This window comes from Schistocerca americana, chromosome 9 (assembly GCF_021461395.2).
Source record: "Schistocerca americana isolate TAMUIC-IGC-003095 chromosome 9, iqSchAmer2.1, whole genome shotgun sequence".
In the NCBI taxonomy this organism is placed as follows: domain Eukaryota; kingdom Metazoa; phylum Arthropoda; class Insecta; order Orthoptera; family Acrididae; genus Schistocerca; species Schistocerca americana.
In genome coordinates this window covers 156015305-156087393 of record NC_060127.1, presented here as the reverse complement: position 1 = coordinate 156087393, position 72089 = coordinate 156015305, and the positions used below count along the sequence as shown (strand labels likewise).

The following is a 72089-nucleotide window of genomic DNA, read 5'->3' as shown; positions in this document are numbered from 1 at the left end:
CCGGGAATCGAACCCGGGAACCCGGGCGCGGGAAGTGAGAACGCTACCACACGACCACGAGCTGCGGACCAGAGTGAAGTGGTTTCTCATGAATACACAATGGATTTGCAGTACTCCACATACGAGAATTTTGCGAGTTCATGTACCCGGATAAATGAAACCACGCCTCATCAATGAAAAACGTTTCATTAACAATATCCCTTCCATTTTGTTGAACGAAATTTTTGAACCATTGACAATAATGCAGTCTCTTACCATGATCAGTATTTCTCAGTTCTTGCACGACTGTCACTTTGGACGGGAAAACAAATTTTTTCCTTACAGCTGTGTGAGCCGTTCCGACACTAACATAGATTTTTTTTTTTTTTACGCTATGGGACTTAACATCTGTGGTCATCAGTCCCCTAGAACTTAGAACTACTTAAACTTAACTAACTGAAGGACATCACACATATCCATGCCCGAGGCAGGATTCGAACCTGCGACCGTAGCGGCCATGCGGTTCCAGACTGAAGCGCCTAGAACCGCGCGGCCACACTGGCCGGCTAACCTCGATCTCCTGGGCGAGTTTTCTTACTGATTTGTTCGGACTCGTGGACATTTTATCGGAAATATCGAGTAGTTTATCCTCAGACAAAACGCTAGGACGACCACTTCTCGGTGCATCTGTCACTGAACCCGTACTTCGAAATTTGTTAATCAAATCTCACACAGTATCCCGATGTGGGAGTGTTGACGAACTGAAACTGTGTAGTTACCACCAGCTTTGAACACTTGTTCGACTAAAATGTCAATGATTAGCATTTTAACAGTGACAAAAACGAAACAAACGAACAAAGGAACTAAACTTAAACGTTCACGTCAACACGTAACGACACACACCAACGATACTACTGACGCTGGCTGAGATAAACGAAACAGTGGAATGTTGGGAGGGTCCACTTGATGGGAAGTAACCCAGCCAGGCGAACAATCATATGGCACTGCGCAGAGACTTTTTGAACACAATATCAGATTTATAATAAACATGGTAACAGCCACTGGAGAAAAAAGTAATTTACGGAACATTGTTGTTGTTGTGGTCTACAGTCCTGAGACTGGATTGATGCAGCTCTCAATGCTACTCTATCCTGTGCAAGCTTCATCATCTCCCAGTACTTACTGCAACCCACATCCTTCAGAATCTGCTTAGTGTATTCATCTCTTGGTCTCCCTCTACGATTTTTACCCTCCACGCTGCCCTCCATTGCTAAATTTGTGATCCCCTGATGCCTCAGAACATGTCCTACCAACCGGTCCCTTCTTCTTGTCACGTTGCGCCACAAACGCCTTCCCAATTCTATTGAATACCTCCTCATTAGTTATGTGATCTACCAATCTAATCTTCAGCATTCTTCTGTAGCACCACATTTCGAAAGCTTCTATTCTCTTCTTGTCTAAACTATTTATCGTCCATGTTTCAGTTCCATACATGGCTACATTCCATACAAATACTTTCAGTAACGACTTCTTGACACTTAAATCTATACTCGATGTTAACATATTTCTCTTCTTCAGAAACGCTTTCCTTGCCATTGCCAGTCTACATTTTATATCCTCTCTACTTCGACCATCATCAGTTATTTTGCTCCCCGAATAGCAAAACTCCTCTACTACTTTAAGTGTCTCATTTCCTAATCTAATTCCCTCAGAATCACCTGATTTAATTCGACTACATTCCATTATCCTCATTTTTCTTTTGTTGATGTTCATCTTATATCCTCCTTTCAAGACACTGTCCATTTCGTTCAGCTGCTCTTCCAAGTCCTTTGCTGTCTCTGACAGAATTACGAAGTCATCAGCGAACCTCCAAGTTTTTATTTCTTCTCCATGGATTTTGATCCCTACTCCGAATTTTTCTTTTGTTTCCTCTACTGCTTGCTCAATATACAGATTGAGTAACATCGTGGATAGGCTACAACCCTGTCTCACTCCCTTGCCAACCACTGCTTCCCTGTACGGAACATTTACCACAAAAATGATCGGTTGACTGGACACATCGTGAGGCATCAGGGAATAGTCGATTTGGTAATAGAGGGAAGCATGTGGCGGGGGGTGCTTGTATCAAAACAGTCTTCAGACTGAAGACCACAACAACACAAGTTTCTGAGACGTTCACAGAAAAAAATACAACTATTCGATGGGTCTTCTTTACCTTAAAAATGAATTATACGCTGTTAAGCCAAAACATTACGACCGCTGCCCACTGCGACCTTGGATGCCGCCTGGTGGCTTTGGCGGCCACGTCACGCGGTAACCAAAGTACGTAAGCGGAGCAGTCGCAGACCCCCTAGCGAAGTTATGGCCTGCAAATGGGGAAATCCACTGACAAGGGGAGGCCGCAAATTGTGAAATTCAGATTCAATTCATACTGCGCATAATAAAAGCTCATGGCCAGAGGTGTAATGTGGCAAAGCACCAAGACGCACTTCTCAGCCGTTGTCGAGAAAATCGACAGTTAAAAGAAACCGTTGCGGTGAAATACTCTCTACGATTAATAGTTTTCTACAGAGTCGTGGCGCAGCGGTAAGCGCTCGGGTTAGTAATCCGAAGGTCACCGGATCGAATCTCGCGCCATGTAACCTTTTTTTTTTTTTTAGTATTTGTTTTTTGTAATTCAAATGTGTGTATATAAACACACACACACACACACACACACACTTTATATATATATATATATATATATATATATATATATATATAAAATTCCCGGTAATCAGTTGCAACAATTATGCATATAATAAGTTGTTGAAAGTCGTTTGTCGCGGAAAAACTGGCGACTTCGAACGTCATTATGTTTTCCGCAAACAAAGTTCTATTTCACAAATGTTGTTAATTGTCTTCATAATGTTAACCACGTATAGTTAACGGAAGACGTAGAAACGATATTCCGAAATGAATACCTATAGCGTAAGTCAAACGTTCGAATTAGAATAGAAACCCCACGAACACAAATTTGCTGTGGCAGGTATGAAATATAAACTCCGTTACTCGCTCGTTACACTTGAAGGACAGATGTTGAATGGGTCGAAACGGGCCGCCTCATAACAGCGTAGTTGCGTGCTAACTTCGAAAGAAGGTAGATGCGGTCCCTAGCGCAACTTATAACATCGTCGAAAATGAGTGCGGACGTGAGAGCTTTGGTACACCCTGTTAAACAAACGGAAAAATGGAGGCGGTACAATTGGAGAGCGATCCGCCTTCACCAACATGCATAACCAATTCATTAATAGTATATATATATATATATATATATATATATATATATATATATATATATATATATATATATATGAATTACAAAAAACTAATAATAAAAAAACGTTGTATGGCGCGAGATTCGATCCGGCGACCTTCGGATTACGAACCCGAGCACTTACCGCTGCGCCACGACTCTGTAGAAAATTATTAATCGTAGAGAGTATTTCACCGCAACGGTTTCTTTTAACAGTCGATTTTCTCGACAACGGCTGAGAAGTGCATCTTGGTGCTTTGCCACATTACACCTCTGGCCATGAGCTTTTATTATGCGCAGTATGAATCGAATCTGAATTTCACAATTGGCGGCCTCCCCTTGTGAGATATGCGACTTTTACAAAGGGCATAGTATTATTACCCAGAGCCTGTGAACGAGCATAGCGAAAACGTGCTGCTGTTGTGAGCATCTACAGAAAGAGGTAGAAGAACACTGTAACTAACACTAGGCGCTGAATGGTTGGACTCAATTGCTCTTCACAGAACGCAGGGCCCGGAGGCTTGTTTGCTCTTTAAGGAGGGTAGATGGTGATCTGAGGCATCTCTGCCCGAAAGAGCACAATGCTGGTGCACGCACAGGTGTTTCAGAGCGCACCGTTCATCCTACATTATTGAATACGGAGCTCCGCAGCAGACCACCCCTACGCGTCCACATGTTGACCCAACGACATCGTCGATTACGGTGGCAGTGGGCGTGGCATCATCGGGATTCGACCGTCGATCAAAGGAAGCGTGCCGGCTCTTTGAGTGAACCACATTTTTGCTACGCTAGGTCGATGGTCGTCTCCAGAAACGCCGTTATGGAGGTGAACGGCGGCTCGAAACGTGCAGCGCGCCACGCAGACTGGTGGGATCAGTGTTACGCTAAGGAAGACATTCCCCTGTGCCTGCGTGGGACCTGTGGTGGTAATCAAAGACACACTGGCAGCAGCGAAACACGTACATCCCTACATGCTTGGTGTCTTCCCCGATAGCGACTTCATCTTTCAGCAGTATAATTGCCCGTGTCTCGGAACCAGGAGCGAGCTGCAGTGGTTTGGGAAGCACTGTAGTGCACTCACGTTGACGTCTCGGCTACCAGATTCGCCTGATGTAAATCCTATGCAACCCATCTTGGTCGCTAATCGGTGCTATCACCGCTTACGCAAATCAGCGGCCCGTTATATACGCGAATTACGTAACTTGTGCGTAAACATTTAATGCTACATGCCTCCACAAACCTATCAACCAACTGTCGGCGCCTTGACAGGTTGAATCAGTGATTTATTTCGCTCCAAAGACGGACAAACAAGTTATTAAACAGGTGATAACACTCTTTTGACTCAGCAGTTTAGAGCGGTGTTTCCAATTTAAGCACCAACCACGTAGAAATGCATCGAGACGCTCTGAATAAATATGAATTTTAATCTAAAGTCAGGTAGCCATTGCAAAATGAAACAAAACGACGATTAATAGCTAGATAGAAGGCTCGTATGTATACGCGATCGTCGGCAACTTAAGGCGCCGGCTGGGAATTACGAGCGGTGGCGATTAATCGCCGTAATCTGCGCATTGTAGTCTCCCCCCTCCGTCCTTCTTCCATCTATTGTCCATATTAGACAATCCCAGTCTGAGTAAATCTTTTGTTACTAAGTCTTTTATGAAGATTTGAGTGGAGCGAAGATTACAATAACCTTTCAAGTTTACTTAGCTTGTCATGTTGAGTTGGCTCCAGTTCTTCTTGTTCAGGGTTCTGATTCTTGAAGCTGAAAATCTAACATTGTTGTTGCAGAATTTTTACGTAAATATATTTTCCACTGATTTTATTACATCTTAGTATGTCATACAGTATTTTGATTTATTGACATTAACAAAGCCGAAATCACATTTTTCGCACCTTTTATACAAAAATACGTCACATCACATCAGAGGCAAACTTACGACTCTTACACTCTGCGGAAATAACAATATTCCAAAGGATTTAAGTTTTTCTTAACAAATGAATTCCTACTAGTTTTCGTTACATTATTAAATTCGATTATTATTTCATAAATGAACCCAGAAATAAACATACTAAACAGTACGGGATTGTCTAATTAATAATAGAAATATTAGTGTGCAAATAATTCGTAATTTCAAATGTTTCTACAAAAACAACTTTAACGATACATTCAGAACTAGTACTTATCGGTTATAACATCGAAACTAAAATATTCTAAAAATAATTTTAACTATACATTCAGAACTACACTACTGGCCATTAAAATTGCTACACCAAGCAGAAATGCAGATGATATACGGGTATTGATTGGACAAATATATTATACTGGAACTGACATGTGATTACATTTTCACGCAATTTGGGTGCATAGATCCAGAGAAACCAGTACCCAGAACAACCACGTCTGGCCGTAATAACTACCTTGACACGCCTGGGCATTGAGTCAAACACAGCTTGGACGGCGTGTGCAAGTACAGCTGCCCATGCAGCTTCAACACGATACCACAGTTCATCAAGAGTAGTGACTGGCGTATTGTGACGAGCCAGTTGCTCGGCCACCACTGACCAGACGTTTTCAAGTGGTCAGAGATCTGGAGAATGTGCTGGCCACAGCAGCAGTCGAACATTTTCTGTATCCAGAAAGGCCTGTACAGGACGTGCAACATGCGGTTGTGCATTATCCTACTGAAATGTAGGGTTTCACAGGGATCGAATGAAGGGTAGAGCCACGGGTCATAATACATCTGAAATGTAACTTCCACTGTTCAAAGTGCCGTCAATGCGAACAAGAGATGACCGAGACGTGTAACCAATGGCACCCCATACCGTCACGCTGGGTGATACGCCAGTGTGGCGATGACGAAAACACGCTTCCAATGTGCGTTTACCGCGATGTCGCCAAACACGGATGCAACCATCATGATGCTCTAAACAGAACCTGGATTCATCCGAAAAAATGAAGGTTTGCCATTCGTGCACCCAGGTTCGTCGTTGAGTACGCCATCGGAGGCGCTCCTGTCTGTGATGCAGCGTCAAGGGTAACCGCAGCCATGATCTCCGAACTGATAGTCCGTGCTGCTGCAAACGTCATCGAACTGTTCGTGCAGATGGTTGTTGTCTTGCAAAAGTCCCCATCTGTTGACTCAGGGATCGAGACGTGGCTGCACGATCCGTTACAGCCGTGCGGATAAGATTCCTGTCATCTCGACTGCTAGTGATACGAGGCCGTTGGGATCCAGCACGGCGTTCCGTATTACCTTCCTGAACCCACCGATTCCATATCTGCTAACAGTCATTGGATCTCGACCAACGCCTGCAGCAATGGCACGATACGATAAACCGCAATCGCGATAGGCTACAATCCGACCTTTATCAAAGTCGGAAACGTGATGGTACGCATTTCTCCTCCTTACACGAGGCATCACAACAACGTTTCACCAGGCAACGCCGGTCAACTGCTGTTTGTGTATGGAAAATCGGTTGTAAACTTTCCTCATGTCAGGACGTTGCAGGTGTTGCCACCGGCGCCAACGTTGTGTGAAGGCTCTGAAAAGCTAATCATTTGCATATCGCAGTATCTTCTTCCTGTCGGTTAAATTTCGCGTCTGTAGCACGTCATCTTCGTGGTGTATTAATTGTAATGACCAGTAGTCTAGTACTTATCGGTTATAACATGGAAACTAAAATATTCTATAAAGTAATGCTTTTTCAAAAATTTGAGCTTGAAATATTACATACTGTGTATAAAATCGTATGAAAGTTTTCAGGAAAGCGAATGAGATAATACCCACCCGTCCAGAATTCGAAGAATAATACTGGTATCGACAACTACTATTGAGGAAAAGTAATGCTAGAGGAGGATGTCCCGTTACAGCACAGGATCTGCGGACAGATAGTTCGATCAGGTGGCTGATAGCTCCAGACCGCGGTTGAAATCGGAGACCGGACGGAGGTGCCACTAGGGACAGCGGTTGTGCTATCGGTCAATGGACGCACCACGTGTGGATAACACGCCCGTGGCGAGACGAGTGAAGGGATGTCAGAGGAGAAAGCGGCACTCTCGCCAGAGCTGTAGCCGGAGGTCACGGCCATCAAGGGCAGCGCAGCGCGCCACCTTCGCTTTCCACTGCAACCTGTACGGGGCGGACTTCACAACTGGCGGGAGACATTCACCTTCTTCTTTGAGAACTCCGCGAGACTTTGCGAGGTGTTCGGCTGAGAGCAAACGATCGACAATTGTTCTTCACTCACAGTTGCTCTATCGAACAAATACACCCGTACCCGGTGAACAACGCGAGACGTACGGGCACTGCATCGAACTGGTGACGTCACGCAAGTCGGCCTGTCCGCCAAGCTTCGCGAAAGCTCAGCTCCGTGAGAGTCCACGGGAACGCAAAATACAGGGTGAAAAGTATTTAAACCGACGAACTCTGGGAGGTTGTAGGGGACATCAAAACACACATTTTTCCCTAATGTCTTTTTTTCCTATGAGGAGTATTTAAACGAATGGAGGCCGTATTACACTCTTCATTTGTTAGAGGGCGTATTACGATCTTCAGTTGTAGGCAGCTGCTGTCCACCAGTGTAGTAGGGCATTGTCTCTGTTTACTAATGGAGCGATACACCTGGGGTGAGTACACTGATATGGTTGGTGCGTACTACGTAGCGCACCACAACGGACGAGCTGCACAGCGGGTTTATCAACAACAATATCCTAATCGCCGTATCCCGCATCATACGACCTTTGCTGCTGTGTACCAGCGTCTGCGTGAGACCGGGTCATTTAGCAGATTACCTGGACAGGGACGCCGTCGCACGGTAAGAACGCTGCAATTTGAGGAAGCTGTCTTGCAGCATGTGGAGCGGGATCCTTCAATCAGCACTCGTGCAATTGCATGTAACATGGGGACGAATCAGATGAATGTAAGAACAGTCCTTGGAGAGCAATTGTTACGTCCATTTCACTTACAGCGTGTCCACAACCAGGAACCAGTTGATTATCCACCCAGAGCACAGCTTTCTCAGTGGTACCTGGAACAGTGTGAAATGTATTCTACATTTCATCCTCTGTGTTGTTTACCGATGAAGCAACGTTCGGGCGTGATGGAGTCTTCAACATGCACAATTCGCATGTTTGGAGTGAGGATAACCCACGTGCCACAGTTACTAGCGCTCATCAAGTGCGGTTCTTCGTTAATGTGTGGGTCGGTGTTATTGGGGACTGTTTAATTGGGCCGTATCTGCTACCTAGGCCAATAAATGGCAGGCACTGTTACAATTTTCTCGCCAGTGCATTGCCAGAATTGCTGGAAGACGTCCCGCTCCCTACAAGACAACGCACGTGGTTCCAACATGACGGGGCGCCGGCACATTTCAGTCGTCGTGTGCGTCGATTCCTGGATCGACGGTTCGCAGAAACGTGGATTGGCAGAGGTGGTCCTGTACCATGGCCTGCTCGATCCCCAGATATGTCCCCTCTGGACTGTTTTGTGTGGAACATTCAGGATACTCCTGGAGTTTTTGCCGTGTCAGACAGAACATGATCCGACGGTGTAACCTTTGTTTACGTGTCAATGGAGGCATTTTTGAAAATTAACTGTAACTGAAATTCGGTTGTGTTAATGTGTTGTCTCTTGGTCATTAAAAAAAACGGAAAAGATTTGTTGGTTTAATTAATTTACCGCCAGAGAAATCTTCCTCTAGCGGTTTAGATACTCCTCGTAGGAGAAAATGACATTAGGGAAAAATATTTGTTTTGATGTCCCTTACAACCTCCCAGAGTTTGTTGGTTTAAATATTTTCACCCGGTATAATTGAAAAGGTAGCCACTAAATGTCTTAAATTTCTCGTCTACTGTCTAGAGCTTACATACATTTAAACGAACAGTCAAGTATTATTAAAGTTGCCTGAAATAGCTACTCGCTCTCCGCCAGAGACGGCTACTGGCACTCGTAAAACCTGATGTGACGCACTCGCCAAGTCCTGTCTTTCTCGTGGCCTCGAGTCTTTGAACTGTGATGTCACATCTTAATGTAGATGGCGTCTGCTATGTATTTGTTTGTATGTTTCAGCTGTAGGCATCGTTCGCCTGTTTTTGGTTACAGTATGTCGTTGTGTTCTGAAGGTGTTGGCTTGGATCGTGTTGTTTACTACACCCACACTGCTAACCTAAAACATTATGACCGTCTGCTTAACCCTAGGTTACTAAATCCTCGTAAAATTTACGATTGCAGTTGGTACCAATTAGCGGTTGACGACAATCTGGTATTGTCAGTGTAGTATGTAAGACAGGACATTTTGTACCTATTCTGTATTTGACATACCAGTGGAAACATTGTAATTGTAATTAACTAGCGCATAAACTACAAATTATGACAACGCAAACGACAACGATTCTCCGTGGCATTGATTCGACAAGTACTTGGTAGGTTTCCGCCTGATGAAGATCTGCATCTATATCTACGTGACTACTCTTTCACAATTAAGTGCCTGGCAGAGGGTTCGTCGAACCACCTTGAAGCTATTTCTTTATTGTTCCACTCTCCGGCAGCGGCACGGGATAAACGAACATGTAAATCCGTGCAAACACTTATTTCTCTTATTTCATAACACTGATTATTTCTCCCTATGTAGGTGAGCTCTAACAAAGCATTTTCGCATTCGGAGGAGAAAGTTGGTGACTGAAACTTCGTGAGAAGATCCTGTCGCAACGAAAAGCCTCGGTCATGGATGTGTGTGATGTCGTTAGGTTAGTTAGGTCTAAGTAGTTCTAAGTCTAGGGAACTGATTACCTCAGATGTTAAGTCCCATGGTGCTTACAGTCATTTTAACCAGTTTAAGTTGTTCGTAATTGTAATCCCTTAGTATTTAGTTGTGATTGATTACGAAACATCGCCAATCCGTAGATTCTGCATTATTTTAAATTTGACATACTTTTTTCGTTGCTTCCTCAACAGTGTTCTAACCTGTTTTGTGTACCACGGAGAATCAGTACCGTCTTTTATTAATTTATTCGAAGTTAATCTCTCAGTTGTCTTACATGCTATCCCTTTGAATTTTTGCCGCGTCTGCTTTACTCTTACGTAGTCAATTGCGAAGGAGTGGGGACTGTCTGTCAGGAAAGTTTCAAGCGAATTTTTGTCTGCTTTTGTAAATAACTGTATTTTGCGCTTATTTTTGGTGGATTTGTATGGTACGTTATTTAGTGTTGTTACAACGACCTTCTGGCCTCTAATCCCTATATTGGTCATGATATTCCCTATTTTCTCAGTATTATTTATTGCAGAGCTCAAGTATATTTTCGAAACAAGTTACCCTTCGAGTGGGCTCCTGAACTGATTGTTGATTGGTTGGTTGATTTTGGGGAAGACTGGGGAAGGAAGTCGGCCGTGGCATTCCAAAGGAACCACCCCGGCATTTGTCTGGATCAATTTAGGTTGATCACGGAAAACATAAATCAGGATGGTCAGACGCGGGTTTGAAGCGTCATCCTCCGCAATATGAGTCCAGTGTGCTAACCACCACGCCAGCTCGTTCGGTGAACTAATTGTTCAAAATAATTTTCAGGCAAAGCATTCAGTACGATTTCGGACGGCGTTTGATGCCTACCAGCGACTTTAAACGTTTATGTTCTCGCCAACATATCGAGAGTAGATGTAAATCACCGCCAACTGTAATTATATGAGTCCGCAGCTCGTGGTCGTGCGGTAGAATTCTCGCTTCCCACGCCCGGGTTCCCGGGTTCGATTCCCGGCGGGGTCAGGGATTGTCTCTGCCTCGTGATGACTGGGTATTGTGTGATGTCCTTAGGTTAGTTAGGTTTAAGTACTTCTAAGTTCTAGGGGACTGGTGACCATAGATGTTAAGTTCCATAGTACTCAGAGCCATTTGAACCATTTGTAATTATATGAGTGGTGTAGGTATATGAAATGGGGCTAAGGGTTTCTGTGAACTGTTCAGGGACTGTGTCATCTGACTAGGGGGAGGCGGTAAAATGAAGCAGTTATGGCTCTGAGCACTATGGGACTTAACATCTGTGGTCATCAGTCCCCTAGAACTTAGAACTACTTAAACCTAACGAACCTAAGGACACCACACACATCCATGCTCGAGGCAGGATTCGAATCTGCGACCGTAGCAGTCCCGCGGTTCCGGACTGAGCGCCTGAACCGCTAGACCACCGCGGCCGGCTGAAGCAGTTATAAATTTATTCCTGTTGTCAAGTATAGGGGATGAGACGAAATGATGATGGCAGTGCTCACACAGTTTCAATGAGAAACATTTCAGCGGTTTGGAGTTTTCAGTAAAAACCAAGAACTATGGGTGAGTATCATTTGGCCTTCTCTCTCTCTCTCTCTCTCTCTCCCTCTCCCTCTCTCACTGAGGCGTTCGTCGGTTGAATACGTGATCACCGCTGCCAGAAATGAAAGGATGTTGAACGGGACCAAAACGAGCCTAGGGAAACTAGATACTTGTGGATCCCGGATACGTTACACGATACGAGCTTTCGGAAGTTTTCACTGAGCGACGAGGAAAGGACGATATATCGATGCCTAATTTTCGCTGCCTCTCGCGCTGAGTCATAGGATATCAGTCAGTCCGTATCGCTATATCCCACTGATCTTAACCACCCCAAATAAATGTTAGGCCAGAAGCAAAATGAAAAATATCTCAAGTAAATGCTATTTAGCTACCAGGTGGACATTAACCAGCATGGTCACCGTTCTTGTAACCTTGTTTCGTTACGAAGATATAAACAGCAGTATGTCTTTTTTAAGCAGCACAATGTAGTTTTTCATTCGGTAATCCACTTCTCCTCCCAAAGACCTGTTCAAGAAGGAACCACAGTGTAAAGTTCACGTAAACACATGTTATTAAAACCGTTACATACAACTGGCTCTCCTATATTAGTACACATTGTAGATATCCGGCGTAACGTAAATCGTCCACTTGCTGGACTCGACAGTCGAGAAATGGAAACACAAGAAAAAAGCTCGCCGGTCGTTCAGTCAACGTTAACCCGACTACCAACAAAAAAATGGTTTAAATGGCTCTAAGTACTATGCGACTTAACATCTGAGGTCATCAGTCCCCTAGACTTAGAAATACGTAAACCTAACTAACCTAAGAACATCACACACATCAATGCCCGAGGCAGGATTCGAACCTGCGACCGTAGCAGCCGCGTGGTTCCGGACTGAAGAACCTAGAACCGCTCGTCCACAGCGGCCGGCGACTACCAGCACTGTATGCTAATACAGAAGGGTCAAAGTCAATTTTGTGTTACGTTACGTCAGATAACTGATCGCGGAATAGAAAAACAGTTTTTGTGCAATCGTTTAGTAGTGGAAAGGCATCAGGACTAGTTGATGATGATGATGATGATGATGTTTGGTTTGTGGGGCGCTCAACTGCGCAGTCATGACTGCCCGTACAAAGTCCAAATTTTTTCACAGTCCAATATTTTTTTTCACGGTCCAGTCTAGTCACTGTCACGAATGATGTGGAGAACACAAACACCCAGTCCTCGGGCAGAGAAAATACCCAACCCCGACGGGAATCGAACCAGGGACCCCGTGATCCAAAGGTAGCAACGCTAGCCACTAAGCCGGCCGCCGTGGCCGAGCGGTTCTAGGCGCTTCAGCCCGGAACCACGCGGCTATACATTTCATTAATCACTTACGTCACAAAAATCTTCATTACGCGATCTACTGCAATACAGCGAGCGTCAGTACTGTCAGCTAAATAAAAGATTCTAACTACACTACTGGCCATTACAATTGCTACACCACGAAGATGAGTGCTGCATACGCGAAATTTAACCGACAGGAAGAAGATTGTGTGATATGCACTTAACTTTTCAGAGCATTCACACAAGGCTGGCGCCGGTGGCGACACCTATAACGTGCTGACATGAGGAAAGTTTCCAACCGATTTCTCATACACAAACAGCAGTTGACAGGCGTTGCCTGGTGAAACGTTGTTGTGATGTCTCGTGTAAGGAGGAGAAATGCGTAACATCACGTTTCCGACTTGATAAAGGTCGGATTGTAGCATATCGCGATTGCGGTTTATCGTATAACGACATTGCTGCTAGCGTTGGTCGAGATCCAATGACTGTTAGCAGAATATGGAATCGGTGGGTTCAGGAGGGTAATACGGAACGCCGTGCTGGATCCCAACGGCCACGTATCACTAGCATTCGAGATAACATGCACCTTATCCTCATGGCTGTAACGGATCATACAGCCACGTCTCGATCCTTGAGTCAACAGATGGGGATGTTTGAAAGACAACAACAATCTGCACCAACTGTTCGACGACGTTTGTAGCAGCATTGACTATCAGCTCGAAGAGCACGGCTGCGGTTACCCTTGACGCTGCATCACAGACAGGAGCGCCTGCGATGGTGTACTCAACGACGAACCTGGGTGCACGAATGGCAAAACATCATTTTTTCGGATGAATCCAGGATCTGTTTACAGCATCATGATGGTTGCATCCGTGTTTGGCGACATCGCGGTGAACGCACATTGGAAGCGTGTTTTCGTCATCGCCATACTTGCGTATCAGACGGCGTGATGGTATGGGGTGCCATTGGTTACACGTGTCTTGTTCGCATTGACGGCACTTTGAACAATGGACGTTACATTTCAGATGTGTTACGAACCGTGGCTCTACCCTTCATTTGATCCCTGTGAAACCCTACATTTCACCAGGATAATCCACAACCGCATGTTGCAGGTCCTGTATTAGCCTTACTGGATACAGAAAATGTTCGACTGCTTTCCTGGCCAGCACATTCTCCAGATCTCTCACCAATTGAAAACGTCTGGTCAATGGCGGCCGAGCAACTGGCTCAATACGCCAGTTACTCCTCTTGATGAACTGTGGTATCGTGTTGAAGCTGCATGCGCAGCTGTACCTGTACACGCCATCGAAGCACTGTTTGACTCAATGCCCAGGCGTATGAATGCCGTTATTACGCCCAGAGGTGGTTGTTCTGGGTACTGATTTCTCAGGATCTATGCACCCAAATTGTGTGAAAATGTAATCACATGTCAGTTCTAGTATAATATATTTGTCCAATGAATACCCGTTTATCATCTGCATTTCTTCTTTGTGTTGCAATTTGAATGGCCGGTAGTGTATTACTTACCCCCTTACACGTCTCGCACAATGATCACGTGGAGAAGATTCGAGAAATTAGAGCCAATACAGAGGCTTACGGACGATCATTCTTCCCACTCGCTTCTCGCAATAGGGTCAGCGTTGGAGGGTTCAGTTAATGGTTCAAAAAGTACCCTCCGCTACATTAGTTGGCTTGTGGAGCATGATATAGATGTAATCCTCCGCCAACGGCGTCACGGTATGTGGAATGCGGTACGGAGGAGCCCTGTGCGAAAGCTGTGTGGGGAGCGGTCGCGAAACAGCGGGTGGGTCAGCTGGGGGCGACATCCGAGGAGGAAACCCCGGCCGCAGCTCCACAGGGAGGCGAAAGGCGGAAAGCGAAGACACTGCGAAAGCCGGGGCGAAAGCGGCGCCAAGCCGCGCGGTTTTCGGCAGTGCGGCTACCTGTGGCGCACGGGCGGCAAGCCGATGCGAGAGACAGGGCTCTCGCAACTCCTGTAGCACCGGCTGCTATAGTTGAATTCTTTTATCATGGTGGCTCGCGCATGCCTGCCCAGACGGGGGAGAATGCACGCGGGAAGAGAAGCAGCGCCATAGTATAGTATAGTTCGCAAACTTACGTTTAGGGGGGAGAGCGCAGGTTATGAAGTAAAGCCACAACGGCCGCATTAACCCTTCCGCTGCTACAGAGACGTGCTCCCCGCATTTTGTCATCACTGCACTGCTCGCCTGTGCTGACACATGGTGTTCCAATACCTTTGACACTTATCATTCGATTTCACAAAAACTAATTGGCCCAAAAATTTGATTTTTACACATCTTCTTGACTGATATCTTCCCCCCATAAATGACTTAATTTTTTTTCGATGTTCAACGCAGTTATTGTGCAGCATTAAATGTAGTAAACCATTGCACGAAATTTTGAAGAGTTTGCAGAGCTAAAGTCCATAGCGTATACTTTCCATATGGTCGATTGTAGTTGCCGCAATGTTGAGAATTAAATGTGGACAATATACCTAAATTTCATATAAAATTTACTGCATAACAATATCTCATTTAATTTAAGTACCAGACAGGTATCGTATGTAATACTGAGAAATATTCCGTCTTTCGTGACCGTAATAAAAGTTTTATTTATACCAGAGTCATTTCGCTTTTTTCTAAAAAGTTCTGATTAAAATTGCCGAAGAACACAAAACTGAATTGTGGACGTAATAGAACATAGAAACGAAAATATATTGTCAGTAACGCGCAATGCGCAATGCGCAAAAAAAATTGTGTTTGTCTCAACGGACAGCAAATACTTGCCAAAACATAGATCAGTTGACGAAAACATTGAATATGATGATGTTGCCAAAGCAGCGAAGCAAAGAATTGCGTGAGACAATCGAGTAGCTCGGCAACGTACGAGCCGAAATTCTGCTCTAATACTTTTAATACTGTCGCAAAGAATATATTTCAATATGAATAGTAGAACAGCGACTGCGGAAGAGAAGATATACAAACAAAACAGATAACATGAATATTGTATGTGTGCCTTTTCATTGTTTTTAATTGCTGTGAAAAGGAATATTGGAAGACAAGAACACAGAACCTTTCACTTAGCAGTCAACCACCTTAACCATTACGCTAACGCAGCTTGTCATTCAAATATATTCCTAGAGGTTTCTAAAGTATCATGCAAAATACTGATAAACACTGTTGGTATGACTATGAATTATTCACGTTTCGTCGAAGTACAATACGAAATAAACAATTACCGCTGTTCTTTATTGCGAAAAAGCGGTTCGTGAGAATGATACAAACACCTTTCCTTGCTATCGCCTGAATTAGGAGGCGTATTGCTTGTTTGGTTTAATTAATTAATAGAATATGAAGAAACTGGTATAAAGAATGCTTTTTCGAAACTTTCTATAAAAGAAAGTCTGCTATCAAGACATTGCTTTTGTTCGATTACTTTATTTATGACTGTATATTTCTAAAACTGATGCCACTCGTCCGTGGTCTGCATTGGAGTCAAGCTCTGTCAACGTCGTTCTCTGTTCATTGGCTGACTGTGTTTTGTGACGTCAGATGCGCAGAACGAACCCAAACTCGGCCGCCGTCGTAAATGACGACACTTTAGTCTGTAGACACGTGGGTCCAAGGGCTTGTGCTCCCACCATTCACACAGCCAAAAACATGTAGCTTTTCATTCGACAGTGCATCGCCTCATATCCATTCCATTATGTGAATCAGCGTTTCAAATAGAACTTCAGGCCATCAAAACATATCACTTTCAACAGTGGCGCTGCCTCTGCCCGGATTGATAATACACTGTGAAAAAAGTAAACGCGTCAGATTTCGCCATTTCAGTATTACAAAGCCTGGTGCAACATCCCATGTGTTGGGAACATTTCACACAATCTTATAAAACAGTTTAAGTCTCGCAACTACAGACTTGCATTGTATAATACCAGCAGCATATCAACATTTTTATTCAATACTAAACACAAATTGCAATCCTGGGCAGTGTGTGGTGTACGAGGGGGGACCCAAAAGAAACCGTATTGTTGTCATAAAAAAATTTATTGATGAATCTTTTCACAAAATTACTTCAGTCACCTTCAAAATACTCTCCATTACATGCGATGCACTTGTCAAGTCTCTTTTCCCACTGTCGGAAGCATGTTTAGAACTGTCCAGTGCCCTTTTAGCGTTTTTTTCATTCGTGGAAATAGGAAAAAGTCGCACGGGGCTAGGTCCGGCGAATACGGAGCGTGGGGAACGACAGACCACCTCTGAGATGCCACCATGTGTGCTGGAGCGTTGTCGTGATGCAGAAACCAGTCACCTGATCGCCTAAGTTCCGGGCGTTTCCTCCGCACATCCTCTCGCAGACGCCTTAAAACATCCAAGTAAAAGTGCTGGTTAACAGTGTGGCCAGGGGGTACGAATTCCCGATGCACAATTCCACGAACATCAAAAGAGACAATGATCATCGTCTTCACATTTGGCCTCACTTGCCTTGCTTTTTTTGGTCTGGGAGAGTTGGGAGTCCTTCACTGGCTTGACGCTTGCTCGGTTTCTGGGTCATACCCGTAACACCAACTCTCATCCCCTATAATTACCTTGTTCAAGAAGTTTGGATCACGTGCAATCTCTGTTTTCAAGTCCTGACACACATACATGCGGATGGTTTTTTGCTCCCGTGTGAGAAGGCGCGGAACAAATTTAGCAGTAACACGTCTCACGTGCAAATCCTCACTCGAAATCCGCTGGCACGAGCTCCAACTGATTCCTGTCTCTGCTGAAATTTGGTCGATCGTCTGGCTACGATCCTCGTTGATCTTTTGGCGGACCTTTTCAATGTTCTCCTCATTTCGCGATGTTGAAGGGCGTCCAGAACGAGCTTGGTCTTCAACACACGTCTCACCACGTTTAAAGCGCCCAAACCACTAGAAAACCCGTATGCGGCTCATAGCGTCCTCCTGGAAAGCTTCCTGAAGTCTTTGGTATGTCTCCGTTGCAGTTTCTTAAAGCAGGAAACAAAATTTCACACACACTCTTTGTTCTTTTAAAAGTTGCCATAACGGCAGAGGTAACCCGCCACCAGTCAGAGAAACACAATACCACACTTGCAAGTTCAGCTCTACACTGACGCCGTGTGCACAGCTGTTTCATGAAGGGCTCTACTAACACCATCTAGTGTGAGAACCCTGCACTGCGTCTACGAGTGGCAGCGCCCTCGGAGTCCAGTTTCTTTTGGGTCCCCCATCGTATATACATTGAAGAGCCAAAGAAACTCCTGCGCCTGCCCTCGCAAACACGCAGAAGTGCCACAACACGACGTGGCATGGGCTCGACTAATGTCTCAAGTAGTGCTGGAGGGAACGGACATCATGAATCCTGTACGGCTCCCCATAAATCCGTAAGAGTACGAGGCTGTCGAGATCTCTTCTGAACAGCACGTTGCAATGCAGCCCAGATACGCTCAATAATGTTCATGTCTGGGGAGTCTGGTGGCCAGTGGAAGTGTTACTGGAGCAAATGTGTAGCAATTCTGGACGTATGGAGTGTCGCATTATCCTGCTGGGATTGCTGAAGTCAGTCGGAATGCACATTGGACACGAATGGCTGCAGATGATAAGACAGGATGCTTACGTACGTGTCACCTGTCAGAGTCGTATCTAGATGTATGAGAGGTCCCATATCACCCCAACTGCGCACATCCCACACCACTACACAGCCCCCTCCAGTTTGAACAGTCGCCTGCTGACATCCAGGGTCCATGGATTCATGAGGTTGTCTCCATACCTCTTCACGTCCATCTGCTCGATACAATTTGAAACGAGACTCGTCCGACCAGGCAACACGTTTCCAGTCATCAACAGTACAATGTCGGTGTTGACGGGCCCAGACGACGCGTAAACTTTTGTGTCGTGCAGTCATCAGGAGCACACGAGTGTGCCTTCGGCTCCGAAAGCCCATATCGATGATGTTTCGTTGAATGGTTCGCACGCTGACACTTGTTGATCGCCCAGCATTGAAATCTGCAGCAATTTGCGACAGAGCTGCACTTCTGTCACGTTGAACGATTCTCTTCAGTCGTCGTTGTCCCGTTCTTGCAGGATCTTTTTCTGGCCACACCGATATAGGAGATTCGATGTTTTACCGGATTCCTGATATTCACGGTAGAATTCCTCCTGCTGAGGTGACAGGGTAGGATAAGTTTCCTGGTTCCACTAGGCCAAGGGAAAGAGAAAGTTTTCCGCTTTGATGAGTGAAGAGGAATTACCCGTCCGTTCAGTTCCGCCGAGCCACTCGGTACAGCTAGCCTGTAATACAGCAGCGGAAATCACGACCGTTTAGGTACGTGCGTTTTTCCAGGAATTTCCCTCACTCCCCTTTCTCAAAAATTACCTTGATCATATTGGAAGGAGATTTAATTTGAAAGAAGAACCATTGTAGTAATCAATTAGAGGCAACAATGCACTGCTGTCCGATTAAACTATTGTTGATATATCATTAGAAACAGTAACAGCAGGAGCATACGTAGGCGTAAATATCCGGTGCGTCATAAAGTGGAATGACCAGATAAAATAAGTTGTAGTGATAGCGTAAGCCAGGCTGAGATTCAGTGGAAGTATGTTAAGGAGACGTAATCCATCCAAGAAAGAAGTGGCTTACAAAACACACGTCTTGAGCAGTGCTCACCATTGTGGGACTCTTACCAGGTATGGTTAATAGAAGAGGTAGAGATCCAAAGAAGCACTGCGCCTTTCGTCACGACACCGTTTAATAACGGCGACAGCGTTACAGAGGTGCTCGACAAATTTCTGTAACAGACGCTACAAGAGAGGCGAGTATCACAGAGAGGTCTGCTGTTGAAATTCCTAGAACGTTCACTGCAAGAAGCTCAGGCAACATTTTACTTCCCACACCGCCTCGCCGCTTATGTCTTGACCAGAAAAGCAGAGAAATTAGAGGTCATCCGGAGGTTTACCGAAGAACAAACTTAGGTTTGGTTCTGGAAGGGCGAGTGATCCATTTTCTTCTCCCCGCCCCCTTCCCACTGCCTAAATACAATACTGCCGGTTAAAATTGCTACACCAAGAACAAATTCAGATGATAAACGGGTTTTCATTGGACAAATATATTATACTGGTACTGACATATGATTACATTTTCCCGCAATTTGTGTGCGTAGTTCAAATGGTTCAAATGGCTCTGAGCACTATGGGACTTAACTTCTGAGGTCATCAGACCCCTAGAACTTAGAACTACTTAAACCTAACTAACCTAAGGACATCACACACATCCATGCTCGAGGCAGGATTCGAACCTGCGACCACAGCGGTCGTGCGGATCCAGATTGTAGCGCCTACAACCGCTCGGCCACTCCGGCCGGCTTGGGTGCATAGATCCTGAGACTTCAGTACCCAGAACAACCAAATCTGGCCGTAATAACGTCCTTGATACGCCTGGACATTGAGTCAAACAGAGCTTCGATGGCGTGTGCAGGTACAGCTGCCCATGCAGCTTCAACACGACACCACAGTTCATTAACAGTAGTGACTGGCGTATTGTGACGAGCCAGTTGCTCGACCACCATTGACCAGACGTTTTCAATTGGTGAGAGATCTGGAGAATGTGCTGGCCAGGAAAGCAGTCGAACATTTTCTGTATCCAGTAAGGCTAATACAGGACCTGCAACATGCGGTTGTGGATTATCCTGGTGAAATGTAGGGTTTCACAGGGATCAAATGAAGGGTAGAGCCACGGGTCGTAACACATCTGACATGTAACATCCACTGTTCAAAGTGCCGTCAATGCAAACAAGAGGTGACCGAGACGTGTAACCAATAGCACCCCATACCATCACGCCGAGTGATACGCCAGTATGGCGATGACGAATACACGCTTCCAATGTGCGTTCACCGCGATGTCGCCAAACACGGATGTGACCATCATGATGCTCTAAACAGAACCTGGATTCATCTGAAAAAATGACGTTTTGCCATTCGTGCACCCAGGTTCGTCATTGGTTACCATCGCAGGCGCTCCTGTCTGTGATGCAGCGTCAAGGGTAACGGCAGCCATTGTCTCCGAGCTGATTTTCCATGCTGCTGCAAACGTCGTGGAACTGTTCGTGTAGATGGTTGTTGTCTTGCAAACGTCCCCATCTGATGACTCAGGGATCGCAACCTGTAGTAACCACTCACAGACGGCACGTGGTAGCACTAGCAGTGAAGGGTATATTAAGGGTGGCGAGCAGAATTCGGAAAACTGTTATCGTAATGCGGAAACGGAGTGACTTATCGGACGTTCAAAACAGCATAATTATTAGCTTTTGGGCCAAGGGTGGAAGCATTTCCCAAATGGCTAAGTTCTTGACTTTTTCGTGTGCCACTGTGGTGGAAGTACCGAGTGATCAAAAAGTCAGTATAAATTTGAAAACTGAATAAATCAACGAATAATGTAGATAGAGAGGTACAAATTGACACACATGCTTGGAATGACATGGGGTTTTATTAGAACCAAAAAAATACGAAAGTTCAAAAAATGTCCGACAGATGGCGCTTCATCTGATCATAATAACAATAATTAGCATAACAAAGTAAGACAAAGCAAAGATGATGTTCTTTACAGGAAATGCTCAATATGTCCACCATCATTCCTCAACAATAGCTGTAGTCGAGGAATAATGTTGTGAACAGCACTGTAAAGCATGTCCGGAGTTATGGTGAGGCATTGGCGTCGGATGTTGTCTTTCAGCATCCCCAGAGATGTCGGTCGATCACGATACACTTGCGACTTCAGGTAACCCCAAAGCCAATAATCGCACGGACTGACGTCTGGGGACCTGGGTGGCCAAGCATGACGAAAGTGGCGGCTGAGCACACGATCATCACCAAACGACGCGCGCAAGAGATCTTTCACGCGTCTAGCAATATGGGGTGGAGCGCCATCCTGCATTAACAACGTACGTTCCAGCAGGTGTTTATCAGCCAGGCTGGGGATGATGCGATTCTGTAACATATCGGCGTACCTCTCACCCGTTACGGTAGCAGTTACAAAACCATAATCACGCATTTCCTCGAAGAAAAAAGGCCCGATAACGGTAGATGTGGTAAATCCAACTCATACCGTGACTTTCTCGCCGTGCAATGGAGTTTCCAAGACAGTTCTACGATTTTCGGTAGCCCAAATGCTGCAGTTGTGGGTGTTGACTGACCCTCGGAGCGTGAAATGAGCTTCGTCGTTCCACAACACGTTACTCAACCAATCATCATCTTCCGCTATCTTTTGAAACGCCCACACCACAAATGCCCTCCGCTTCACTAAATCGCCAGGTAACAGTTCATGATGCCGATGGATTTTGTTCGGATAGCATCGGAGGTACGCCTAAGTGCCAACCAAACAGTAGTGTATGGAATGCCGGTGCGACGTGCGACTGCACGAGCGCTGACTTCCCCGTGCATAGACGAACCCGCTACTGCCTCCATTTCTTCCTGACTATCTCAGCAGCATTACGCCTTGTGCTCGGTCGGCCACTACGGGGTCTATCGTCTAAACAACCCGTGGCTTCGAACTTCGAAATCATTCTCGCCACAGCTGCGCTTGTCAACGGACCTTTACCCGTCCGAATCCCCTTCCTATGGCGATAGGATCGTAGCGCTGAACTAGCACATTCCCCATTCTGATAATACAGCTTCACTAAAAGCGCCTTTTCAGGTAACGTCAACACGCTGCGACTGCTGGCGCATCTGATTCTCTCCCTCTTTTTTTTTTCCTTTATTGTAATTTTCATCACCTGATACAGGCGGGCTGTCAGCAGCATAGTACGCTGCTCTTCAGCCTTAAGTGGAACAATAACAAGACATATAGGTGATACAGACACTACAGTAAAAACGGCGGGCAAAAAAAGGAGATTTAAAAAACAATAAACATGAAGCCGTTCACGCTGGACTCGAAAAAACAGGAAACACTTGGTGACATGGCGCACAGAACACGGATGACGGTGACGGCACACGTGAACAGTTGATGCGTGACAGTGACAGAACACTAAACACTAGGCACACACACGACTCACAGATGGCGATGATCTCCGGCGCGCGAAAGTCCACAGAGCGTGTACGAGTCCGGGGACCTGCCAAGAGAGAGAGGAGGAGGAGGAAGGGGAGTGGGAGAGCGAGAGGGGAGAGCAGAGATGCCACGGGCAGGGGAGATAGGTGGGGAGGGAGGAAGGGGGAGGGGAAGCCCGGGGGAAGAGGGGTGGAGGGAGGGGACTGGGGAAAAGGAAAAAGAAGGGAAGAGAAGAGAAGGGTGGGAGGGTGCCGAAAGGAAAGGACACCGGAAGTGGGGGGTGGGGCAGGGTCAAAGTTGATAGGAGGGGTAGATGGAGGGGACGAGGACATCATCAGGGAGGGGGAGCTGGCGGAAGCCACCTTGGGAGAGGGTAAGGAGGGTGGAGAGATGGAGACCGGGTGGGACGTGGGAATACAGGCGCGGCAGCGGGCGGGGGTGGGAGAGGATCGGGGACACGAGCGGGTGAGGAGGATCAAGTTTACGGGAGGTGTACAGGATCCGTATCCTTTCAAGGAAAAGGAGGAGGTGGGGGAAGGGGATGAGATCAAACAGGATCCGCGTGGGGGAGGGAAGACCGATGCGATAGGCAAGGCGGAGAGCGTGGCGTTCAAGGATTTGGAGGGATTTATAAAAGGTAGGGGGGGGGGGGGGCGGAGATCCAGGCTGGATGGGCGTAACAAAGGATAGGGCAGATGAGGGATTTATAGGTGTGGAGGATTGTGGAGGGGTCCAGACCCCACGTACGGCCGGAAAGGAGCTTGAGGAGACGGAGGCGGGAACGTGCCTTGGCTTGGATTGTCCGGAGATGGGGAGTCCAGGAGAGGCGACGGTCGAGGGTGACGCCAAGGTACTTAAGGGTGGGAGTGAGGGCGATAGGACGGCCATAGACGGTGAGATAGAAATCAAGGAGGCGGAAGGAGGGGGTGGTTTTGCCTACAATGATCGCCTGGGTTTTGGAGGGATTGGCCTTGAGCAACCACTGGTTGCACCAATCAGTGAAACGGTCAAGATGGGATTGGAGAAGGCGCTGGGAGCGTTGCAGGGTGGGGGCTCTCTCCCTCTCATTACAGCTCCTTTTATACACGATTGTTATGCGCAGTCACTGGCGTTTTGCTGCCCAGCGCCATCTGTACGACATTTTGTGAATTTTTTTCCCCTAATAAAACCCCATGTCGTTCCAAGTATCTGTGTCAATTTTTACCTCTCTATCTACATTATTCTGTGGTTTATTAAGTTTTCAAATTTATACTGACTTTTTGATCACCCGGTATATCGTGATAGCAAAATGGCGCTATTCAGAACCGGCGCTGAGGGAATTGTGGTGCACGATCGGCTGAAAAGATGGGCGCGGGCGATTACACACGCAACTGTTGATCAACTGATCGCCCAGATGAACCGAGGGGCTACCGAAGTGTCCTCAGTGCCTGTCGAGCGATCGTTGCTGCGTATGGGCCTCCAGAGTAGATGCCTGGCTCATGCACTCACACTGACTGCTGGTCTTAGGCGACGAAGGCTGGAATTTGCACAGGAACTGGACATCCTCTGAATGTCAAAAAAATGGTTCAAATGGATGGATGGCTCTGAGCACTATGGGACTTAACATCTGTCGTCATCAGTCCCCTAGAACTTAGAACTACTTAAACCTAACTAACCTAAGGACATCACACACATCCATGCCCGAGGCAGGATTCGAACCTGCGACCGTAGCAGTCGCGCGGTTCCGGACTGAGCGCCTGAATCACTAGACCACCGCGGCCGGCGAGGTTCAAATGGCGCTGAGCACTATGGGACGTAACAGCGGAGGTCATCAGTCCCCTAGAACTTGTTGTTGTTGTTGTTGTTGTTGTGGTATTCAGTCCTGAGACTGGTTTGATGCAGCTCTCCATGCTACTCTGTCCTGTGCAAGCTCCTTCATCTCCCAGTACCTACTGCAAACTACATCCTTCTGAATCTGCTTAGTGTATTCATCTCTTGGCTCCTTCTACGATTTTTACACTCCACGCTGCCCTCCAATGCTAAATTTGTGATCCCTTGATGCCTCAGGACATGTCCTACCAACCGATCCCTTCTTCTAGTCAAGTTGTGCCACAAACTTCTCTTCTCCCCAATCCTATTCAATACCTCCTCATTAGTTATGTGATCTACCCACCTAATCTTCAACATTCTTCTGTAGCATCACATTTCGAAAGCTTCTGTTCTCTTCTTGTCCAAACTATTTATTGTCCAAGTTTTTGACTTCCATACATGGCTACACTCCATACAAATACTTTCAGAAACGACTCCCTGACACTTAAATCTAAACTCGATGTTAACAAATTTCTCTTCTTCAGAAACGCTTTCCTTGCCATTGCCAGTCTACATTTTATATCCTCTCTACTCCGACCATCATCAGTTATTTTGCTCTTCCCAAATAGGAAAACTCCTTTACTACTTTAAGTGTCTCATTTACTAATCTAATTCCCTCAGCATCACCCGACTTAATTCGACTACATTCCATTATCCTTGTTTTGCTTTTGTTGATGTCCATCTTATATCCTCCTTTCAAGACACTGTCCATTCCATTCAACTGCTCTTCCAAGTCCTTTGCTGTCTCTGACAGAATTACAATGTCATCGGCGAACCTCAAAGCTTTTATTTCTTCTCCCTGGATTTTAATACCTACTCCGAATTTTTCTTTTGTTTCCTTTACTGCTTGCTCAATATACAGACTGAATAACATCGGGGACAGGCTACAACCCTGTCTCACTCCCTTCCCAACCGCTGCTTCCCTTTCATGCCCCTCGACTCTTATAACTGCCATCTGGTTTCTGTACAAATTGTAAATAGCCTTTCGCTCCCTGTATTTTACCCCTGCCACCTTTAGAATTTGAAAGAGAGTATTCCAGTCAACATTGTCAGAAGCTTTCTCTAAGTCTACAAATGCTAGAAACGTAGGTTTGCCTTTCCTTAATCTTTCTTCTAAGATAAGTCGTAAGGTCAGGATTGCCTCACGTGTTCCAACATTTCTACTGAATCCAAACTGATCTTCCCCGAGGTCGGCTTCTACCAGCTTAGAACTACTTAAACCTAACTAACCTAAGGACACCACACACATCCATGCCCGAGGCAGGATTCTAACCTGCGACCGTAGCGGTCGCGCGGTTCCAGACTGAAGCGCCTAGAACCGCTCGGCCACACTGAATGTTGACAGTTGGCCCATTCAGGTGAATCACATTTTGTGCTCCATCGGACAGAAGGCCGTTGGCGAGTACGGGCGTGCACGAACTGTGAGAACGGTTCAGGCTGGAAGGGGGAATGTTTTGGCCCTCTGAATTTTTTCGTGGCATTTCCGGAGTGATCTACTCCTTCTGTAAGGTACAATGGATCAACATATGTATGCATCTATCCCTGGGATTATGTGCTCCCCTAAAAACAGTTTATTTTTTCGTCTGCACGATGGCATGTCTCAGCAGGACAATGCAACTCGTCACACTACGTGGTCCGAAGAGCACTAGGATAGGTGTACCGTCCTGCCCTGGCCACTAAACTCCCCTGCTTTAAAGCCAATGGAGAAACTGTGGGACCACCTCTATTGGTGTGTTGGCGCTCGGATTTTCAACCGAGAAACCGAGCAAAGCTGGTCACTGTACTGGAGTCAGCAAGACTCCAAATCTCTATCAGTCCTTCCTGAACCTCACTGACACTCTTGCTGCGCGTCCGCCCTCCAAAAGGTGGTTACTCACCATTTTCAGAGGTGGTCACGTTAATGTGACTGGACCGTGTAAACTGCTCACATTAATTCTTAGTACATCACTCCACACCATCAATCTACACTATATAAAAACGAATTGTGTACGCTCTTTTATCAATATTTCATGTAGCACTGTGATTGTGAACATTGGTCTGGAGACTACGGTTGTGTGGGTATGTAAGTGGGGCACTGCTGTTTCTTTCAGTCGTTGTTCCTTCTGTCAGGCTCTCTGCTTCTTCCCTGGTGGTGGACTTTTCCCTTTCTGCCTTCCCTTAAGGCGCCGATTCACAGCCCGATTGTTTGGGCAAACCCGTGCGCACGAACCACCACGTCCACACCTGCGGTTGGTTTGGCTGTGTGTGTGTGTGTGTGTGTGTGTGTGTGTGTGTGTGTGTGTGTGTGTGTCGACCGACGACATTACTAAGTTATAGTTACGAAAATACATACACACCGTTAAAACAATGTACTTCTTACGTCACGCAGACAATTTATATGTAACGAAATCGTGGGGTAATATGAATTCACAATGAAATGAACACCCTTAGCTGTTTACAGGCGCTGACATACGTCAACGGGGACAGATGAAAATGTGTACCCCGACCGGGACTCGAACCCTGGATCTACTGCATACATGGCAGACGCTCTATCCATCTGAGCCACCGAGGACAGAGATAAATCCCTGCAGTCGCGCTATGCTGTCTGTCCTCGGTGGCTCAGATGGATAGAGCGTCTGCCATGTAAGCAGGAGATTCCGGGTTCGAGTCCCGGGCGGGGCACTCATTTACATCTGTCCCCGTTGACGTATGTCAACGCCTGTAAGCAGCTAAGTGTGTTAATTTCATTGCAATTTCAATCTAACGAGCTGCATGGTCACCAATTGTATCTGTTCTTTCGGACATGTCCGAAAGGACAGATACCATCTTAGTATAATATGAATTCATTCCGGTTTTACCCCAACTGTACACATCTGTAAAATTCCTTCTGCATACCAAAGAACGTGAAGAATCACTGAACATGACATATGCCCATTGAAAGTATTATTAATTTTATTACTTCTTTCAACTTTAAATACGATTGTATACGTTCCTTACTGAGCACAAGATATCAGAAGTAAGACACACAACCACAAAAATGTAACAAATTATTTTGCTCAACAACAAAGTGTCTGATACTGTCAAGCCCCATGGCGGTAGTGAAGTTGCCGGTTGTCTTCATGGTCTAACGGCCAAAGAGCAGTGATGCCAACACATAATGAGAAATGTGAGGATTCCCTTTTTGACGCCCATATCCTATTATCCTAGAGGAACAGAACAAAGACGATGACTGCTTGTATCACCAAGACAATGTACCCGTTCATAAAGGAGCGACTGAGCGAGGTGGCGCACTGGTTAACACACTGGACTCGCATTCGGGAGGACGAAGGTTCAATCCCGCGTCCGGCCATCCTGATTTAGGTTTTCCGTGATTTCCCTAAATCTCTCCAGGCAAATGCCGTGATGGTTCCTTTGAAAGGGCACAGCGGACTACCTTCCCAGTCCTTCCCTAATCCAATGAGACCGATGACCTAGCTGTTTGGTCTCTTCCCACAAACAACCCAACCCAACCCAATTGGGAGGACGAAGGTTCCTCCCATCCTGTTTTAAGTTTTCCATTATCTCCCTGAATCACTTCAGGGAAATGCCGGGATGGTTGCTTTGAAAGGGCACAGCCAACTTTGTTCCCCATCCTTCCCCAATCTGGTGCAACCGATGACCTCGCGGTTTGGTTCCCTCCTCCATATCAACAAACTAACCAACCATAAAGGAGTGTCTGTGAGGCAATAATTTGCGGACGATAATAACCCTGAAATGGACTGGCCTGTCCAGAGTCCCGATGTGAAACCAATGGAACACCTTTCGGACTTCGCTCCAGGCTACAACGTCCAACACCAGTACCTTCTCTCATTTCGGCTGATTTGGAAGGATGGACTGTCATTTCTCCACATACACTATGTGATCAAAAGTATTTGGACACCCCCAAATACATACGCTTTTCATGTTAGGTGCATTGTGCTGCCACCTACTGACAGATACTCCATATCAGCGACCTCAGTAGACATTAGACATCTTCAGAGAGCAGAACTCACAGACTTGGAATATGGTCAGGTGATTGGGTGTCACTTGCGCCATACGTCCGTACGCGAGATTTCCATTCTCCTGAACTTCCCTAGGTCCACTGTTTCCGTTGTGATAGTGAACTGGAACCGTGAAGGGACATGTACAGCACAAAAGTGTACAGGCTAACCTCGTCTGTTGACTGACGAAGAATGCCGACAGTTGAACAGGGTCGTAATGTGTAATAGGCAGACATCTATCCAGACCATCACACAAAAATTCCAAACTCCATCAGGATCCACTGCAGGTACTATGACAGTTAGGCAGGAGGTGAGAAAATTTGGATTTCATGGTGGAGCGGCTGCTCATAAGCCACACATCACGCCGGCAAATGCCAAACGACACCTCCCTTGGTGTAAGGAGCGTAAACATAGGCCGATTGAACAGTGGAAAAACGTTGTGTGGGGTGACGAATCACGGTACACAATGCGGCGATCCGATGGAAGGGAGTGGGTATGGCCAATGCCCAGTGAGCATCATCTGCCAGCATGTGTAGTGCCAACAGTAAAATTCGGGGGCGGTGGTGTTATGGTGTGGTCGTGTTTTTCATGGAGGGAGCTTGCACTCCTTGTTGTTTGCATAGCGTTATCACAGCTCATGCCTACATTGATGTTTTAAGCACCTTCTTGCTTCCCACTGTTAAAGAGCAATTCGGGGATGGCGATTGCACCTTTCAACACGATCGAGCCCCTATCATAATGCACGGCCTGTGTCGAAGTGGTGAAACGTCCCCTTAGAAAAATTTGTGAACTACTGTGCTGGTAAACCCCTTACGTTATTCGATTTTCAAACAGCTGAGCAAAACTGAACGTACTCAGACATTTCTCTCATTACTTATTCTGATCATCACCAAACTGACACGCAATATTTTTAGCGCAACGTAGTCTGAGTTCAATAATCCCTACAAAAGAATAGCCCTGACTGACAATAACCTATACCTTTCATGAATCACTTACCTCACAAAAATCTTCATTACTCGAACTACTGCAATACAGCGAGCGCCAATACTGCCAGCTACATAAAAGATTCTAACTACTGAAGTCACTAACTACTGATAGGCATAGTTAGCAAATGAAAGATTTTGGTAGAGAACAAACAATGTATTTACCTTAATAGTGTTCAAAAGTCATGATATATATATATATATATATATATATATATATATATATATATATATATATATATATATCAGTTCATGATATCCAGCCTTACAAATTTACTGTCTCTGATGGACACACGTCCAGATCATCCGCTCTCAAAACTGCGCCATCTCTCCCCCCACATCCACCACTGCTGGTGGCTCACCTCCAACTGCGCAACGCTACGCGCTGTTAACATCCAACTGCCCAACACTACAATAGCAAATATTGGAACAATGCCGACCAGCCTCAGACTGCACACAGCACAGTCAGTGATTTTCATACAGAGCGCTACGTGGCTTTACCAACATAAAAACCTAAACAGCCTACTTACAGCGTTTTGGAATGCCGGCTTCGTGCCAGGCCTCACCGACCGACACAAATACCTCTCCTCAGTGCAGCACTTCGTGAAGGATGGGTTGCCATTCCGCAAGAAACCTTCCAGAACCTGACTGAGCGTATGCCTACGAGAGTGCAAGCTGTTATCAGGGCTAAGAGTGGGACAACACCGTATTGAAATCCAGCATTACCGATGGACGGCTCCACGAAATTGTAAGTCATTTTCAGCCAGGTGTCCGGATACTTTTGATCACATAGTGTACATTCAGACACCTCACTGAAAGTGTCTGCAGCAGAGGTGACGCCTTGATGAGGGCGAAGGGTGGACATAGCCCACAATAATGTCCAATCACAGGTGCCCAAATACTTTTGATGGTATACTGTAGATCAAGATATACAGTAGTTGGTGCTTCCGAGCTCGGCTGATACGCTCGCTATTTCTGTGTGTTTCCAGAAGATGGTGATTCTGGCGACGCTGCTGTCTGTAGCGTCGGCACGCCCTGGAGTCGTCGAGGGCCACGGAGGGGGGGCGGAGTTCCTGGGGGACGCGCAACTGCTGGGCGGCGGCGGGGGCGGCTACGGCCACGGCGGCGGCGGATACGGCGGAGGCGGATTCGGCGGGGGCGGGTTCGGTGACGCCGGCGGTGGGCACGGCCTCCAGGTAAGCCAGTCCCAGACTTAAATACACGCGCCGTGCCCATCCGATCACTGTCCCACTAGGGGTGGCAAAAACCGACCGATTAAAACCGACACTGTTATTTTAGTTCTGAATAACCGGTATTTTTCGTTAATGATATGGCCTCAGTTATAATAAGTGTTTTTATTTTTTACTGATAAGGCGATTAAAAAACCTATTAAAAGATAGGTTTGTTTATTAATAAATAAATCTTCTGCTACCAGTTACGATCTTTCTTTATTTTACTTTTCGCACGACGCGTTTCGAGAAATAATTCCCATTTTCAAGTGCGTTTTTTGTGTGTATTAAGCCATTTCTTTTGAAGTTGTCAGTGTGTGTGAGTCAATCATTTAAGGCAAAGGTCCCGAGTTCGAGTCTCGAACCGGCACACAGTTTCAATCTGCCAGGAACTTTCATATCAGCGCACACTCCGCTGCAGAATCAAAATCTCATTCTGGCTATTATTTACCTGCTTAATTTGGTATACTGAATCGAGGCATCTTGAAACTTATAACGCAAAAGTCTCAGGTAGTCTTATAGTCACTCAGATATTGTTCGAATAACAACGTGTATTACTGGAAATAATAGCAATAAAAACCGAAAAACGGCTATTTTAAAACCCGGTTATTTTGAGTGGTTTTAACAGTGGGAGACGAAAAGAAACGGTAAAAGTGAAAACCGATTGTCTGGCGATAATCGTCATCCCTAGCTCATGGGACTTTTTTTTCTAGATTTGACCTTTTAAAAAAATGGAACACTTTCCTGGGTTAAAATTCTAACGTCTTCGAAATGTCTCAGGAAGTGAGGGCAGGTGACACTAGTGCAGAACGCAGAATGCCATTCTCAATGGAGAGAAGTCTTCCGAAGTAAGAGTGGTTTCAGGTGTGCCGCAGGGGAGTGTCGTAGGACCGTTGCTATTCACAATATACATAAATGACTTTGTGGATGACATCGGAATTTCACTGAGGCTTTTTGCGGATGATGCTGTGGTATATCGAGAGGTTGTAAGAATGGAAAATTGTACTGAAATGCAGGAGGATCTGCAGCGAATTGACGCATGGTGCGGGGAATGGCAATTGAATCTCAATGTAGACAAGTGTAATGTGCTGCGAACTCATAGAAAGAAAGATCCCATATCATTTAGCTACAATATAGCAGGTCAGCAACTCGAAGCAGTTAATTCCATAAATTATCTGGGAGTACGCATTAGGAGTGATTTAAAATGGAATGATCATAGAAAGGTGATCGTCGGTAAAGCAGATGCCAGACTGAGATTCATTGGAAGAATCCTAAGGAAATGCAATCCGAAAACAAAGGAAGTAGGTTACAGTATGCATGTTCGCCCACTGCTTGAATACTGCTCAGCAGTGTGGGATCCGTACCAGATACGGTTGACAGAAGAGATAGAGAAGATCCAACGGAGAGCAGCGCGCTTCGTTACAGGATCATTTAGTAATCGCGAAAGCGTTACGGAGATGATAAATAAACTCCAGTGGAAGACTCTGCAGGAGAGACGCTCAGTAGCTCGGTACCGGCTTTTGTTGAAGTTTCGAGAACATACCTTCACCGAGGAGTTAAGCAGTATATTGCTCCCTCCTACGTATATCTCGCGAAGAGACCATGAGCATAAAATCAGAGAGATTAGAGCCCACACAGAGGCATACCGACAATCCTTCTTTCCACGAACAATACGAGACTGGAATAGAAGGGAGAACCGGTAGAGGTACTCAAGGTACCCTCCGCCACAGACCGTCAGGTGGCATGCGGAGTATGGATGTAGATGCAGATGTAATGATGGTCCATCCATCAGATAGGAACATCTCTCTTATTTTCTCGGCGTGTTTGATTAAAGATGCACTACTCGGCGTCTGTCGAGTTGTTGTCTACATTTTGTGCATAATTTTGTGTTCATCAAGTGCTTCGAGTTGTGCTGTCATATACACGCTTTGCTTGGACTATAACCATACTGTGAGCTGCTGTTGGTCTCGGACCGCAGCTTATAGCTGATTGTGAGTTCGGCGGCCTTTGGTGCGGGAAAAGCTAATAAACAGGAACGGAGATTTCACCTTAAACAAGGTTTGAGGTTGGCGCTCAGTTTATTGAGATCTCGGCGGCCATCACATCCACCAGAAATGGGAAACGCTGCGAGAATATCAATGCGGACTGTGAAAAATAACAGACCATCAACCGGTCTGGTGAGTGGCGAGAGTCAAACTCAGACGCAAAAGCAACAACAGTTCACAGTCTGGTTGGCGTACAGACAGCAAGTGCACGTAGTAGCAAAACTCGCAGTACCTCAAGAAGATCAATAACTTGGACTCCAAAATATAGTGCACAATACGGAAACAAGAGCTCGCCTGAACACCCAGAGGCTGTAACATCATAGATTAAGGGTCGACCTGCGACAGCAATCGCACACCTTGCGTACGGGCCGCTAGACGCCGCCGCGAGCGCAAAGAGTGCACTGCGATCGCAGGCGCGCGTGTTGCGTACGGGCCGCGAGGTGCCGCCACGAGCGCAAACGTATATTAAGTGCCGACGGAGTTCGACCAGCTCTCATTTTGTTGGCCTCTCATTTTTGCCTATTCTCTTATTTGCTTAGTTGCTTAGCTCTTATTCGTTTATGGCTCATGTTATTGTGCTCTCTTTCAGCCATTCTGATTGTTTTGATTTACTCCCAATTGAGAAGTGCTCATTTTGCCATTTCACTTTTGTATATTTCTCATTTTGCTAGTAATATTCTCCTTACCTTTTTACAGTTGAATTGATTAACATAGTCTCATGTACTGTTTGTTCATTTCAGCCTGTTCACATTTTGATGTTCTTTAAATACTGTAATAATTATCGGAAGCATTTCTTCCCTTAAACGTGTGTAAAGTATTCTCGATGTAGGATTTGCTCTATGATACAGGTGTAAAGTTTTGAATATAAATTATATACGAAACTGTGCTTTAAAAGGAATTTATTTTTTGAGTTTGTACTACATCAGACGACAATTTTGTGATATGAGGGAGAAATTTGAGGGGCGAACCCATGGATCCCCTTTAAAATTAAAAATTTGTGTGACACTGAAAGATGTGACACTGTAGGCACCGAAAATATATATATAAAAAATTATACGTCACAAGGCGCACCGTTAGTTAAGTTCAGTGGTTCGCTTAGGCTATTTGAGAGAAATAAGCTGTGTACCAGTAGCAAGTTTTCTCATCACCACAAGATCAACATGGCACCACACTACATATACATCAAACAGTCACATACACCCAACTAATAAATATAAGGCAGACTGTAAAAGACCATGTGGAAATAGGCCATTGTGTCGAGGGGAAGAAAATCATTCCCTGTTAGGCAGTTGTGCTTACCCCTCAAGGTCTCCCAGCCAGCAATGACACGAGTCTTTTTCTTTACGCAACATTTTTCTTAATCACCCTGTATCCACCACTGCCCCTTTTACTCACTAGAAACTATGACATGCACACTATTGAATTTTTTGTCAACTCTTTATGTAAATCCAGTATATCAGTAACATTCAAACAAAGTATACTACTGGCCATTAAAATTGCTGCACCACGAAGATGACGTGCTACAGACGCGAAATTTAACCGACTGGGAGAAGATGCTGTGATATGCAAATGATTAGCTTTTCAGAGCCTTCACACAACGTTGGCGCCGGTGGCGACACCTACAACTTGCTGACATGAGGAAAGTTTACAACCGATTTCTCACACACAAACAGCAGTTGACCAGCGTTGCCTGGTGAAACGTTGTTGTGATGCCTCGTGTAAGGAGGAGAAATGCATACCATCACGTTTCCGACTTTGATAAAGGTCGGATTGTAGCCTATCGCAATTGTGGTTTATCGTATCGCAACATTGCTGCTCGTGTTGGTCGAGATCCAATGACTGTTAGCAGAATATGGAACCGGTGGGTTCAGGAGGGTAATATGGAACCCCGTGCTGGATCCCAGCAGTAGAGATGACAGGCATCTTATCCGCATGGCTGTAACGGATCGTGCAGCAACGTCTCGATCCCTGAGTCAACAGGTGGGGACGTTTGCAACACAACAACCATCTGCACGAACAGTTCGACGACGTTTGCAGCAGCATGGACTATCAGCTCGGAGACCATGGCTGCGGTTACCCTTGACGCTGCATCACAGACAGGAGCGCCTGCGATGGTGTACTCAGCGACGAACCTGAGTGCACGAATGGCAAAACGTCATTTTTTAGGATGAATCCAGGTTCTATTTACAGCATCATGACGGTTGCATCCGTGTTTGGCGACATTGCAGTGAACGCACATTGGTAGCCTGTATTCGCCATCGCCATACTGGCGTATCACCCGGCGTGATGGCTTGGGGTTCCATTGGTTACACGTCTCGGTCACCTCTTGTTTGCACTGACGGCACTTTGAACAGTGGACGTTACATTTCAGATGTGTTACGACTCGTGGATGTACCCTTCATTCGATCCCTGCGAAACACTACATTTCAGTAGGATAATGCACGACCACAAGTTGCAGGTCCTGTACAGGCCTTTCTGGATACAGAAAATGTTTGACTTCTGCCCTGGCCAGCACATACTCTAGATCTCTCACCAATTGAGAACGTCTGGTCAATGGTGGCCGAGCAACTGGCTCGTCACAATACGCCAGTCACTACCCTTGATGAACTGTGGTATCGTGCTGAAGCTGCAAGGGCAGCTGTACCTCTACATGCCAGCCAAGCTCTGTTTGACTCAATGCCCAGGCGTATCAAGGCCATTATTACGACCAGGGGTGGTTGTTCTGGGTAGTGATTCCTCAGGATCTATGCACCCAAATTGCGTGGAAATGTAATCACATGTCATTTCTAGTGTAATATATTTGTCCAATGAATACCCGTTTATCATCTGCATTTCTTCTTGGTGTAGCAATTTTAATGGCCAGTAGTGTATATTCGGGTGTAATGGAGTTGGGCTAGTCTGGGAGAATGGTCACCGAGTGTCGACTCGTGATGTTCCAGTTGGTGGACCTACACGGGGGTGGTGGCCTGCACCATGGTGCAGCGCTTCTGGCGCTCGGCGGTGGTGGGCATGGCTTCCCCCTGGGCCAGCCGGAGCTGGTGGAGTTGGGCCCCGTCGGGGAGCCGTCCGTCCAGATCATCGAGGCAGACGTGCCGCCGCCCAAGACCATCCGCGTCACCAAGACGGTCGCTGTGGGAGTCCCGGTGCCGTACCCGGTCCGCAACGACGTCCCGGTGCCGGTACACGTGCCCAAGCCCATCCCGGTGCCCGTGCCCGTACACATCCCCGCACCACCTCCACTGCCCGCGGCCGTCATCTCTGCTCCTGCTGGGGACTACGAATCTCAAGGTACGTCACGCACTGGACTGCCTCCCGATCCTTATTTATGTTAGCCGTATCTAGTGTAGACCTGTATCTGATGTGACAGTTGTTATGTAGTAGCTGAGGCAATTGGCACGTTGAGGAGTCCCGGTGTCAGTTTTTGTAGTGTTCTAGCCAAAAAATCAATATGTGAATTTCATCCAGCAAGGAATACCTCGAGTGCACGGTTACAAAAGGCTAATGATGTTTACGGCATTTGATGTCCCACGTATCATCTACCGTGCAACCACAATATTGGTTGCTAATGGCAACAGTGGGGTGGGACTGGAGTATCTGATGCTGAGCACAGCATGAGGCTGTGCAGTGTAGCTGAACTGTTTAGTCAACAAGTAACTCACTACAGGGCAATGGTGCTAGTAATATTGAAACAAAGCAGAGCAATGGCAATGATAAACAAAGCAAATATTGCATTATGTCTACAACAACAGTTGCTGGAGTTGACATTTCATCAGAAAGGAACCCAAGGAATTTCACACAGTGGGAAAGAAGTGGCAGACAAAAAAATCAGCATTTCTGCAAGATGAGTCAGTGGACTGTGTGGCGTCATATATGCTCAACTGTGCAAACAGTGTACACGAGGAGTACAATTATGGCAATACGCACTTAACAAGTGAAAGTGAGGCTGAAACAGGTACCGAGCTATGTAGTTGGTCATCCTTGTTGGACAGGGAGACACAAACCCTGTTTTCAGTTAAATGCAGTAAAGGAGAATTGTTTTCCGAGGAGCATCTACTAAATGTAATCACGTACGTGGAAGATCGTCTGCAACATCGTAAAATGAGAATTCCGAACCGAGTTCGAATAAGTCTGCAGCAATATGATTACGTAGTCCATAAGAAAAACTTTTGATTTTCAAGGGAGGACATGGCACAGTTGTAACGAAATCTGGTGTTTGCGCATTTCAAGGATGCTCGATGCAATTTACAGGATATGTGTGATAGTGACCTATCACATTATGCACATCAAGTTGTGTACAATGTACATTGCAGCGATTTCGAGGGAAGCACTGGTGGCTGCACAACTTCAAACAGTGCTACAGAATTGGAAGACATAAGCATAAAGTTGAAGATGCGCAGCTAACTGCAGAATCAGCACAAAATTTTGTAGATGAGTAAACAAACCTATCCCATCACACACTAAGGATTTTTTTTTCAACTCTGACCAATCAGGATTTGAAGAGGAATGTATAAGAAATGAACCCTGGAAATTAGAGGACCAAGAGATCAATTGACATCAATACTTTAATGTATGAATTATGCTGACTGTTAATCTGGATGACAAAATGGCTGAAAAGTTATTTATTTTGCGTGAGAGGTAGGAGGTGCTCTGCCCCCCTATGATTCTTACTCATATCCGAGATGTTGCAATGGCAGTAAGGAATATTTACATCACAACAACCAATAGAGGGAAAATGGGGGATAAGAGGACTACAGCCATGGCATGAGCACTGCTTTCAGCTGGTCAAAATAACCATTAGTTATCATATAAAAATGATACTCCTTCAGAGCAAACTATCCCTCTTGAAAAATATGTGACATTACAGTTTATACCACACAGAATCAATGCACAAATTTAGCCTTTGGATGTTTGTTTCTTCCATGCCTATAAAATATATTATCACACTATTTGCAGCTCTGCCTTAAAGGATAGCCAGTTTCACAATCAGCTCCACAACAGAGTGTTTCGCGTTCGGGCGCATGCCATCACATTACATCAGTTCTCATCACCCCTTTATACTAATATGACTCTATATGCATTCTTTAAGAGTCGAACCAGTGGATCCTGCACAGTTTGTAACTCCAAAGGAGTTCACCTTCTGTCTCCATAGTGTGAAACTGTGTCATCACTGTGGTGCAACATTTTTCATTCTGTGTTCATGGTGCAACTTAAATGTGCATATGGAACGGACAGAAAAACCAGCAATAGCAGAGCATAGCATCAAGGAAGACCACACCTTAGACTTTTAAAACACCAAGGTGCTCTGGTGAGCAACTGGCTGTTGGGACAGTGTCATCAAGCAGTCCATTGAAATAGGGGATTATGACAGTCTTGTCAGCAGAGACGAAGGATACCAACTAACGGTGGCATGGAATCTGGCATTAGCAGCAATACGGTGTGAGCACGACCGGCACCATCCGACTTGCAAGACACAACCAGAATGCCCACACAGAGACATGAACGGAGCATCTGCTAGCCCCACCACTGCAGTCATCACCTCCCTCCCCAGTGGCTGACAGTACACAGCTTCCCTAGACAGGTGGAGGGAGCCACTCCACTAGCATAAATATCACAGCATCCGTATATCTTGACAACACTTTAACAGAAGATGATGAGTATGACAGTTGTCAAAACATTGCAGTATTTTAACACTGCCACCCAGCTGGAAATGTGAGAGCTTTTCAGCAACCTCAGAAAGGTGATAAGGCCAGAGTTGCGTACGATACAGTTGACAATGTACTGACAAACAGGGACTGTTGAGCATTGTGGAGTGTGGACATAAGAAATCAAGTGATATCAGAGGAAGGAATCACTTGTGAATTCCAAAGTGTTACCAGCAGTCTGGCCAGCATAATGGTGGTGCACAGGGAATTAAAAATAATTGGGTACAATTACGTCAGACATTTCTGATGTCAGTTGTACAAGAAGCTGGAGGTGGTGTAAAGAGCAATGCTACTGGACAGTGGATGACTGGAAACAAGTGATTTGTAATGATTAATCACACTATACTATTTGTCAATCTGAAGGAAGTGTGTGGATTTGGCCAATGCCTAGGGAATGTTACCTGTCATCATGTGCCAACAATGAGGAGGCGATGGCATGGTATGGTGTTTTTCATGGTTAGGTGTGTTATTGTTTAGAATTTTTTTTGTGGTTATGATGTGGTCCCCTTATTAGGCCTGAGAAAATGATAAACATGGGAGGGTATGAAAATGTTTTACAGTGTTGTGTACTTCTTGCAGTAGAGGAACAGTTTGAAGATGATGATTGTTTATACCAGCATGACAAGATACCTGTCATAAAGCCACGTCTGTGGGGCAATGGTTTGTGGACAATAATGTTTCTGAAATGGCCTGGCCTACCCAGATTCCTGAACTGAACCCAATGGAACTCCTCTGGGATGAGTCAGAACATTAGCTTCACTCCAGATCCCGGTATCCACCATCACAATGTTGTCTAGATTCTGCTTTTGAGGAAGAACTGGCTATCATTCCTCCACAGACATTCAAACATCTGACTGAAAATGTCCCCAGCACAGCTGAAATCATCATAAAGGCAAAGGGTGGACACAACCTGTATTAATGTCCATGAATAGGTCTGTATGTCCAACATGCCATGACTGAGACATGCCTGCAACTTTTACATGATTACAATGACTGTTAGAGGAACGGTCTTAAATTGCATAGAAAGTTCTGTTTGGTTGAAAGTTCTATCTGGTTTTAATGCAAGACTTACACACAAGGATGATTTGATAATGGACAAGTCTTCTGAAACTAGTCATCAATAAATAAATAAAACTTTCTGCTTAACTGAAGATGGTTCCTATAACAGTTACTGCAATCCACTAATAGGCTTCTGGATATTTCTGATCAAACAGTGCATATAGAACCAAGAAGCAATATTCAACCCACAGTAAAAACATCCATTGAATTCCATAACACAGTTGGAATCCATCAAATTTTATCTCATCAAAACTTCTATTCAGTCCTATGATGGGTGTTGTTACAACAGGTCTACACCAGTAGACTTGATCTTCAGGATCAGCTAATGACATTTTTGTTCCGTATTAACAACACAATGTAAGTGAGCTATCTGAGGATGAACAGAATAAGTCCACATTTGTCAGTTATATGTAAGTGACGATGATGAAGATGTTGATGATACGTTGATTTGAGCACATGGTGGTCATCTTCAGCATCCGCAGTAAAGCCTAATGAGGCAAGTGTCATTAAAAGTGGAAAACCATTAAAAAATTTCATAAATTTCTCAAAAATAAAAAAGACACACATATGGTCTCAGTTGTGTAACTGGATTCATGGTTTCCTGTCAGAAAGATCACAGTTCATTTCATTGATGGAAAGTCATCCTGTTACTAATATTTTCAAAAAAGAACTAAAAAAATCTACTAATAAACAGCAGCTTCTACAGCATTAATGAATACCTGGAATTTTGTTCAAATCTGTAGATCTACTTCATAACTCTCTAAACAAAAATTCATAATTATCAACCATACCTAGATAAAACCAAACTTCTTTCATCCCTGTATGTATGTAATTATGCACCTAGCTTTTGTGCTGTATGTTACTATGCCTAGTTAACTAAAGTACTGGTATTTAATAGTTTTAGTAAAATCAGTCAAAGGGTTTTGCAAGCTTTTCTTCTGTCTGTTTGTACATAAGCAGAATAATGTTTTTGTTATAAAGATGAGTTGATACCAATGAAGAGATTTTTACATGATGTAAATTTGTAATATTTTATATGATCTGTACTTTTCCATGTCCAATATCATGAATGTGATAATACGGGCACTAAATAAACAAAATAAATAAAAATAATCTACATAAACAATCTGAGCAGGCCTCTTGGACAGTTTTCAGTTGATGCTCTCACTCACCAGCTAGTCAAGTTACCAGAAGACTTAAACCCATTGAAAAATGATTTAGGCAAGAAGCTATTATGGTTTCTTCCCATTCCATTCACGTATGGAGCAGAGGAAGAATGACTGTATAAATACCTCTATGTGTGTTGCAATTAATCTAATCTTGTCCTCACAATCCCTACAGGAGCAACACAAAGTGGCTTGTAGTATATTCATAGATTCATAATTTAAAGCTGGTTCTTGAAACTTGATGTATAGGCTTTCCTTTCCTAGGATAGTTTGTGCCTATATTCAAGTGTCTGCCAGTTCAGTTTCTTCAGCATCTCTGAGACACTCTCCCATAGGTCAGAAAACGTTCAGTATCATGAAAGGGCACCCGTATAACAGTTTGTCGGGGAAGCCGAGACCTGGGGGTACGGAGTATTTTCAGTATCTTAGAAGACGAATGGCGACTTGTAAGTAGCCATAAAAAAGTTCCAGTTCTGACCCTGACAAAACTTGGATAATACTGACTTTTAAACATTTTTCTCACAAGAAAAACACCAGACTGCATTATCTACATCTACATACATCTATCCACCATACGGTGCGTGGCGGAGGATACCTCGTACCACAACTACCATCTTCTCTCCCTGTTCCACTCCCAAACAGAACGAGGGAAAAATGACTGCCTATATGCCTCTGTACGAGCCCTAATCTCTCTTATCTTATCTTTGTGGTCTTTCTGCGAAATGTAAGTTGGCAGCAGTAAAATTGTACTGCAGTCAGCCTCAAATGCTGCTTCTCTAAATTTCCTCAGTAGCGATTCACGAAAAGAACGCCTTCTTTCCTCTAGAGACTCCCACCCGAGTTCCTGAAGCATTTCCGTAACACTCACGTGATGATCAAACCTACCAGTAACAAATCTAGCAGCCCGCCTCTGATTTGCTTCTATGTCCTCCCTCAATCCCACCTGATAGGGATCCCAAACGCTCAGGCAGTACTCAAGAATAGGTCGTATTAGTGTTTTATAAGTGGTCTCCTTTTACAGATGAACCACATCCTCCCAAAATTCTACCAATGAACCGAAGACGACTATCCACCTTCCCCACAACTGCCATTACATGCTTGCCCCACTTCATATCGCCCTGCAATGTTATGCCCAAATATTTGATCGACATGACTGTGTCAAGCGTTACATACTAATGGAGTATTCAGACATTACAGGATGCTTTTTCCTATTTATCTGCATTAATTTACATTTATCTATATTTAGAGTTAACTGCCATTCTTTACACCAATCACAAATCCTGTCCAAGTCATCTTGTACCCTCCTACAGTCAATCCTTTCACTGACAGGTAGGAGCGGAGGGGGGCATAGCCCCCCCTCCCCCCCTTGTCCTCAGATATGGGTGCCCTTGGTACCAGCTGTCAGTCCTATTTGGTGTGGGTCTCAAACACTTGAGCAGTAGTCTAGGATGGCTGACACAAGTGTTTATAAGAAATCTTCTTTGTGGACTGATTGTATTTCCAAAGTATTCTACCAATGAACTAATGTCTGCTTCTTGATGTAACCTACAACTGAGCCTATATGATCATTCCATTTCATACCCTACAGATTGTTGCACCCAGGTATTTGCACAAGCTGGCAAATTCCACTGTGACTTATTGATATTGAATTCACAGGATTCAATTTTTTTTGTGAAGTGCAAAGTTTTACATTTCTAATTGTCTAAAGAAAGTTGCTGATCTTTCAATTACTTTCAAATCTTATCAAAATCTGACTGAATATTTTTTTCTTGGACAGCACTTCATTATAGGCAATGAATCATTTGCAAAAAGTCTGATGTTGCCATTAATATTGTCTCTGAGATCATTAATATACAACACGAACAGCAAGGATCCCTGCACACTTCCTCGGGGTAGCTTAAGTTACTTCTACATTCGACCAAGCAATACCGTTGTTTCTTTGTTCCTCAAGAGATGTCTCTGTCTTTTAGGGAGCTACGGGCCCAGCGGAGGTGGCATAGCTGCCAGTGCGAGTGGCTTGTCCGCTGTCAACGGGGGCAGCTACGGTTCCAGCGGGGGCGGCTACAGTGCGGGCGGTGGTGACTACGGTGGAGGCATCGGCGGAGGTGGTGGCCTGGATGCAGCAGCTGCACTGGCAGCAGCGGGAATCGGCCACAACGCAGGTGTAGGGCTGGCAGAGGCCCACCCGCACGACCTGGGAGCTGCCGCATCCGGGGGCAACTCTGAGGAGATCTCACGCAGCGCCACTGCCATTGTCGGCGAGGAGACCATCCAGAGGGCGATTGACGCTGCAGAGGCCATCGAGCAGGGCAACAAGGTCCCTGACCACTAGTTGGTCAACTCCGTGGCACCACTCTTGCATCTCACTACACCTGTATTACACTGCCTTTCATTATCCATGTCCATTTTTCATCCTAATCACCAGTCTCAGGATTTCTTGTCACAACAATAATAATATGTATTTTTGAGGGGATCTGTGAGGGCTGTTCATAGCTATTGTCCCCAATCCAAAAAATTTACGTAACTATTACTTGCTACAAATCCCCACTAAGGCCACTTATGATCATTAATATTCATAGAGCTGCTTCGCATGAGAATTTACATAGCAGGAAAAAGTCTCTAGTAGCTCCACATCTTCCTTATCTGGCTTCCTTACGAGGCCAACAACCACTAGAGGTCTAGAGTACAATATAAATGGCACCACTCTTGCATCTCACAATGCTTTTATTAAACTACATTTCATTATTCATCCCGCTTTTCTTCACATCAGTTCCAGCATTTCTTGTCACAACATCCGTAGCAGATACTTTTCAAGAGGATATCTGCAGACTGCTTTATCACTGTTGTCCCTAATCCCCAGAAAGAACTTACAATCATTCATTATAGAGCCTCAACAAGACCCTTTTTGGTTATTAATTTCCATATATCTGCTCCACATATTTATTAACTCAGAAGGGAAAAAATCTATAGTGACACTACATCATCTTAACTGCTTCCACCATAAATTTAAAAAAAAATGAGAGTTCTTGCAGGAGAATTTGGCTGGGAAGAAAAATGTGTTTTGCAATCTACTCTGCTATTCGTCGGACGTTAAACTCTGATTGAACAAATGATGTAGTTAAGGAAACACAGAGGATGACCAAAAGTAGAGTTCATGAATGGAATTAAAGCTGACAGAAGAAATGAGAGCAGTGTCAAGGGAGTTAAAATGAGTGAATCCATCAACTTTCACAGTGAAGAGAAAAAAAAGAGGATCCAGATTTACTTCTCTGATGTGAAATTTCCAATACTGCTCTCTGATGGGAATCCATTGCTAGCTTTCAGGACTGATTAATTTTTTTAGATCCAAATAGTTGCCAACCTTGTCAGTTCACATATAATTAGCTGTTTTGAGCTTGTGGAGATACCAAACATAGCTCTGAAACTGCATGCTGCTGATTTTCTGCCATTTACAATACTATTGTGAACAACACAAAAACCATCAGAACATTACAGATTTCAAAATTACAAATTTCAACAACAGGAATCTAAAACTTGCAGCTCTTGCTAACAAATAACATAAAGATTTTGTGAAACATATCACGGTTTGATTTTTTCAATTTGAGGACGATAATTATTGAACAGTTCTCATGGCTTCCTTCCTCTATCCAATGGTGCTTTCAAAAGTGAGTCTGTCAAATGATGACAGTCACTCCTTGATACCATAATGCAGAATCTGTTGCACTTTTCATGGATAAGTGATTTCAGCATTAACCCCTACATTTTATGCATATCAACATGTTTAGTCCATTCTGTTATCATACTGAAATATTTTTCAGTGTCACTTGCCATTTTCATGTTCATTCCACATTGTGGCCACTACATCTGCAGATCTGCATCGCCTTCCATCATCATTTTATCTTCTTAAATGACTGAAAGTAATAGTCACTGTTAAGTTTGTTGATTTTGTTAAATATGTTCATAATATTCCATATGTGTGTTTTTTGTTTTCTTTGTTGTATACTTAATGTGGAATGTTATTTGTGGTACAAAGAATTTCTTTTATTCATGTTTGTCTTAATGTTGTAGGAAATAAACCATTTTGTACACAAATCACTGCTTATTACTTTAATGTCCATAGAGACTGTTCATTCCTGTGCAGAGTTCAGAATGAAATTTCATTTTCTAGTATAAGTCTTCAATAGTCTGACACCAGACATCAGGCATGAAACTGGAAGTCACCAGATATTCAAAACTAAAGTAACATGGTAGCTTACGAATCACCTCTTCTGTAATTTATCAGAATTTTTTGTGTGGGTAATGTAAATTCCAGTTATCTCTGATGGTCATGTCAAGAAGGTTTTAACTTTTCCAGTACATAGACAGTTTTTGTTCTCTGTAAAGTTACACAAGCGCTTAATATGTAATAGTAGATAGAGTCGCAGTTACTGTGTCAGAGCGTAAGAACATGCAAACACCCTAACTTTTGAGAGCTTGAAGATTTATTGGTTATTTTTCTTTGAATGTTGTTAAACATAACATAGATGAGGTAATCTGAAATATGTGGCTCCTCTAGACTCAGTGAAATTTGGCGAGCACATCTTCAGTCGTCCACATTTTAAGGAGCTTCTGCACATGCGCAGCTGATGTGATTGACACACATCGTTGTTACGGTTACTACAAGCCACACCACAAGTTGGGAAACGGGGCCAAATTTCTAATAGTTTACGGTTGAGTTGAGATTTTCACAAATGTTTTATTCATATCTTACAGAAACTAGCAGTATGGCAATAAACAGCCTTTTAAACACGCCACTAATGGCAATCAAATAATTTATAGTAATACAACAATTTTAAAAAATTAAAAAAAAAACACAAAAGCTAGCAGTATAGCAATAAGCAAGCATTTAAAACATGCCGCTAATGGCAATCAAGTAATTTATAACAATACAACAGCTTTAAAAAAAATTTTCAAGAACATTAGTAAACAGGCTACTAAAGTAAATACAGAACTCTGTTAATAAAGTACGGTGAGGTAGTGAAGCTACCAACACCACCATTAAAAAAATTAAACAGGTCTCAGCAAACACACGATTAATGACAATAAAAGGAATTTACAAACTTAGTGGAATATAAAAAAATTTTAAACAAAAGTGTCCTGGAATATCATTAGAACATAAACAGATATGACAGACCCATGTAAGGCGGCCACAAATCACCCAATCAGGGCTGCTCAGGCTAGACAGAATACTGACCAATTTAAATACGCCTGTAAACACAATTTCCACTCTCAGGCTGGTCACTGCACCGACTTTTAACCAGCGAAAACTTGTTATAAGATGGCTTAACTTGCTGACAGAATTAGAGCTAACCCTGTGCAAGGAAACATTAGACCACACAGTCCTGAATGAGTGACCACATGATCAACCAACAAGAAGCATGAATTTACTCATAATCCACAACAGAACAGCAAAACAATTAAACTGCCAAAACTACACCTCCCATTGGACAGTAACGAGAGGAGGAGGAAAGATCACTGTCTTCAATTACACCGGTGCCAGGTACAGGAGACCCGGTCGCCGGAGGCCACAAGGCAGAAGAGACGCTGGTTACACAAAATTATTACTTGATGATTAAACCTTCCACGAACTTAACTTGCAATTATGCTCAAACAGGCAGTACACGACCTCCGATGGCCAGGATCCACACATCCGACTGCGCACGCATCGCCAGCGTACCCAACACGCCACTGTCACGCGACAACACGCTCTGTCACCGGAGTTCACGCCTTCTCTGCAACGTTGACGGGTAGTGACCGCTCCTTCATGGTAGGTGTCTCCTTTTTAAACTCCAGTGTTGAAACGGAGGATTTAAAGAAGCTTGTTAACGTCCCACCAAGGTGAAATGAACAGCACATACTTGTGGGGTGATTCTGTATACAACCAACACGCAGGGAGCTCTTCCGTCAACTCGACCCGCTCATTACACACAACCGACATACATGATGCGGTGACTCAGTACAACCGACCACGCCTGCTTCGCGCTGGAGAGCCACACTGCCCTCCCGTGTCCACCACACTCTCTCGCACCATGCCCCTCCTTCCTCGCCACCACACGAAGTTACAACCGGTCAAAGACCTCACTTCCTCCATAGCAGTTTCCCGGAAGCAAAAACGCAGATATCGATAGCAGAGGGAAAAGACAACCAAGCAGCCACTTAATGACAGACAACGTATCAAACAACATGTCAGGGGAAGAAAAGGAAAACCAATGCAATCTAAACACATGATGTAGCATGAGTCGATACACTGCTCAGTGATGTAATTGCCTTATAGGTCAAATACATACGGGTTTGATTAATAATTTGCACAGTTTGTGGTATCCACAGCAACACCTTACCACTCAACTACAAGTTTAGGTCTGTGCCACTATGTGGTAGCACACTGCATCAGATGGTGATCTCCGTTCCTTCGGCAGTCGGCATTATGCCCATGGTAGCACACTCCTCAGATATTTCAATTCCCTCATTATATAGTAAAATAAGATTGGAAATCATTATTACGTTATTATTAATATTATTGGCAGTGGCTGCAGTTGTATAAATTTGTTCATAATCATAACTTGCACAGCAGTTGCTGTTTCATACTATCAAGTTTATCTGAATCAAAATACAAAATGTACACTCATGAGCCACCACTGAGTAGATAGAACCTGCAAATGAGTACACACACACACACACACACACACACACACACACACACAGTAATTAAAAAATCAAATCAATTACAAAGAATTTGGCAGAGAGAGCCCATTTATCAGTATGATGTTGTACCCCTCTGGCTGGGACACATGCACTGCTTTGGTTGGATAGGTGCCATAAATACTCTCCTGAGGAAAATTTATGCACAGTTATTATAGATGGTTCTTGATATACCACCACTGGGATACAGTTCACATCTGAGCTGGTCCGACAGAGTTTCTTTTGTGGACATATCTGGGGAGCAAACAGTTCACAGAGATGTACCATCATAGGGTAAGTTTTATCTTGTTGAAAATGCAACCACAATACTGTCACATGAGACGTAATATATTAGAACACAGGACGTTCGTGACAGAGTGTTGTGCTATCAGAGTTCCCTCACTCACCATCACTCATGACCTCAACTCATACCTGTTGGCTCACAACCCTGTGACACCAGGAGTAATGCAACTGTGCCTCTCAGAGACAATGGAAGAACGGAACCTCTCCCCAGGTCACTGGCAACATTTCCGTCATCACCAATGGCACGGTTCACAAGCTTCGCCTCACGCCAGGTCCCCCAATCTCCAGTAAACCACGTCGACTTTGTCCCGAGCGCCTCTCCGACCTTCTACTAAGCTCTGGTGTCATTGAACCCTCTGCCAGTAGCTGGTCTACACCCATGCATACGACACCCAAGAAAGACGGGCCCTGGTGTATTTGCGGAGACTACTGTCGACTAAACGCACGAAGAATTATGGACACCTACCCCATACCCAACATTGCCGACATTACCAGTTCCCTCGCAGGTGCGACCACGTTCTCTGTCATTGATTGCAAACGGGCCTACCACCACATCACCATGGCACCTGAAGACATCGAGAAGACAGCAATCACCACCCCGATCGGGTTATTTCAGTTTCGATTCATGCCCTTCGGTCTGAAAAATGCAACCCAGACCTGGCAACGCTTCACCAACGAAGTGCTATTCGACCGAAAATTCTGGTTTGCATGTCTTGATAACATTCTTGTGTTCAGCTCGTCTGTCGAGGACAACATTAAACATGTGCAAACTGTTACGAACACTCTCGCGGCAGCAGGCATCGAGACCAACCAGGACAAATTGCAGCTACATCAACCCGTTGTCACTTTTCTTGGTTTTCGGGTCTCTGTCGACGGCATTTCTCCGCCCCTTGAGAAAGTACAAACAATACTAAACGTACCCAGACCTTCATAATTCAAAGAGCTCTGGCACACTCTGGGGACAGTTAATTATTATTGTCGACATCTACCTCGGGCTGCGGAGATTCAGGCTCCACCGACGGATGCCTTGGCAGGCACCAAAACTTCTGGATCTCGGCCCATTCCATGGACCCCTGCTATGACTGACTCTTTCACTGCCCTCAAAAATCTTCTTGCCGAGGCCTGCACCATCGCGCATCCTCATCCCAATGCGCAGCTTTTCATCACCACACACACGAGCGATACTGCCATCGGTGCTGCCCTTAGCCAGACAATCGATGGCCAAACTTCACTTCTGCAGTTCTTCTTGCACAAGCTCACCAATGCACAATGGAAATATTCTGCATTTGACAGTGAGTTGCTCGCGGTCTACGAAGCGATCAAGCATTTTAAGAGTGACGTTGAAGGACGCCCTTTCCATGTTTTAACAGACCACAAACCCCCCGCTGCAGCCATTACAAACCCGCCAGCTGACCCGCCTCCTCGCCGTTTCAGATACATGGACTTCATATCTCAGTTCACCACCAATGTCAGACACATAAAGGGTGCTGAGAATATAGTTGCTGATTTACTTCCATGAGTCGACGCCGTCCATTCGCTGTTATACCTCTCTGAACTGCCTAACCTCCAACCCGCCGGCGAGGAAACACAAACCTGATTTCAGGTTCTACTTCTTCACTACACTTCGTCCGCACCACCTTTCCTGGCGTTTCTGGTGAGATCTGTTGCGACGACAGTATGGGCACATTACTCCCCCTCATCCCAACCACGCCATTGAGCAGTTTTCAATGCATTGCACAATTTAGCCCACCCCGGTGTTCGTGCGTCCGCCCGCCTCATAGCGGAGCACTTTATGTGGAGAAATGTCAACAAAGACTGCCAGCAATGGGCACGCTGCTGCGTCGTGTGCCAATGCTACAAAGTACACAAGCACACTTCACCCCCCCTCGGCTCCTTTTCGATCCCTCCTGGGCGTTTCCAGCATATTCATATTGACATTGTCGGTCCTCTCTCCGCCTCCAATGGCTTTCGTTATGTTCTCTCGTCTATCGACCAAACAAGTCGCTGGGTTCAGGCTGTCCCCCTCCCCAATATTATGGCAGAAAGTGTTGCTCGAGCTTTTGTCGAGTCATGGGTTTTGCGTTTCGGATGTCCAGCTATCATCACGACTGACCAGGGCAGACAATTTGAGTCGGCCCTGTTCAACGGGATTTGTAACATTTGCAGCATCTGGCGCATCCATACCACAGAATATCACCCACAAAGTAACGGGCTAGTCGAGCACTGGCACTGCACTCTCAAGGCGGCTCTTCGATGCCACGACTCTCTATGGACGGAGGCCCTTCCCCTTGTGCTACTCGGCATTTGTACAATCCATAAGGAAGACCTCAAAGGCACAATAGCCGAGTTCGTATACGGCCAGAACATTGCTCTCCCTGGCGAACTTGTGAGCCCTTCCGCTTCGCCACCTCAGTCTGACTTACCTTCCTTTGTTGACTCCATCAGACGCCACTTCATCAACCTCCACATCCCTCCACCCGCCAGCCATGCCCACCCTAAGGTTCACTTCCCGAAATCTCTGGACAATTGCGAGTGCGTCATGCTCTGAGATGACACTGTCCATGCTCCCCTCCAACCTCCATATACCGGCCCGTACCGAGTCCTCTGGCGCTCAGCCAACACCTATGACATCCAGATGAAAGATTCAGCTGTTACAGTCTCTCAACAGACTTAAGCCTGCTCATGTCGAGCCTTCTTCTACCCCCGTTCAGGCCACAACCATGCCACTCACTGTCGTGGCTCACGATGCTCCGACCACTCCCTCCACATCGGACTTACACACTCGATCAAGTGACTTCTAGCTCCAATTGTCGAGCTCTCCTCCGACCTCGCCCTCTACTCCAGCCTCATGCAGTCTGTCGAGTGACCACGTGCTCCCCAGGTCGAGCTGACCTACAATCATGCCCTCCCTGGTGGGCCCTTCGCCGGTCCCTTCGACCTCTCCACCGTCACCTGCATCGACCTGTCAAGGTTTCTCACGCCACCCATCTTGAACGTGCCCTCGCTCGAGGTGTTTGTGCCTGTCCCCCCAGATATAATCCATGACATCTCATAATACTGCGCCATTATACACTGTTCGTCATGTGTTTCTCTTCATCCAGTGCTCATGACACAACCTCCGCTATTCCCTGCCACCTGGTGAAATGTGTTCCCCTTCTGACCGACGTCGACCTGGACATGCTTCGTGTGTTCGCCAAGCCCACTGTAGACATCGTCATCGTCGCTCCGTTCCACCCGCAAACTGCCAACCTACCTGTCACCGCACAACCAGCACACCCAGTACGATGCCCGACTTGCTTCAACGACTTCCAGGTTCGGTGGCCGAACCTTCCTTCACGACATCTACCCACACAGCTCCCCGACGATGCTGTCGAGCTGACCGTGGTCCGGCTCCCGCGGACCACCCCTGCCGACGCCTTAGTCACCCCCCCCTTCCCCCCCGGCCTCTCAAGAGTACTCCGTGCTGCGGTGGGGGGGGCTATGTGGCGCCGATGAGGTTGACACCAGCATCGATATGCGTTTGTCTTTGGACTCTAAGCATCGTCTTTGGACTCTAACCATTGTCTTTGGGCTGTTCCACCATGTTCAGTTCTTTGTGAGCCTTGCATGTGTTTACGTGAATAAATGAACTACTGCTAAATGGCTGTTGTTTGGTGTAACCAACCCAAACTCTCCCCTCAAGCTAAAGTATAATATGTGGTGCTTACAGCGTGAACGAGTGTGCGCAAAGAAACTATGAGCAGCCAGCTCCCCATCCAAGAAATAAAATGGTTAATAATTAAAATGAAAACAGAATACAACTAATGAAAATATGAAAAAGGGGGGAGGGAGTGGTGTTTAAGTCATAAGACATGTAAAGAACAAGCATGCATGCATGAAGCAGGACAAGAAGAACTTCCAAATAAATAGGGGGACATGCCAAGTGAAACATGTGGGGGAGAGTAGGTGTTTATTTCATATGGCATGTAAAGAGCAAGTAGACTTAAGTAAATCATTTATTGTGTACGCATGCATTAAGCAGCAAGACAAGAGCTTGTAAATAAATATGGGGATACGCTAATTAAACATGTTAACATAATGTTAAAAAAGCATAAATATTTAGAACCATATTAATCATTACGTAGAAAACATGAAAGAAGATATACTTATAAGAAGTAATGTAACAGAATAAAATACAAGGAAAAAGGGAGTGGGTGGTGGTAATAATACACCTCCCCATTTTTCATCACATTATAACCTGCTTATGTCTTTTTTAACTATTTTTTGTTTTAAGTTATGTAACTTACTTACTGCTAAGTGTGTTTCAAGCATTTTTTTTTTACTCAGTATTATGAAAAGGAAAGTTGCTACCCACCATATAGCGGAGATGCTGAGTTGTGATAGGCACAACAAAAAGGCTCTTATTTGATTTGTTTTTATTCACTATTCTAACAGATAACATTGTATTTGCATTGCTTTTCCAGAATGCTACGCCATCCAATTTTAATTTCTTTAGATGGTGTGCTTTATCATTCATCCGAGTTGTTACTTCATAAGTTATAATGTCACTATGTGATTTTACCAAAGAGTATGCTTTACTAAAAAAAAAAAAAATTGCTATCATTTAACGAATTTGGGGTCCTTTATGGTTGATATCTGTAACCATTTTGTTATAATTTTTCCAATAGGTCCATTTCCTTCTGAAGAAGACAAATTTATGTTTGGCAAACCATGGTTAATGGTTAAAAATGCCTTAAATTCCAGAAACGATTATCTGTTATTTTCCAATTCCATCAAGTTGGTTTGTGCAACATTTCTTTAAAGGAAAAAAAAGAGAAAAGAAAAAAAAATTAACTGCACACATTAACTGCTCAATCAAGACAAACTAATGCTTTTTGTTGCAACATCTATATAAAGATGTGCATAGCATAGAAATTAGAAAAACGTGAAGTATGAGACAATTAAGTTTCATGATATAAAAAGACAACAAATGCAAAAAATACGAAAACCAATTAGGTAGTGAAGATATTTTCATTTACTATAAGCTCCACAGTCAAAAAACGGCAAAATTATAGGTAATATTTTATGATGAGAAAGGTCTAACATGTACTGGGATTCCCAGAGCCCATCAGTATTTTCTATTTGGAATATTTTACAAACCACCATATTGTTCTAAGAATGTTAATTATTTTTGTAAGCAGAAAAAAGAAGGCTATGAAACTATAACAATAGAATGTTGATACGACGTGTTTTAAAAATTGTAGGTGTGGGAATATAATAATTTTGTATAATAAGTAAAATTAGGGAAAGGCAACCACTCACCTATAGTGGATCAGTACATGGAGTACCGTAACACATAACTTCTCTAATGTACCAGCAAGGCACTAATTACAGATTACTGCATTTGCACATGAATAAATTACAAACCAACCAATAGTGTCAAACCAAAGTAAATTGACATAACTCTTGTATGCCACTCAAGACTTCATATAGTGCAGTTAGACTGTATACACCCAAATTGTTTCTATTTATCCACAGTCCAATCTCAATGATCCCATGCTCATTACAGTCATAACTGAAAATGTCATTGGGTCAACATGGGAAGAGTTCCATGTTCAGCAATGTGCAGTGAACAGCGTGCTACAAAACAGTTGTACCTAGACCAGCACTGTATTCTGTCATCATACCTGGCACAGAGCACTGTCTATCTTGGTATACATAGTGTGTAAGCCTCCAACCTCCATATTCTGCCATGAGGTGTAGACATCCAACACCTTGTCACCTTCTTGTGGTTTCACCATACTCCAATGACCTCCCATAGATTCCCACAACAGAATCATGTGAACTTTTACTGTTATCAAGATTCTAATTTCCAGGCACAGGGTTACTGTAATCTGCGCTTTATAAAAGTCACTTATGTCAGAGGATGTGGTGGTGGTGGTGGTGTGTTGGGGCTTATGGGCGCTCAATATCGAGGTCATCAGCGCCCTGACACACATTAAAAGGAACGAATGTGGACAGACCTAAGAAAACTAAAGCACACACTCAAAGAAAGCAGGAAAAGAAGGAAAATGCTACATAAGAAAGTAAAACCTAAGGAAAGGGGAAACATAGCAACAAGAATGTCACAGGAAATTGTTATTGCCTGGCCACTTACATAAAATATGGGCGAGCTTGTCACACAGTGAGCAAATTAAAATCCTCTCCCTTAAATCTTTGTAAAAACATTTGACAGGGCACAGAACTTTAAAACTTTAACCACATTCGTCCGAGTGTTGCCTAAAAGAGATGGCAGGTCCGCTGGCAAGTCAGCCGCGACCCGCTGGTCAGAAAATAAAGCGCAATCCAATAAAACGTGGCGCACAGTGACCTGGACGCCGCAAGCACCACACATTGGAGGGTCCTCTCGCCGGAGCAGGAAGCCATGCGTCATAGGGCTGTGGCCTATCCGAAGCCGAGTGAGGAGAACCTCGTCCCGTCGATGGGGCTGAAAGGAAGTACACCACACACGCGTTGTGGGCTTGACTATACGGAGCTTATTGTCAGTCACTTCCAGCCACTCATCCTCCAACCGACGCATGACCCGTGAGCTCAACAGCGAGGTGAGTGCGTGCAAGGGGATAGCACACAGATACTTGTGGGGCGAGACACGCCTCCTTGGCTGCGAGATCTGCCCTCTCATTCCCAGCAATGCCGACATGCCCCGGAACCCAGCAGAAAGCCACCACCTTCCCCAGTCGCTGTAGTCGGAGGAGGGCATCCTGGATGGTCTGGACAATTTTGTCTGCCGGATAGAAACGTTGCATGAGTGAAGGGCACTGAGTGAATCGGAACAGACAAGAAATTTAGGAGAGGAAGAACGTTTCATCTGCTCCAGTGCCCGCAAGATCGCAGACAATTCTGCATCAAAGACAGTAAAAGTCTGAGGCAGTCGGACCTTTAGGACACGATATGGAAAAACAACTGAGCAACCAACAGAATCCCCTTGTTTCAACCCATCCGTAAAAACAGCTACATAGTCGTGGTGCTCAGATAAAATGGCAGAAAATGCTGCATTAAAAACGGTGGCAGGAGTGCAATCTCTCTTGTACTGCAATAAATCTAAAATCACTCCGGGCCTCTTAAGCAACCAGGGTGGCAGGCGGTTAAAACCCTGGATTTGGGGTTGTATAGACTCCACACCGAGGGACTCTAGTACACGTTGCACACGGATCCCAAACGGCAACGTAGCCCGGGGACGGCGGGAAAAAAGGTGGTCCAGAGGTGGATGGGCAACAAGATGGTGAGCAGGTGATCTGGGAGCTGCAAGAAACTTACAAGCCTAGCGCACCAGCAGGAGCTGCCGCCGGATGGTAAGTGGCGGTTCGCCAGACTCAGCACAGAGGCTGGGTACGGGACTGGTCCGATAAGCACCCGTGGCCAGTCGGATCCCAGCATGGTGAACAGTGTCAAGGATCCGCAAATAAGATGGCCTCGCTGACCCATATACTGTGCACCCATAGTCCCACCGTGAACGCACAAAAGCTCCATAAAACTGTAGGAGACGCGCCCTGTCCGCGCCCTAAGACCTGTGGCTGAGGCACTTGAGGCCTTCAGCGTTCTGGTTTTCAAGTCACGTAGGTGTGGCAGCCATGACAACCTGGAGTCAAAAATTAGGCCCAGAAACCGCACTGTGTCTCTAAAATGTAGTGCAGTATCCCCCATATGCAAGGCAGGCAAAGTAGAAAGATTACGAGAACGATTAAAATGAACACAAACACACTTTTCGGCAGAAAACCGAAAACCCGTCTTTGCAGCCCACTCCTCTAACCGCCACACTGTTAGCTGCAACTGACGGCTCACGGTTGCAACATTGGAGGAGGAACAGAAAACAGCAAAGTCATCCACAAATAAGGAGCACTGTACTGGACTCCTCACTGTAGACGTTATACTGTTGATGGTTATGGCAAAGAGGGTAACGCTTAAAACACTGCCCTGGGGGACACCGTTCTCTTGCTCAAAGCGATCAGACAGTGTGTTACCAACGCGGGTCCGAAAAAACCGCTGAGACAGGAAAGACCGAATGAAAATGGGGAGGCGGCCACGAAAGCCCCATTGATGCATTTGTGCCAGAATACAGTGTCTCCAAGTAGTATCATATGCCTTACTGATATCAAAGAAGATACCGCTACAGTGATGCTGACGGAGAAAAGCCTGCTGAATACATCTACATCTACATCTACATCTATACTCCGCGAGCCACCTTACGGTGTGTGGCGGAGGGTACTTATTGTACCACTATCTGATCCCCCCTTCCCTGTTCCATTCACGAATTGTGCGTGGGAAGAACGACTGCTTGTAAGTCTCCGTATTTGCTCTAATTTCTCGGATCTTTTCGTTGTGATCATTACGCGAGATATATGTGGGCGGTAGTAATATGTTGCCCATCTCTTCCCGGAATGTGCTCTCTCGTAATTTCGATAATAAACCTCTCCGTATTGCGTAACGCCTTTCTTGAAGTGTCCGCCACTGGAGCTTGTTCAGCATCTCCGTAACGCTCTCGCGCTGACTAAATGTCCCCATGACGAATCGCGCTGCTTTCTGCTGGATCATGTCTATCTCTTCTATTAATCCAACCTGGTAAGGGTCCCATACTGATGAGCAATACTCAAGAATCGGACGAACAAGCGTTTTGTAAGCTACTTCTTTTGTCGATGAGTCACATTTTCTTAGAATTCTTCCTATGAATCTCAACCTGGCGCCTGCTTTTCCCACTATTTGTTTTATGTGATCATTCCACTTCAGATCGCTCCGGATAGTAACTCCTAAGTATTTTACGGTCGTTACCGCTTCCAATGATTTACCACCTATGGCATAATCGTACTGGAATGGATTTCTGCCCCTATGTATGCGCATTATATTACATTTATCTACGTTTAGGGAAAGCTGCCAGCTGTCGCACCATGCATTAATCCTCTGCAGGTCCTCCTGGAGTACGTACGAGTCTTCTGATGTTGCTACTTTCTTGTAGACAACCGTGTCATCTGCAAATAGCCTCACGGAGCTACCGATGTTGTCAACTAAGTCATTTATGTATATTGTAAACAATAAAGGTCCTATCACGCTTCCCTGCGGTACTCCCGAAATTACCTCTACATCTGCAGATTTTGAACCGTTAAGAATGACATGTTGTGTTCTTTCTTCTAGGAAATCCTGAATCCAATCACAAACCTGGTCCGATATTCCGTAAGCTCGTATTTTTTTCACTAAACGTAAGTGCGGAACCGTATCAAATGCCTTCCTGAAGTCCAGGAATAAGGCATCAATCTGCTCGCCAGTGTCTACGGCACTGTGAATTTCTTGGGCAAATAGGGCGAGCTGAGTTTCACATGATCTCTGTTTGCGGAATCCATGTTGGTTATGATGAAGGAGATTTGTATTATCTAAGAACGTCATAATACGAGAACACAAAACATGTTCCATTATTCTACAACAGATTGACGTAAGTGAAATAGGCCTATAATTATTCGCATCTGATTTATGACCCTTCTTGAAAATGGGAACGACCTGCGCTTTCTTCCAGTCGCTAGGTACTTTACGTTCTTCCAGCGATCTACGATAAATTGCTGATAGAAAGGGGGCAAGTTCTTTAGCATAATCACTGTAGAATCTTAAGGGTATCTCGTCTGGTCCGGATGCTTTTCCGCTACTAAGTGATAGCCGCCTCTAGGAGGGTCAGGTTGTCGACCGTGGACCGAAATTTTCGGAATCCACACTGAAAGCGGCTAAGGAGCTGTCTGGTCTCTAACAGCCAGACCAGACGCCGGTTAACCATCTGTTCCAGGGTCTTTCCGACACAGCTTGTCAAGGCGATACTACGATAACTACCGGGACATGTGCGGTCCTTTCCTGGTTTGAGGAGAGGGATGAGAATTGCCTCCCTCCACGAGGTGGGGAACACTCCTGTCTGCCATATGAGATTAAAACATTCGAGGAGGATTTCCTTTGACGCCGCTGGCAGATGTCGAAGCATGGAGTACCGGATGCGGTCGTAACCTGGTGCAGTGTCAGAAGTCTCAGTAAGTGCCAATTCAAGTTCCCACATGGAGAAAGGGGAATTGTAGGCCTCAGAACTGTTCGACCGAAAGTCCAAGGTCGCTCTTTCGACAGTCGCACGGTAGCGACGAAACACTGGATCCTGATTTGCAGTGGCAGTACTTTGTGCAAAATGCTCTGCCAGCGTCTGAGCAATGGCTCTGGGTGTCGTTTGGAGGCATCCCTGGTTCAGGACTGCTGCTATTGGTAAACGGCTATGTTTACCGGAAATCCTCCGGATGGCTTCCCATACTCTTGTGGAACAAGTGGAATGGTTGATGGAGTCCAGGAACTCCTGCCATGACCTTTTCTTGCTCTCTTTAATGACACGCCGTGCCCTGGCTCTCGCGATTCGAAAGGCGGTAAGATGGACCGCTGTTGGGCGGCATTTAAATCGGCGAAGAGCCGCACGCCTGTCCCGGATGGCTGAACGGCACTCTTCTGTCCACCAAGGCACAAGGCGCCGCTTAGGAGTGCCAGAAGACTGTGGTATGGACAGGTCAGCAGCATGATGGACCACAAACGTGATGTGATCCACCCATTCCTGTACGTTATTGTGGCGGTCAAAGACAGCCAACCGAGTGAACAGTGGCCAGTTAGCCCTGCCAATCATCCACGATGGTAGCCGCGGCTCCAGCAATACACCATCCAGGAGATGAATGCGGATAGGGAAGTGATCGCTGAAATGAAGGTCGTCAATGACCTCCCAGTGAACAGAGTCGGTGAGGGTTGGAGAGCAGAAAGATAGGTCAATGGCTGAGATTGACCCTGTAGCAGTAGAGAAATGAGTCGGAGTACCTGTGTTGAGGTTGCACAACACTTGAGATGTTAGGAGGCTCTCCAAAATTCGACCTCGAGCGCAAAGAGAAGTGGAGCCCCACAGGACATGATGGGCATTGAAGTCTCCCAGGAGAAGAAATGGGCAGGGGAGTTGGTCGATAAGATCTGTGAGAGCGTCTAAGGTCATTGCATCCAGAGGGGGTAAATAAAGGGAGCAAACGGTAAGCCTCTGAGGTGAATAAATTTCGACTGCAACTGCTTGCAGGTCAGTATCCAGGGGGAGGGCAGAGGAGTGGTGGTCATTATTGACAAACACAGTGACTCCGCCTTTAGCCCTTTCTCCAGTCAGGTCATCTTTGCGATATGACGTATAGCCCCTTAGTACAGGAGCATCAGATGGTTTGAAATGCGTTTCCTGTAAACACAAGCACAGGGGGCGTTGCCGTGCTAGGAGGTTCAGTTCCTCCACATGTGCCCGGAATCCATTCATGTTCCACTGTATAATGGGAGCCATCTATCAGGGTGGGAGTACCTTCATTCTCACTTTCTGTTGGGGAGGAGAGCCCACAACAGGTGGAGGCTCAGTTTTGGGGCAAGATGATTGCCCCAGTCTGACATCAACCTCCATCGCCGCAGAAGAGGAGTCGAGAGAGACGTCAGAGAGAATGACATCCACATCAGGAGACTGTATAACTGCAGTCTCCTTTAGTGGGCGAGTCTTCACCTTTGTCTTTGGCTTCGATGTTCTGGCCTGAGGTGGCATTGGACCCAAACCTCAGAAGCAGTAGGGGGTGTAGCAGCACTGGGCGGTGCACAAGACTGGACCTGGGAAGGGGCAGGAAGTTCCATGATGTCAGCTACCACGGCCTGGTCAGAAGGCCGGGGGGGAGCAGCAGGCTTCACAGGAACGGCAGCAGCACACGTACATTGACAAGCGCAGGTGCTAGTGCTGACAGTAGCAACCTCCGTTTGTGTAGCGGCATCGGTTTTCAAGACTGGTTGTTTGAGAACAGAAGAAAAGGAAGCAGCGAACGTGGGCGGCTGCATGGACTTGTAGATTTTCTTCGCCTCACCATACGGGATGCGTTTTGTAGTTTTTAGTTCCTGGATCTTCCGTTCCTCAAGGAAAACTCTGCATTCCCTGCTCCACACAGGGTGATCCCCAGAGCAGTTGACACACTTGGGAGGAGAGGAGCAACCAACTCCCTCATGGGCGGCTTTACCACAATTCCCGCAAGTGGCTTCCCCTCTACAGCCGAGAGTAGTGTGTCCAAAGTGTTGGCATTTAAAACACCGCATGGGGTTGGGGTAATAAGGCCGTACACTGAGACGTAGGAAACCTGCCTTCACATGCTCTGGCAATTTGGTGCTGTTAAATGTAAGGATAAATGAGTCAGTCTTTATGAGAGCACCATCCACCCGTTTCATAATGTGTTGCACATCGACAATTCCTTCCCGGGACCATTCAGCCTTCAGTTCATCTTGGGGAATGTCAACGAGATCTCTGCAAGTCACAACACCCTTGCTGTAGTTCAAGGTGTTGTGAAATTCAGTCTCTATCGCAAAACTCCCCAAGAAATTGTGCCTTCTGGTGGTTCTGGACTTGCTGGAAGCTAGATGTTTCAACCAACAAGGTGCCATTTCGCAAGCGCTTTACAGATTTTAATGTGCCAGCAATACCTTCTAAGCCCTTCTGTATATAAAATGGCGAAACTTTTTCAAAACTCCCATCTTTTCTTTTAATTATGAAAAACACATTCTGCGAAGCAGCATGCGTTCTGTTACTACTACCTGAATCAGGAGGACTGGCTTCACGAGCCCTCTTGTTGGATTGGGTGTTAGAACCCACCAGCGGTCCACCCTTTCCGCTGGCAGGAGAAGAATAAAAGTTCGAGGGTTCCATCTCGGTCCCACGAGCAGCTTGTGAACTAGAAGTCCACCTAGACAGAGCCCCGCATGCCTAGGTAAGCCTTATACAACTGGGGCGCGGCAGGTGCCCCAGAGGTTGCCCGCTTGTGACTGTTCCACCCCAACAGCCATGCATCTTATAGGCGCACAGCACACCGTAAGATTGAGGGTTTTTTATAGAGGTTTACCTTCCTCGCAATCCAGGCGGTCAAGCCAAGATTACCATTCCCCGCAGCACACAACGTTCCACCGCCGTGCCATGCAGTGGTCGCTGAAGCATGTCCGGGGGTTACGGTGACAGGAGACTGGCGGCGCTGACCAGTCCCCAGCTCAGGACCCCGGGGGTCGCCAAGCCCGTACTCAGCAAATGAATGCTGAGCCCCTGGGGGGTGTCAGAGGATTTCCCCATTTGCGTTCCATATCATCAGTAGGTTGATTGCCCTTCATCTCCACTCTGCTTATGTACTTCCCTTACCGCCTTATGTGTCAGCAACGCCACCAAGTAATATTCAGTCTCATTGTGGACAGTGGTCATAATGTTTCAGCTCATCAAGTTATGTCCAGTGAGTGAGTCCATTGTATATGTCAATGTTTAAGTTAACAAGGTTGTACAAAAAAACTTAAATAGTTTTTTAAACAAAATTTAGTTTTCTGCATATTGTCTTCAGAGAGTGTGGCAACTCAGCTTTGATATGCTCAATGTTAACAAAGTGGTGGAGTCTGAAATGTTCCTCTGAATTACTGAGCATTAAAAGTTCGTTCCATAATATGCTGAAACCTAATATATTTTACTAGGTGATTTTCATTTCAATGCAGTTTTGAAATGTGACTTACACCACATGTATAGTTGGGGCTATAAGATAAATAATATCATAAAAATATTTATTAAACATTAAAGACCTCAAGTTTTGTAGGCAGTTAATAAGACAATTTACTTTTCATTCAAAATGGTTTATTTTATGATGTCCAGGCAAATCATAAGCTCTCACAAAGATCTTCATATATATTCAAACACACATGAAGACTGCTGTGAGACATTTTCTATTTTTTTACTCTTAATACATTTCATTTGTTAGTTATAATATTCATTATAATAGATTTTATTTTAAAAAGAAAATTTTGTGAAACTTACCATCTGACAAATTATTTAATATTTCTTTCTAAAATTGATGACATTATAATCTTTCACAAAATTTTCTTCTTTCTTAAAATCTATGACAAAAAAATGCAGTATGAAGGAATTACGAGGATATTTCGGAAAATAAAGATACACCGTACACCAGAGGAACAGAAGAGTTTTGGCGAGCAAGTTGGAAACACTGGTGTTAACCTTGAACCGTTAGCTTTCTCCTCGCGGTCGTTCAGCACTTGAACATTGCTTCTGGTAGGAGTAGGTCATGTTTAAAATGGCTGCGCCGATTCAGAATCCCACCAAATGCAAAGTGCACTCCATCATATGTTTTCTTCATGCAAAAGGTCAGCGACCAGTGGATCTTCACAAAGAAATTGTTTCTGTTTATGGGAACATTATGAATCGACAAAATGTAACTAAATGGTGTCATCATTTCTCTGAAGGTAGGACTGATGTTCATGACGAACAAAGAACATGTCGGCCATCTGTGATCTTTGATGCCCTTCTTCAGAGAACGGAGGAAGCAATTCATGTGAATAGACGTCTCACATTGAAAGAATTGCATCAGATCATACCAGATGTGTCAATGACAACTCTTTATGACGTTGTGACTGTCAAGTTAGGGTACAGGAAATTGTGTGCGCGCTGGGTTCCAAAACTCTTAACGGAAGAACAGAAAAAGAAAATGATGGGCTTTACACTCAACTTCCTCACACACTATGCTGAAGCAGATGATGAGTTCCTTGATCACATTGTGACAGGTGACGATACGTGGGTTTATCACCGTACACCTGAATCCAAGCAACAATCAATGCAATGGCGCCATTCGAATTCACCAAAAACCAAGAAAAGTAAAACATCGATTTCAGTGAAGAAAATCATGGCTTCTGTTTTTTGGGACAGACAAGGCATTCTTCTGTTGGAATTTATGCCTCCTGGAACGACAATTAATGCTGCTGCATATTGCCAGACTTTGAAACGTCTTCGAAGGGCAATTCAAAACAAACACAGGGGAATGATGACAAGTGGACTCCGCTTGCTTCATGACAACACTCGGCCTCACACAGCACGCGTAACCAAAGCACTACTCAAACAATTCAAATGGGACGTATTGGACCATCTGCCATACAGCCCGAACGTTGCGCCCACTGACTTCCGTGTCTTCTGTTGCCTGAAGTCACATCTTGGTGGAAAATCATTCCACGACGATGAAGAGATCAAAGATGAAATTGAAATATGGTTCCGACAACAGGCGGCAACCTTCTATGATTGCGGGATACAAAAGCTTGTGCACTGACTTAACAAATGTTTGGATAATGGGCGCGATTATGTCAAAAAATAACAAATAATCCAGTTAATAAGATGTAACTGACATTTTCTAAATAAATGTTCTGTTTAAGGACTGCGAGCCATTGTATCTTTACTTTTTGAAATGCCCTCATATCTTCATGAGACAGAAATCAGTAGATGTGATGTACATGTACAGACAAACAAGCGATTACAATTTCAGGAAAATTGGATAACCTATTCAAGAGTAAGAGCTTCATAAATTGAGCAAGTCAATAATGTGTTGCTCCACCTTTGGCCTGTATGCAAGCAGTTATTTGGCTTGGCGTTGACTGGTACAGTTGTTGGATGTCCTCCTGAGGGATATCACAGCAAATTCTGTCCAATCGGCACATTAGATCATCAAAATTCTGAGATGGTTGGAGGGTCCTGACCACAATCCTCCAAACATTCTCAGTTGGGGAGACCTTGCTCACCAACTCCCAATGTCTCGGAATTTGAAGTACTAGTACTAGTAGTAGTAGTAAAAAGCAGTGGGGCCCATGTAACACTAGGTACAGAAAAACTGGCTAAACATGAAACTGGCAGCTGTGAGTTTTTTGGTGTAAATCTAAGTGTATGTTGAAAGAATAAGCTAACTGGAAATAGAAATGACATGTTTTCCGCAGTAGACAAAAAACTAAAATCTGTGTGGTTAGGGACTGAAGTCACGTGCAAGGTTTTTTGCGGAAAATCCAGTGAAAAGGGTGCACATAAACATGTAATTCAGGCGTTTTATCATCCACCGCTCATCCCAGATGTAAACAAAAACTTGAGACAGAAACTTAGTTCACAAGCGTAGGTGTTCCCCATTCAGACTGCCGTTGCTGGACAAGACTTTAACCGATCGATAACAGAGAAATTCTGGATTGTATCAGTATTCAAATCTGATGAGGGCTATTATTCACTGAAAGACAATAGTTTGTGATCACAGACCAGAAATAAATAAAGAAATACCCATACCTCCAAAATTGTTGCATTTGTGTTACACATCATCAAATCTTCCAAGGCATATCAAACAAAAAATATCAGACAGATATGAGGGGTATAAAAAATACATGTACATCACTTTTTCTTTCCCTATTGGTCCAAAACTTAAGCTGTTCCAGAGACCAAGTGATGGTGAGGGCATGTGCTCTGAGGAAAACAAATATAATTGTGTTACACATAGATGGAAATTTCAGATTGTGGAAATGGCATCATGTGATACTTTAAGCTGATGTTCAATTTATTTTTTACTATGTGACTAAAAGACCACTATCCAGCACCTGTTGTATGGATGTATGGATACAGGTAAATTTAGTCAAAATACAAGTGACAGTTACAGATTTCTTGTTAACAGTAAAAATCACAATGATTAACAAAATTAAAAGTTCGTGAAACCATTTTATGCATCAATATTCGGAATACCATAACTACAAGTGCCACATTGAAAATTATGGTAAAATTTTAATTAATGGCTTAATTAATTAGTAAATTACAGCCAGATGGCTGTTATAAGAGTCGAAGGACATCAAAGGGAAGCAGTGTTTGGGAAGAGAGTGAGACAGGCTTGTAGCCTCTCTCCGATGTTCTTCGATCTCTATACTGAGCAAGCAGTGAAGGAAACAAAAGAAAAATTCAGAGTAGGTATTAAAATCCATGGAGAAGAAATAAAAACTTTGAGGTTCACCAATGACAATGTAATTCTGTCAGAGACAGCAAAGGACTTGGAAGAGCAGTTGAACGGAATGGATAGGGTCTTGAAAGGAGGGTATAAGATGAACATCAACAAAAGCAAAACGAGGATAATGGAATGTGATGCTGAGGGAATTAGATTAGGAAATGAGACACTTAAAGTAGTAAAGGGGTTTTGCTATTTGGGGAACAAAATAACTGATGATGGTCGAAGTAGAGAGGATATAAAATGTAGACTGGCAATGGCAAGGAAAGCATTTCTGAAGAAGAGAAATTTGTTAACATCGAGTATAGATTTAAGTGCCAGGAAGTTGTTTCTGAAAGTATTTGTATGGAGTGTAGACATGTATGGAAGTGAAACATGGACGATAAATAGTTTGGACAAGAAGAGAATAGAAGCTTTCGAAATGTGGTGCTAGAGAAAAATGCTGAAGATTAGATGAGTAGATCACATAACTAATGAGGAGGTATTGAATATAATTGGGGAGGAGTTTGTGGCACAACTTGACAAGAAGAAGGGACCGGTTGGTAGGACATGTTCTGAGGCATCAAAGGATCACCAATTTAGTATTGGAAGGCAGTGTGGAGGGTAAAAATCACAGAGGGAGTCCAAGAGATGAATACACTAAGCAGATTCAGATGGATGTAGGTTACAGTAGGTACTGGGAGATGAAGAAACTTGCACAGGATAGGGTAGCATGGAGAGCTGCATCAAACCAGTCTGAAGACTGAAGACCACAACAACAACAACCACATTCTGTATAAAAATTAGGTTAACAAAAGTATAATGGTGGAGGTTGAGTCTAAGAAACACAGAGGCAAAAATGTAGCTACTTCTGAATTTTAATGTTAATTATTTTGAAGTTAATTAGTCACACAGAAAAGTTGGAGTGCCAGTCTTTACAATGAGTGGTGTCATCATTTTCAAAATTATCTTTTAGCTCAAAATGTTTTCACTATTATGTACAGTTGTACAATTTTTAATGATATATAATTTATAGTAGAAACAGTTGTAAAATAAAGTAATTATATTTTCACAATCAGTTAATCTGAAACTGAAAACGAAATAATGGAATAGAATGAAATCTGATCTAGATAAGAAACGGACTTAGAGGCAGAAAAGTAATTACCAGGACTAGTAGTAGTAGTAGGAGTAGTAGTGTAAATAAAGCAAATGGGAGATTACAACTTGCTCTGTCTCAATGAGGAGGCGCATTATCCCTGAATCAAATCCCACTCATGGATTAACAATGGGGGCCCGTGTGCCGGCCAGCCTGAATGTGTTTTCCACATTGACTTAGGTAAATACTGGGCTGGTTCCCAGGTTCCACAAAAGTGTGAGTGGGGGGGGGGGGGGGGGTGGTGAGCTGATAGAACTTTTAAAATGCTTGTGGAAGTGGTGACCCCATTGTAATAACAGCCTATTAGCAAGTATGGTTGACCTTGAAATTGGAGAAGTTCTGTGAAATGAGGTGAATATGATTAAAATTGGCAACTTTTTCTTATATTTCTACCATTTACTGTTGTGATATTGGAATAAAAATTCAGTATGTTAATTTCACAACTTTGTAATGATATGTTCATGTATTGTTATTTTTAGTTTATAATTGCAGTTATTATTTTAAGTTAATTGTTGATCGGTTTCACCTACTCAGTTGGGGCAAATCCAATCACCATTGTATTTTGTATGCAGGAACAGAATCTGACTTCCAGTGGAGTGAATCCGATCATATTTTAAAAAAATATATTGCTGTATTTGCAACAAAATTTTAGAATTTCTAGACTAAACAATTTTTTACAAGCACATTAATCTTGAGATAATTGCTATAAAAACACTTGAATTCACAAAATTTGACAAACAAATATCACTTTAGGGTACTGTATGTCATAATCAATGTGAAAAGTATTTACTCAATGTCATTATCATCTATCCCTTCAAAAATAAATTTCCCTCGCCTTCTATGTTATGGTACAACTTTTTTAATAATCTGGACCCTTTCTACCTCAGTTGCATTGTCAAATTCTGGAAAGACAAAATAAACATTACCATCAAGAACTATATTTCTCAGAAATGTCATACCATAGGTGTCATTAGAGATGCTTTAAATGTTACCGATAAAAAATGTGAACCCTTTTTTTGTAGGAAATTTTTCTATGGTGAAACCGTTCTCTTTAAATTCATGCCAATCTTTATCCTTTTTGTCCATTTCTTCATTTTCATTTGATTCGTGCTGTTCTAGTGCACTGTTAAATGTTCTGGATTGTGACTCTCTGCTTGCAGCCCCATCACTATCATATTCCTTGAAGTCGCTGATAACAATTTCTTTTCCTGGAGTTAATGCTAAATTCTTTGTTTGCTGCGGCTTTCCTTTTGTTTCATTAGAGTGAACCTGTTTAAATTGCATTTCAAAGGCTGCTGCCTAAGAAATTTCTGATGAGTTGGTGCCTTGCGCATTGTTATTGATTGTTTCTGGAATCTGTGAAATGACTTTATCGGAACATAAAGGAAAAATTCCTGCTTTTCTGAACTCAGATATTACATTTTATTTCAACAACCTAGGAAATTTGGATTTTAGCACCAATCATGTAGCACAGTTCTCCGAGCAAGTTTTTAAGGTCCAAAAAAGGCCACATCAAATGGTTGACACAAATGAGTAGAATTAGGTGGTAGAAGCACAAATTTAATTTCTTGTTCCTGGCACAGTTTAATCATGTTATAGAACAGATGACTCCAGAGATTGTCACCTATAATCACTTTAGGTCGCTCTAATTGCTGGGTATAAGGCAAGACAATTTCAACAAAGCATGATTCAAACACTGTTAGGTCAAACCAACCACTTTGATTCCTATTATAATCTGCAATGGTTATGCTCCCTTCAGTCCAAGTATTGTAGAGGTGTTTTGCCCTATTAACAGTGTATGGTGAGAGCACTGAGCCGTTGGCAGCTGCTGCTATCATCACAGTGGTACTTGACTTAGAACTATCCACTATACTTTCAGGATGTCTTGTGCCTCACTTCACGATTACTTTCACTTGTCCAGGATCATCACAAATGTTTGTCTAATCATAGTTTATAATGTTGGAGGGAGGGACACCACTCAAGGTCACTTCAAGGTTTTTAAACTGATCAGTCACTGTTTCTTGGGTAACTGATGCCTTTGCTCTCTTCACATTTTCACTTACTCTAATCGTTAGTTCTTTATTTTTTTTTCACAGAATATTTTACCCACTCATGCCCAGGTTGACTGTCACAAAATCTTTTTTCAATCCTCCCTGCTTGATTGAGATATTCCTGTACATTGTCCTAACATCATTATTCCACAAACAAAACCCCATTTCGCACAACACAACAATCCTTTAACCAGGCTTTTTTTCTCACTATTGGTTAATGCTGGTTGGCTGCCTATTTTCTATTTGTACCTTTACTTGAATTTGTCATTTAATGTGGTATATGGAACTGCATAGTGCTCTGAACCTTTCTGGATGCTTAAATTTTCTGATTTGACAGCTTTTAGAAGAAATTCTGGTTTGTAGTTAGATTTCCGTGTCGGTCCCAGAACCTTTTGCTATACTTGCATGATCAGATTAACCCTAGAAAAATGAAATTTTGTAATTATTTCTGCATAGTGACTAAGCAGTATTAGAAATGAACATAAAAACCAAACTGTATCACTTAAGACATTCATATGAAAGTGATAATATTGCAACTTACCAGTTACGCTTAAGAAATAATAGGCACCAGCAGAAGTTTTCGCACTGTTGTGTTGACTACACGATTGTAGCACAAGAATCACACACCTACTGACAGTGCAATTTGCTGGTTGCACTCCTACATGCCACTGTTGTTGATAGGTTAGTCAAGAATTCACGACAATGGTCAGCTGCAATGTAATTGTTAAAATGCTACACTCAGTTATCAAAACATGGAAAAACCGGTAAATAATTGAATTGACACCACCTGACCGGATTCACCTCATTTTATAGCACCACACCAGTACCAACCTGGCATTGTCTGGATATAGACACCAGAATGGATGGGTGGATGGATGTAACTTTCATTGTTAACAACAATTACTTATATTTTTACTATAATTTTCAAACATCATTTTTGCCAGCAATTTTCATGTATCCAATACACGCATAAAACAGGTGCTGGATACTGGTATTTAACCAGCACTTGTTGCACAATAAAGAATAAACTGAAAAGCAACTTAAGGTGTTACATGATATCATTTCAACATATTATAAAAGCCATAGATGACAATCAACAAATAATACATGGGAATTTATTTCTTATCAAGAAAGCTTCATATTGCTCTACTGCTGTTGCAGGAGCTCAGTATCCCTTCACGGGGGCAAATGTGTCAGACCGACACCTGTATGAGGCGAAAACAATTAATATATGTAAAAGACTTGCATAGGCATTAATTTCGGAAAAATTTAATTATATTTACGTGTTGTGCGCCTGTTCCTGATTGACATCTATATGCAGAAGCTGCAAAAGATAGTGTATGCTTCAGTGTGATCAGAATCAGAATGAGTGTCCACAGGTTAAGGAGACCTCTCATAAAATGTAAAACATATTACTAAGGAGCTGGTGACAATCTCCACCTAAACCTTCTCCAGACTTCCTAGAGGGTATAACATGTGTCTTGGGACTGCAGAAAGAAACACTAATTTAAATTGTCATCTTCAATAAAGCTTTTCCAGATATTTGCGTATGTCATCATGTTACTTTGTACACAAATCAATCAATCAATCAATCAATCTATCTATCTATCTATCTATCTATCTATCTATCTATCTATCTATCTATTTATTCATATGTTAACAATATACATTGTATGGGTGTAGTCAATTACAATATAGTTTCTTATCTTTAATTTGTTTCAAAAACTTGGATAATAAATACAAATATTTTATATCAGTATATATAAATAATATTACTTTTCCATATTCAGATCTTCTTCAATGCTATAAAAACTATGTGTTTTCAGCAACTTTCAAAAGTGGCTAACATATTGCAATAGTGGATGCATGACATTGGACTATAAAAGAACACAGAAATGCAGTCACATAATTTGGAATTTTTTTAATTCAATACAGCAGTGGGCATGCAAACCTATGCTCATACTTAATTTATCAATTTTATTTATAATTTCTATCCAACACAATGCCTTACATATATTTTCCACAACACACATAAAAGCATTATGATTATGGTAATGAATATAGTGGGTGATTATGGCTTTTTCTCCACGCTCCTCTGATTTTTTTCAGGATACATAATGACAGATAACCATAATCTTTCAGATTCTTCATCATAGCACATATAAAGATCTGTTATAACCATTACACTTCTTTCAAGCCTTTAATGAAGTGGCATGATAGAAAACTCTAAGCATCTGCACAATGTAATAAAACCATAGCCCTGTATCAAAAGAAATGCCATGACTGTAATGAATTAACCATAAAGCAATTTTTGTTTATTACCATATAATACTGATATACATGCTGCTGTGTCAGCTACAAAATTATCGCTACACTCAAATTTTATTTTACCATCGGCTGAGTTGGACTTGACAGCTTCATTTTGGTTACAGCGCCCAACGATTACAGTCAATGGCAGTTATTTCAACAGATCTGGATTTAGCATGCAGTTGTATAATTATTCTTTACATCTACATCTACATCTAAATACATACTACACAATCCACAATACGGTGCATGGCGGAGGGTACCTCATACCACAACTAGCATCTTCTCTCCCTGTTACACTCCCAAACAGGACAAGGGAAAAATGACTGCCTATATGCCTTTGTACAAGCCCTCTTATCTTATCTTTATGGTCTTTCCAACGAAATGTAAGTTGGCAGCAGTAAAATTGTACTGCAGTCAGCCTCAAATGCTGGTTCTCTAAATTTCCTCAGCAGCGATTCATGAAAAGAACACCTCCTTTCCTCTAGAGACTGCCACCTGAGTTCCTGAAGCATTTCCGTGACACTCGCGTGATGATCAAACCTACCAGTAACAAATCTAGCAGCCCGCCTCTGAATTGCTTCTATGTCCTCCCTCAATCTGATCTGATAGGGATCCCAAACGCTCGAGCAGTACTCAAGAATAGGTTATATTAGTGTTTTATAAGCGGTCTCCTTTACAGATGAACCACATCTTCCCAAAAGTCTACCAATGAACTGAAGACGACTATCTGCCTTCCCCACAACTGCCATTACATGCTTGTCCCACTTCATATCACTCTGCAATGTTACGCCCAAATATTTAATCAACGTGACTGTGTCAAGCGCTACACTACTAATGGTGTATTCAAACATTATGGGATTCTTTTTCCTATTCATCTGCATTAATTTACATTTAGCTATATTTAGAGTTAGCTGCCATTCTTTACACTCATCACAAATCCTGTCCAAGTCATCTTGTATCCTCCTACAGTCACTCAACGACGACACCTTCCCGTACACCACAGCATCATCAGCAAACAGCCGCACATTGCTATCCACCCTATCCAAAAGATCATTTATGTAGATATAAAACAACAGCGGACCTACCACACTTCCCTGGGGCACTCCAGATGATACCCTCACCTCCGATGAACTGTTTATAACCTATAGGCACAGTGACAAAAATGTAAATTAAATAGCGAACATATGTACATATTCTAGGCCACTAATGATGCCTTGCAGAAAATAAAGGCGAAACGCGTATGGCACTAAAATTGTGTTTTATTCCGTTGCTGTCAGACGATCCATAAGTAAAAATTATCAATATACCGTAATATCCCATCACTTGTTTTATCAGTACAAATATAATGAAATACTTGTATGAGCTTGCTGTTTCAGCTTTCTTTTCTATATGCCATACCACCCATAATCTTACAGCACATTCATCTCAAATTTCAAGCATGAAAGAAATATTTTTAAGATGTGGGGAAGTCCATTTGATTTCAGTACCTTCTCCTATTTCTCCATTTCTAGAAATAGAAACACAAAAGCAATGCCAGGGTCCCATCAGTATTAACATACTGGAATCTGATGTACAACAAACTGTCACACAGACTGTTATGTTTTTGTGATGCTATATGGAAATGTGTGTTTCACCATTATTATCAAATGTCACTGTAGCAAACATTCATGTGAGAAATGATCAGAAAAAATTATTCATCGTACTCAGCA

The 72089-nt window shown here is 44.0% G+C and overlaps 1 protein-coding gene and 1 non-coding gene across 2 annotated transcripts; both read left to right on the top strand.

The window, feature by feature from the left end:
- The first annotated feature begins 27407 nt into the window (after positions 1–27407).
- On the top strand, positions 27408–27481 carry Trnat-ugu. Its single transcript has one exon. It is a non-coding gene; the product is annotated as a tRNA-Thr (tRNA).
- Positions 27482–35981: 8500 nt separating this feature from the next.
- LOC124550762 (glycine-rich protein DOT1-like) lies at positions 35982–43334 on the top strand. Its single transcript, XM_047125485.1, has 2 exons — positions 35982–36234; positions 42973–43334. The coding sequence occupies exons 1-2, from the start codon at positions 35982–35984 to the stop codon at positions 43332–43334; spliced, it is 615 nt and encodes a 204-aa protein (XP_046981441.1).
- The last annotated feature ends 28755 nt before the right edge of the window (positions 43335–72089 follow it).

Excerpts from the sequence above, each read along its gene's own strand:
- LOC124550762 (XM_047125485.1), top strand. The coding sequence starts at position 35,982 with ATGGTCACCGAGTGTCGACTCGTGATGTTCCAGTTGGTGGACCTACAC. Across the intron at positions 36,235-42,972 it reads CCCGGTGCCGTACCCGGTCC|GGAGCTACGGGCCCAGCGGA; the intron begins GCAACGACGTCC and ends TCTGTCTTTTAG.